The 72,089-nt window shown below is 42.5% G+C and overlaps 1 protein-coding gene across 1 annotated transcript; it reads right to left on the bottom strand.

Moving 5' to 3' along the window:
* Positions 1–15,040: 15,040 nt before the first annotated feature.
* KLB (klotho beta) lies at positions 15,041–68,488 on the bottom strand. The gene is made up of 5 exons (XM_077279894.1): positions 67,619–68,488; positions 21,589–22,099; positions 20,014–20,282; positions 17,729–18,872; positions 15,041–16,666 (listed from the first exon to the last, which is right to left on the bottom strand). Exons 1-5 carry the CDS (start codon positions 68,351–68,353, stop codon positions 16,260–16,262), a joined length of 3,066 nt encoding a protein of 1,021 aa, XP_077136009.1. The 5' UTR covers positions 68,354–68,488; the 3' UTR covers positions 15,041–16,259.
* Between the last annotated feature and the right edge of the window lie 3,601 nt (positions 68,489–72,089).

Below are 72,089 nucleotides of genomic sequence, written 5' to 3'. Positions count from 1 at the left end.
TGCTTGTTTTGTTTTCCTTGTCTCCACTTACGGAACAGCATACCTAAAGGTCAATTCCTTAGAGTGAGGAGAAATTGTACCACTCTGACTGACTTTTGGGCAGAATCACAGAAGTTGATGGGGAGATTCCGGGCCAGAGGGTATCCCAGAAGGGTTGTAACCCGGGCATACCAACATTCCCAGCAGGTTTCACGTGAGGAGATTCTAAGTCCCAAAAGCAGGACCCCGATTCGGACCATCGACCTTGTCACCACTTATCACAACCAATGGAGTGACGTATACGCGATTCTTAAAAAGAACTGGGATATTTTGCTGACGGAACCCAAGCTTTTACCTTGGCTCTCGAACACCCCCAAGATGGTAGAGAGGAGATCAAAGAATTTGAAGGATGAGCTTGTGTCGAGCCACTTCAGACGGGCAACCACCAAAACAGGGACCGGCAGCAACATCCATGGGTCCTATCCGCGTGGTAGGTGTAATGTCTGTAGTTATGTGATAGCTGATAAAGGGATATCTTTCCCGAGCAACCCGGATAGGATCCACGTTACTGGGTATTTTAACTGTCGTGCTCGAAACCTTGTCTATGCTTTAATCTGTAGTTTTCCGAAGCTTTATGTTGGTTACACTACGCAGGAACTGAGGCGCCGGACACAGCAGCATTTATCCAGCATTAATACGGCTCAGAAGGACTCTGATAGAGGTAAGAAGCTCTCCTCGGTGGCCGCACATTTTCTACACCATCATGGGGGATCATCGAGGGGGTTAAGGGTCATAGGCTTGGAAGTGGTTAGAACTGACATTAGGGGTGGGAACATAGTACCCGAGCTTCTAAGGAGGGAATCCAAATGGATCTACAACCTCAACAGTTTGGCCCCGGTGGGTATTAATGAGGAACTCCTGTACACCGGCTTTTACAAACAAACATGAAGGATGGAGGCTTTGGCCCCATACCCCTTCTTCTGTGTCTGTGCATTGGTATACTTATACTTTATGTCTTGTTTCAGATCCTACGGATATACTTATCTTTTTCGGCCCCCTCCTAGGTGGAATACATGCATTTTCGGGATGACTGGTCCTTCCACTTCTGACTCATCGTCTCCGTTTATGACTGGATCATCTGCCTATGTCATATTTTGCCGAAACATTGTTTGCTATTAATTGTACTATACATTGTGTATTGCTGTTCCTCTGTTTTGTAACATGTGGGTTCGTTTATGGGATTCTCGGTTTATATTAACATATGGGTGGACATGAGTATCTGTGCAGTTTGGCGGTCACATGTCATGCAATGCCTGCAGTCCGTTATTATATTCAATGTGGATTTTGGCTCTTTGGGTCTCATTGGTTGGGGAGAGCTGTTTTGCGTCTGGCATAACACTATTGGCGGTCCATATTTGCCTCCAGGATTAATAACATTAAACTTTTTTTCCAAGAAGATGTTCTTTCCAGCGTACTTGTAGAAATGTCTGCTCCGGTTTAATTTGTTATTTCTGTCCGGCTCTTTTTTAGCCGGGTTTCCATACCGTGCAGCCTCTCTTCATCATGCCCGCTTATTAGAGGGAGGCCCTTTTATTGTCATATTGTATGTGCACAGGCATCCTTTCTAGACCGGTCCAGCGCTTTTCCTAAAACCATGGTGATATTAGCACCTGGACTGCACGAAATTTCTGTGCAGGCTCGGTGACCCAGCTTCATGGGTCTTCAGCATTTGTGTTGAGCGGGGGGTCTGTAGGATTGAGGGGGCTGTACGTTCTTCACCGTATTTACATACTGCAATTCCTTCTTATGTGGCTATACTGCGCAGGTGCTCTCTGAATATAAGCGGCTCCATTTTAGTGCGCAAGCGCATGTACCGTGTCGGCGTGTCTATGTCTATGGCAAATCATACTACTGCGGTCGCGTCTGCTTCTTCACAGGTCTGTAAAGGGTTAAACTAGCTGGGCCGTTTGCGACGTGGTTGCTCCATTGCGCAGGCGCTGACTATTGTGATCTCCGATGTGTATTAGTTCCTCTTTGCTCGTTTGCGCAGGCGTAGCCCTTGATCAGCCTGGTGCTCCTCAGACTATGTTCACTCCGGAAAGGCGCTCATCAGTGCGCAGCCTCTATATGTCGGCTGGGTCATTTCTCTACGCAGGCGCGATGGGGGAGTGCCTGTTGAACCGGAAGTAGTAATCGGCTTGTACACACCCTGGGAAAACTACACGCTGCGCTTCCTCACAGGTGGTAAATATTATACTTCACTACTTTACTATATAAGAGCAGGGTCGGGCAGCTTTACTTTATATTTCCCTGATGAAGACGCTCTTGTCTAGGGGTAGACATCACAGTGAAGTGGCAGATCGCTGATCTGACACTTTGCTGTGCACTGTGCCAGATCAGCAATCACACAGGCACAGCAGGGAGGCTTCCCGGCGCCTGCTCTGAGCAGGCGCTGGTAAGCCACCTTCCTGCAGGACCCGGATGCAGCCCCGTGGCCATTTTGGATCCGGGCCTGCAGGGAGGAGGAGGTAAGAGACCCTCGGAGCAACGCGATCACATCGCATTGCTCCGAGGGTCTCAGGGAGGCACGCAGGGAGCCTCATGTTTGATCGCAGTGTACCGGGGGTTAATGTGCCAAGGGCGGTCCGTGACCGCTCCTGGCACATAGTGCCAGATGTCAGCTGCGATAGTCAGCTGATACCCGGCCGCGATCGGCCGCGCTCCCCCAGCTGATCACGCAGGACGTACTATCCCGTCACTGGGCATTAAGTCCCAGGTCACCTTGACGGGATAGTACGTCCAATGGGATTAAGGGGTTAATCTCCCTAATCTACGCCTATATAGTATAGCGGCTGTTTTCCACCACTCCCTGGACTGGATCTACACCTTCACTCACTTTACTAATACTCTAATAGATGAGGCAATGTGTAGTCTTTCAGTCTTCCTGCTATGCTTCATCTACATCAAGCTGAGGTCCCAGTGGAGGTTAGGGATAACCCCCTACTGTGGTCAGTAATCTTGGTGTCACGTCCGCACATACTTACCCACCTTCTCTCTTCCCACGGCGTGCTCCCAACTATGTCCCTCGCCGGTCTTCCTCTCTCTTTGCTGGGTCCCAGCGCGTCGTTTCTGCGTGCATGCGCAGTTGCGTCTCCAGCGCCGCAGGGCTTCCTGGGAGGTCGCGACCCCATGGCTCCGCCCCAACTTGGCAGCGCCCATCGGGTATTTCTTCCCGGCATCTTCCCTGGTAAGACGCCTGTGCTTCTTAGGGTACACTGTACTTTGCTGTCAGCATACCTATTTCCTTCAGGCTCCTCTGTCTCTGTGCTCCGTGTCTCCGCCATACCTGTTCTGTGCTCCGTGTCTCTGCCGTTCCTGCCCTGGGTTCCAGCCATATCTGTGCTCCGTGTCTCTGCCATACCTGTCCTGTGACTGTGCTCTGTGTCTCCACCATATCTGCCCTGTGTCTGTGCCCCGTGTCTCTGGCTTACCTGCTTCGTGTCTCCGCCATTTCAGCCCTGTGTTAGTGCTTCGTGTCTCCGCCGTACCTGTCCTGTGTTCCCGCCATATTGGTCCCATATCTCTGCTTCTCCTGTCCTTTGTTCTTATTATACTTGACCAGCATCTAGTCCTGTGTTCCTAACTTTATTACTTTTTGTCTTCTTTTTGCAGCATCGTGTTTTTCCGTGTCCTACTCCTTAGGTCCCATCATATACCCAACCTTCTCAGTTCTAGTTCTTTTCGGTTTGTCTTCTGTATCCTTTTCGTTTACTAGTAGTCGTCCCTTTGGCTCTAGCAGTAGTGTCTCCATCCCCCTAGGGCCTGCTCCTAACGCTCCCTGTATAGGGGGTGGTTCCATCTGGTCCACTTGCCCTTGGGGGCTCTATAGCCACGACCCAGAGGGTCCACTCTCGGGTTCTGTTCAGAATCCTAACAGTAAGCACAGGACATGGACCCCGCTGGAGCTTCAGCTGCACAAAAAGAGCTGGTCTTTTTACGGGAGATACCCAGGCTCATATTCTTAACTCTATGGTGTCGGTGGACGACCGGTTGCTTTCTTTGCAGTCGGCCGCCTCTTCTTCTGCCTCTGTCTCTGCTCCCCACCCTCCACCCCGCTTGGCAAAACCTCCATGGTACAATGGTGATCCCAAATTGTGTTGAGGTTTCTTAAACCAATGTTGTCTCCTTTTTGAACTTTTGCCCCAACAATACCCTACTGATCGGGCAAAAGTAGCCTTTTTTGATTTCCCATTTGGAGGGTGATGCCTTGGCATGGGTTAATCCCCTCTGGGAGTGAGGCGATCCTGTAGTGTCCTAGTTGTCTGTATTCTTGGAGACCTTTCGTCGTGTTTTTGACGAACCGGGACATCTGGCCTCTACTACAGAGGCTCTCTTTAATCTCCATCAACGATCCTTAACTGTAGGCCAATACGCCATCCAGTTTTGCACTCTCTCTTCTGACTTAGGCTGGAATAGTGAGGCTTTGGTGGGTGTCTCTCCGGGCGTGTTAAGGATGAGCTTGCTGGTCGGGACACCGCAACGGTCTTAGAGGATTTGATTTCCCTTGCTACCCGTATTGATCTTCGTTGCCAGGGAGAGGAGACTTCTTCGGCCTTCTCCTACTACTCGTAGACCATTCTGTCCTCGATCAGGAACATCTTCTTTGGCATCCGCTCCTGAACCGATGCAAGTCAACCATCTCAAGTTGTCTGAACAACGACGTAAGGAGAGACGTACTCAAGGGCTATGCTTCTATTGCGGGAGCGCCTCCCATCTGCTGCGAACCTGTTCTGAACGTCCGGAAAACTTCTCCGCCTAGGTCAGGTAAGAGAGGCCTCCCTAGGTGTATGTGATACCTCTCTACCTCTCACTTTGTCTGTCTTATTGCACATTAGTGGTAAGGGTTTTTCTTTAGACGCTTATGTGGATTCGGGTGCTGCAGGGAATTTTATTAGGCTCGAAGAGGTCATTACATTTTCTGTCCCTGTCAAGACCTTGGAGAATCCTCTGTTCCTTGCATCCGTAGATGGTAAACCTTTACAGGAGACCATTACGCAAGTTACACATGAGGTGGAGCTTAAAGTAGGGGCTTTGCATAGGGAGAAAATTGCATTTTATGTTTTAGCCGGTCTTTCTCATCCTGTACTTCTTGGTCTTCCTTGGTTGCAGAACCATGAGCCCTTTTTAGATTGGCATAATGGTAATATTTTGCGCTAGGGAGAGTTCTGTTGGGAATGTTGTCTGCTGCCGGTGCGTCCTGTGGGTGTTTCTTCTTCTTCTCCTTCTTCCTCCTCTGCTTTACCTTTTGTCTACAGTTCTTTCTCGGATGTTTTCGACAAAAGGGAGTCTGAAAGTCTTCCTCCGCACCGACCCTACGATTGTCCCATTTATCTCGTTCCTGGTTCTACCCCTCCTAGAGGAAGGATCTATCCCCTCTCGCCTATTGAGACGCAAGCCATGTCTGAATATATCCAAGAGAATCTTGCTAAGAGTTTTATTCGAAAATCCTCTTCTCCTGCCAGAGCAGGCTTCTTCGTCCCTGCATTGATTATAGAGTATCTAGTATAAGTATCTAGTTATGCCGTTTGGCCTCTGCAACGCCCCAGCAGTATTCCAGGTGGTCGTAAACTATGTATTCCGGGATCTTCTCTACTCCAGTGGGGTGGTTTATCTTGACGACATTCTCATCTTGTCTCCAAATCTTTCCACCCATAGACGAGACGTTCATCAGGTCTTGCAACGACTAAGGGAGAATCATCTCTTTGCGAAGATTGAGAAGTGCGTCTTCGAGCAGTCCACTCTGCCCTTCCTAGGTTACATTGCTTCGAAGTCCGGTCTGGAGATGGATCCCGAGAAGGTATCAGCTATTCTTAACTGGCTTAGTCATCTTGGAATAAAAGCAATTCAACGTTTTCTTGGCTTTGCTAATTACTATAGACAGTTCATCCCTCATTTCTCTTCGATTGCCAAGCCTATTTCTGCTCTTGTTCGCAAGGGAGTCAACTCCAATCTTTGGTCCTCAGAAACTGAAGATGCGTTCCAGTCTTTGAAGCAAAAGTTCACTACGGCTCCTGTGCTTCATCACCCTGATGTGAATAGGCCGTTTATCATCGAGGTCGACGCATCTTCCGTCGGAGCTGGTGCAGTCCTCTTGCAAAGATCTTCCTCTGGCCACTTAGTTACTTGTGGCTTCTTCTCCAAAGCCTTCTCTTCCCCTGAACGGAATTATTCCATAGGAGATAAGGAACTACTGGCTATCAAGTTAGCCTTAGAGGAGTGGCGTTATCTTTTTGAAGAGGCCGTTAATCCTTTCATCTTTTATATGGACCACAAGAATTTAGCCTATGTTCAGTCAGCTCAGAGACTCAATCCACGGCAGGGTAGGTGGTCCTTGTTCTTCGAACGGTTTGATTTTGAGCTTCATTTCCAACCTGGCAATAAGAATGTCAAAGCAGATGCTCTTTCTAGATCCTTTCAGCCTTTGGATGTAGAGGAGTCTTTGGCACATATCATCGATCCAGACAGAATTGTCACTCTATCTCCTCTGAGGGCGGTCTCTCCACCACCTGGCAAGGTGTTGGTGTTGGATCATGACAAAGAGAGAGTTTTGCATTGGCGACACTCCTCCAAGATTGCAGGACATATTGGAGTCAAGGAGACACTCTCATCTCTCGCCACTATTGGTGGCCATTTCTTCGTCAAGACGTCTTGGAGTTCATAGCTTCTTGTCCTTCCTGTGCCAAGAACAAGGTTCCCAGACAACTTCCGTCCGGACTCCTGCATCCTCTGCCAGTGCCTTCTGACCTTTGGAGCCATATCACCATGGACTTTGTTACCAATTTGCCTCATTCTTCGAACTGTACTGTCATCCTGGTAGTCGTAGATCGGTTTTCCAAGATGGCTCACTTTGTTCCTTTGCGAGGTCTGCCTTCCACGGCTTTCCCCAGCATATTGTCTCAGACCGAGGGGTCCAATTTACCTCCTGTTTTTGGAGAGCTCTCTGCAGATTAATGAAGATCAACCTGGATTTTTCTTCCCCGTACCATCCACAATCCAACAGCCAAGTGGAGCGAGTTAATCAAATTCTAACTACATACCTACGATATTTCTCCAATGCTCACCAGGATGACTGGGTTTCTCTTCTCCCTTGGGCTGAGTTCGCTTATAACAATCTTCCCAGTGAATCTTCTTCCAAGTCTCCCTTCTTTGTGGTCTTTGGTCAACATCCTGGCATTCCTCTTCCTGTTTCTCTCACCTCGGGTGTACCGGCAGCGGATTTCTTGTCCTTGGAATTCTCTAAAGTCTGGAGGGATACTAAAGTGGCTCTCGAAAGAGCTAGTTGTAGAATGAAGAGGTATGCGCCAATAAGAAGCGTCTGGATGCTCCACCATATTTCCCTGGTGATAAGGTTTGGCTCTCTTCACGTTATATTAAACTTAAGATTCCCTCTCAAACAAACTAGGACCCCGTTTCATTGGACCATTTCCTATCTTAAGTCGCATCAATGACGTATCCTATAAATTGAAACTACCTGCTTCTTTACGAATTCCCAATGCCTTCCATGTGTCTGTTCTCAAACCTGCAGTGTTTAATCATTTTCATTCTTCTCCCTCCCACTCTCCTCAACCTAGCACTTCTGATGATGTATTTAATGTAAAAGATATCCTTACCAAGAAGGTTATTAGGGGGAAAATGTATTTTTTGATTGATTGGGAGGGATTTGGTCCTGAGGAGAGGTCGAGGGAGCCCCGAGAAAACATCAATGCTCCCCTTATCATGAAAAAAATTCTCTCTAGCACTAAAAGGAGGGGGAGTAAGAAGGGGGGTACTGTCACGTCCGCACATACTTACCCGCCTTCACTCTTCCCTCGGCGCGCTTCCGACTCTGTCTCTCACCGATCTTCTTCTCTTTGCTGGGTCCCGGCGTGTCATTTCTGCGCTCATGCGCAGTAGCGTCTCCAGCGCAGCAGGGCTTCCTGGGAAGTCACGACCCAATGGCTCCGCCCCAACATGGAGGAACCCATGAGGTATTTCTTCTCGGCGTCTTCTCAGGTAAGACGCCTGTGCTTCTTAGGGTATACTGCACTTTGCTGTCAGCGTACCTATTTCCTTCAGGCTCCTCTGTCTCTGTGCTCCGTGTCTCGGCCGTCCCTGTCCCGTGTCTCCACCATACCTGTTCTGTGCTCCGTGTCTCCGCCGTTCCTGCCTTGTGTTCCAGCCATATCTGTGCTCCGTGTCTCTGCCATACCTGTCCTGTGACTGTGCTCTGTGTCTCCACCATATCTGCCCTGTGTCTGTGCCCCGTGTCTCTGGCTTACCTGCTTCGTGTCTCCGCCATTTCAGCCCTGTGTTAGTGCTTCGTGTCTCCGCCGTACCTGTCCTGTGTTCCCGCCATATCGGTCCCATATCTCTGCCTCTCCTGTCCTTTGATCTTATTATACTTGACCAGCATCTAGCCCTGTGTTCCTAACTTTATTACTTTTTGTCTTCTTTTTGCAGCATCGTGTTTTTCTGTGTCCTACTCCTTAGGTCCCGTCATATACCCAACCTTCTCAGTTCTAGTTCTCTTCGGTTTGTCTTCTGTCTACTTTTCATTTACTAGTAGTCGTCCCTTTGCCTCTAGCAGTTGTGTCTCCATCCCCCTTGGGCCTGCTCCTAACGCTCCCTGTATAGGGGGTGGTTCCATCTGGTCCACTCGCCCTCGGGGGCTCTAGAGCCAAGACCCAGAGGGCCCACTCTCGGGTTCTGTTCAAAATCCTAACACTTGGGATGGCGTCATGCTAGACAAACTAGTGGCCTAGACCCCCGTATCTCAGTGTTTCTTCCCTTCCGAGGCAATCCCTCTTTTCTACAGGGCAGGCCACCTCCAATCTATTGTGGGCTTGAGAATAATGGTTGTCGATTGGTTGGTGACATTTTAACAGACAATCAGTGTCCTCTTACCTTGGAAGACACTGTCTTTAAATACCCAATCCTGATGGGAGATAATTTTACTATTACCCAAATTAAACAAATAAGCTCGGTACTGCGGAATATACCGGATGATGCTAGAATACACCCTTTAAACTTAATCTCCATTAAAGTCCGGGGAATTATTCTTTGAGTCTTATATACAAATCAATAAAACCTTCCATACACTTGTCAGACTCATCAGCGGGCCCGGGGAGATGGGTATCTCAACTAACCAACTGTCAGGTAACAGACCTCTTGAAAGCCACATTACGTATTAACTCTATGTTACCGTATGATAGTTACACAACCATGACTTTCATGATATTCCATAGAGCATATATCTCCCCAGTGATTAAATCTAAAATGTCTCCCTTTGGTGATTTTCCCTTCCCTAAATGTTTACATTCTCCAGCTGATATTTTTAATTGTCTCTGGGACTGTCCAAAAATACAGGAGGTCTGGGATACCCTGTTGCAATATCTCACTAACACCTTTGGTATATCTATTTCTCTTTCTCCGGAGTGGGCCATATTCAACATTCTCCTACAATATCAGTTGGTAAGGATTTTCTGTTCAGCAGTGCCGTATTCTATTTGTCTGGGCGGCAGCCACCCGTAAACGTATTCTTCATTTATGGGCACAGGGTAATACTCCCTCTCTGAGCTTCATTAATACACAGGTAGCCTATCTCTTCAAGATGGACTGGATAGATTCCATACTGAATAAAGAAAAATACACTGAATGGTTTTTCCTTACATGATCTTCTTTTATTAATGCCCAGAAATTATCTATTTGCCAGGCGATTCATGGTTGCTTCCAATTCACAGACTGGTACATGAGAGAACAAATGGACGGCAGAACTCCTGTTAGGCTTGGGCCTCATCTTATCAAAAATTTTACCGTAATACTGGGACCATCTTTGTTGCCCACAGCAATCAACTAAAGATAAGGTTTTATTTTTCAGACAGCTCTGGTAAAATGAAATATATGCGCTGGTTGGTAACTATGGAAAATAAAGACAATTATACTGTTAGGCCTCATACGCATGCTGAGTATTTGGTCAGTATTTCACATCAGTCTATATAAGCCAAAACCAGGAGTGGGTGATAATCCAGAAGTGGTGACGTATTTCTATTATACATGCTATTTCTATTATACATATTATGCTATATATATGGCATTCATCAGAACAAAGGATGAGAGCGTGGAAGTGATTCAGATATTGCTATTTTATTTAACTCTTATGGTCAACACAGTCTTACAGATACCACATCAACATAAAAAAACACCAACAAATGATAAAATAACACATACAGTGGGGCAAAAAAGTATTTAGTCAGTCAGCAATAGTGCAAGTTCCACCACTTAAAAAGATGAGAGGCGTCTGTAATTTACATCATAGGTAGACCTCAACTATGGGAGACAAACTGAGAAAAAAAATTCCTGAAAATCACATTGTCTGTTTTTTTATCATTTTATTTGCATATTATGGTGGAAAATAAGTATTTGGTCAGAAACAAAATTTCATCTCAATACTTTGTAAAATATCCTTTGTTGGCAATGACAGAGGTCAAACGTTTTCTGTAAGTCATCACAAGGTTGCCACACACTGTTGTTGGTATGTTGGCCCATTCCTCCATGCAGATCTCCTCTAGAGCAGTGATGTTTTTGGCTTTTCGCTTGGCAACACGGACTTTCAACTCCCTCCAAAGGTTTTCTATAGGGTTGAGATCTGGAGACTGGCTAGGCCACTCCAGGACCTTGAAATGCTTCTTACGAAGCCACTCCTTCATTGCCCTGGCGGTGTGCTTTGGATCATTGTCATGTTGAAAGACCCAGCCACGTTTCATCTTCAATGCCCTTGCTGATGGAAGGAGGTTTGCACTCAAAATCTCACGATACATGGCCCCATTCATTCTTTCATGTACCCGGATCAGTCGTCCTGGCCCCTTTGCAGAGAAACAGCCCCAAAGCATGATGTTTTACAGTAGGTATGGTGTTTGATGGATGCAACTCAGTATTCTTTTTCCTCCAAACACGACAAGTTGTGTTTCTACCAAACAGTTCCAGTTTGGTTTCATCAGACCATAGGACATTCTCCCAAAACTCGTCTGGATCATCCAAATGCTCTCTAGCAAACTTCAGACGGGCCCGGACATGTACTGGCTTAAGCAGTGGGACACGTCTGGCACTGCAGGATTTGAGTCCATGGTGGCGTAGTGTGTTACTTATGGTAGGCCTTGTTACATTGGTCCCAGCTCTCTGCAGTTCATTCACTAGGACCCCCCGCGTGGTTCTGGGATTTTTGCTCACCGTTCTTGTGATCATTCTGACCCCACGGGGTGGGATTTTGCGTGGAGCCCCAGATCGAGGGAGATTATCAGTGGTCTTGAATGTCTTCCATTTTCTAATTATTGCTCCCACTGTTGATTTCTTCACTCCAAGCTGGTTGGCTATTGCAGATTCAGTCTTCTCAGCCTGGTGCAGGGCTACAATTTTGTTTCTGGTGTCCTTTGACAGCTCTTTGGTCTTCACCATAGTGGAGTTTGGAGTCAGACTGTTTGAGGGTGTGCACAGGTGTCTTTTTATACTGATAACAAGTTTAAACAGGTGCCATTACTACAGGTAATGAGTGGAGGAAAGAGGAGACTCTTAAAGAAGAAGTTACAGGTCTGTGAGAGCCAGAAATCTTGATTGTTTGTTTCTGACCAAATACTTATTTTCCACCATAATATGCAAATAAAATGATAAAAAAACAGACAATGTGATTTTCTGGATTTTTTTTTCTCAGTTTGTCTCCCATAGTTGAGGTCTACCTATGATGTAAATTACAGACGCCTCTCATCTTTTTAAGTGGTGGAACTTGCACTATTGCTGACTGACTAAATACTTTTTTGCCCCACTGTATATAAATAATTTTAAGTCTGAATCGCAATGGGCAGCGTTAGGGCTATTTCAGATGTCCATGATAATCGGTCCGATGTCGGATCGCAATGTACAGGCTGGCCACGCATCTTCTTATGAAGCTGTCACGCTCAGGTCAGGTGTGTACGGCCAGCCCGATCATGTCAATCAGGTCGATCACGGACGTCTCAAACAGCCCTAGGGTCACTCACAGAATTTCTTTACTAAGGGAAGTTACTTTGTAAGGAAAAACCTAGAGGTGTTCATATACGTTATTTGGAAGGTTATTTAAATCTATCGATTTCGTCGTGATCAGCCAACTATCTCATGAATATAGAAAGTCGCGGACTCAGATAGAAAAGGGCCCCTGTGCAAGAATAGTATATGGGCCCTTGCTCTACAATGATTCTGTCTATGACAGGAGATTCTTGCTGATTTGGAGGTGGTGGTAGCCCCATTACCTTTTGGGCCCCGGTGGAGCTGCACCAATGATATGTCCGCAGCATATTGTCCTCCTCCTAACTAGATGTCAGGGAATAGATAAATCTACTATGTTTGACATCAAAATGTTTGATTCTTTGTTCCTAAATTATATAAACTATCATTTTTTTTCTACCAGCAGCTTATTCTCCTCTTCCCTTGAAAGTACAAGGAAACCCTCATATGCACCAGCAATATCTAGAAAATATGACTTGTCTAAAAAAATATAACAAAATTAAAAAATGTGTCTTTGCCGCCCATAGCAGCCAATCAGAACTCGCCTATCATTTTGTAAACTGATCTGGGAAAATAAAAACTGCATTGTGATTGGTTGGTTGTTGTGGGTGATAAAGACCCTTCTTTCATTTGGAGGGTTTGATAAATCTGCAGAGATGTTTTCTGAGCTTATAAAATTTGAGTTAAAGGGGTTGTCCAGGCAAAATAAAAGCTTGCCCAGGAAACTGGGTAAAGGGAGAGAAGTCACGGTTCAACTAACTGACACACAGCTTTAGCTTGTGATTGGCTACAACAGTCAGGTGATACAGAGTAATGCTCATCATAAAAGGAAGCGCTGTAGCCGTCAGACATCTGTATGAAGAGTGATGTCTCCATTCATTAAGACCAAGCAGCAGCCTGCGCGAGTAGTTGAGTATTAATGAGTTTATTATTTTTTACATATCTATTCCTTTGGATAAGCTTGTGTCTTGACCAGACAAGCCCCCTTAATTGAAAAAATAATATATTTCACGACTACGGTTTTGGAATCAGGGATGATTCTATAAATCCACACTGGTGGAAATTCATCAACACTAGTGCAAGAATTAACTTGGGTAGCTGCCCGTGATAAGCAATGAAGTGGTGGCTTAAGGCTATGTTCAAACTACTTAAGGAGATGCTTCTTTTGGGGAATTTTAGTAGCTTTTCTTTTTCTGAAGCAGTAGTGAAGAGGTTTTGAAGTGTTTTGAAGAGGATCCACTGGAAAAAAAAATGGCACCTAAAAAATTCTTCATATAAAATGCAACATGGATTTCCTACTGAAATGAATAGGATGATTTTGCCAAGTGTTTTAAGGAGGATTTTTGGAGCAGACGTGCTTCAAAAACTCATCAGAAAAACTCAGTGAGAACATAGCCCCAGTTTCTCAAAAGGCCTTTAAATAATGAGGTGGGGCCTGATTGGTTATCATGGTTAATGACTTCACTTTTACCTTCTACTACTTTTAGTAAATAAGAGATATGTGTACATAGAAATTTATATCTTCACTTAATTTTTCACGATGTTGAAAAACAGCGCTGTTCCTGACAGATTATCCCAGTAGACATGAAAAATATACATCACAATTACTTTTTCCACACAAACCAAGTAACCCAATAATTAGAGATGTGTCATTCTTGTTAAAATCATTTTTTGGCTAAATATTGTTGTATTGCTGACAGCTAAAGCCAATGTCAGACTGGACAGACTGGGTTGCCAAGGGCCACCACTAACATTGACTCTGGGGGACCATTGTTCAGCTACGTGCCAATATTACATTTTTGTCTTTTACAAATTTACCTATGCATCTAGATTATAATAATGAATGATGAGATGCTGTTTTTGTCTTTATATAGTGAATCAAATGTATTGGGCCAACTACTGCTCATATTAAGGAGTAAGTGACTTGCTCCTGCACAGGGGTCCACCGGGAGTTTTACATGTTCTGCTGTGTGCCAGTCCAAGCTTGGCTGAGGCTATATGCAGCTAGTCTATGGGTACAATATTCTCCTGTTGTCTCTCTTCTTGGCAAACATTTTATTTGAACCCCAAAGCAATGGTAGGAATTACAATTTCAATAAAAGTCACTTATCAATAGCAATACACACCCACACATTAATTTGTGCTCCAGTTTTGGACCTTGGTGCCTGAGGCAACCCAGAAACCCTTATGTACATAAGAATTATGCTACTCGGAGCCAGGTTACAAATTTGTGCATGGAGTCTAGGAGCCTCCAGATATGTACTTACTGCAGATGTATTTAGAGACCTGTATGTTATTGACAAATGTACATATAACGAATAGGGAAAATTTATCATAAAAGAAACCACTTCAGTGGGTATTCAATAACCTCTTTCTCTTTGCAGGTATCCTCATTTGATACCCACCCTCCAAGCCACACAAATATAACATAAACATCCAGAATTCAGAACTAATCCCAGCCAATATCATCCTAATGAAAGGACATTTCCAGTAAAGAGTTAGCGACAATGTTAGTACCTTTTTATAATTTTTTTTCTTTTTTTTTAAGTGACACAAACGGTGAAGCCAAGAAAAATTCTTCCAATATGCCTGGCACAATCTTTATTTCCTCAAAGATTTTTACAAAATCAGAGGCATCAATGAAGAATATTGCGGACTCATTGTAAGCTGCGGACAGTGTTCTTTGGAATCTCTGTGATATCGGTTAGGAATTTGTACACAATTAGTAGTGTTTTATACAATGGATATAGTCAAAATGTATTGGTAATGTTACTCCTACTGAAAAGGGCTTGTCCGGGAATTTAATATTGATAATATATCATTGGGATAGATCATCAGCATCAGATCGGACCCCAACCAATCTGATATTGATGATTTATCCTAGCTAGAAGGACATATAACTAGATTTATCCATTAATATTATACTGTATGCCTTGAATAATCCTTTTAACCTCATTTTAACATAAGTATATCATCACTTGTTAGGTAACATATTTGGAGTATTTACCAGGAAAGCTAATAGTGCATATGTCGAATACAGTTGAAGGCCCTCATTAGCTAATAGTGCATATGTCGAATACAGTTGAAGGCCCTCATTAGCTAATAGTGCATATGTTGAAGACAGTTGAAGACCCTCACTAACCTGATGGAGGCTACATGAATTTTATTTTTGACTAGATGGTTTTTTTTTTTACTGTATAGACAAGCACAATGGTTCTATTTAATCATATCATTGTAGGCAGAGTATGCGAATGGTTGGCCATACAGTAATATATGTCAGAGGTACAAGTGGAAGAATAGTTCCAACTTATAGCCAACGAATTCCCCAAACTAGATGTGATCAGAGCTTTCATCATCTAACTTTATCATAACTTCAGAACCTGTTATAAAGCAAGAAGGCTCCTCCAATACTGCATTAATATATCATTGTCGTTAGTCCAGTTGACCTGAGCTGGAAACTAGGCTTTATTTAGTCTTCTGAAGCCCACAGACTAAAAGACTCGAATGCCCTCAACCCCAACCATCTAATGGTCACATTTTTATACTGTTACTATTGTGGTATTGTGCTATTTAATTAATCCATGTGACTTGGAACAACCCAAATTGTAAAGTAATTTCTTTTTTTTTTCGTCTCAGCTTTTGTGACCTGTCTGAACCTTTTGTATACCACAAGGTAAGCAAAACCAAAGTCTAGCAACCACTCATATCGATTTATCCATGTTAAACCAAAACTTGTAATTGGCCTAAAAATGATTAAAAAATGTATATGAATCATAGACTACCCTTGTCATTAATGCTATAAGTAAGGTTAAGGGTAAAAAAGGGGTCTCCCCTCATCTCAAGCGATGAGACCAGCAGCATTCACACTACATAACAGCAGTTTCATAAAAAGTGCTACCAATCTGTTAGACATCAAGTTACAATTCAAACAAAAAATAAAAAACACATTTTGGAAAGGTAGTTTTTTTTTCTTTTTTTAAATAAAGAAAATTTACAATAACATTTCAGTTCATAAATTAATTTCTGTGTAGGATCCGTATTAGAACATCGGGGTCCTGCTTCGACAAAACAAGTAAAGAGATATATAAATATGACGAAGAGATGTTGCTCCTGTGAATGTGCAGGATCACGTGAAAGTTTCTACTGTACGTCGTTAACGAATGGAGTGAATTTAGGCTAAAATAGTCAATATTTGGTCCTATCCAAAATTAGCATTGGCTGAAACTATCTTTCTTTTTAATGAGGAAACAAGCGTTATGCTGGTGTTTAACCGAACGAAGTTTTCTCCTTTTTCGTTTGTACTTTCGGATTATTGTAACAGTTAATAAAAGAGTGGACGTGGAGAACAGGCAGAAGCTGAAAAAGATCAGAGGCTTCCTCTGCTGTAGAAATGTGCAGAATGAACATGAGTTTTCTTCACTCTGCATTTTGCAAGAATTCCAAACTTGGTCCAGTGGAAAACCATTGGCGGTAATCAGTGCTCGGTACATGTTCACTGATGCCTTGGCTTTCATGTCGTAAATTGCGGAGTTGTAGAATCCATACTGCGGTTTAGTTTTATCAGTCAGCTTGAATGCATAGTATCCTTTCAAGTTGATGTTATCTTCTAGGTAGGCTAGAAAAAAAATTGCAAGACAGAATAAGATGAGTGCTACCATGTTTATATACGAGCAATAAGAACGTTTTCATAGTTTTCTATTGCTTTTAGTTTTACATTTGAGAACATTTTTAACTTTTTTTTTACAAGTTTTGAAAAATTTTATTGACCTTGCCCCTTAATGACTAGGCTCATTTTGGACTTCATTACGTGGCGCCATTTTTAAAAGAGAGTTGCTTTTGTAGCAATAACTTTGGAATGCTGTTCCTTTCTAAAGTGACTCTTAGATGCACTCAGTCTTCTATCCCGTAGAGTAGTGTTCCCCAATCTGTGGTTGTCCAATGTTTGCAAAACTACAACTACAATAATTTTTATAATGTAAACCTATGGCGCATCAGAATAAGGCTCCATAGGCTTTCATTGTAAAAGAGACTTCCAGCTCACACATAGAGTGAGCCCGCTAGTCATAATTGCAGTGACGTCACTGAGAAGGTGAACAGAACGGCGCTGGACACAACCGGAAATTAATACACTCACACTACATTACATGCACTGTGAGGCAGTAAGTGGAATCATATACGAGGGTCGTTATGTGCCTCCCTGGAAGCTATTTCGCCAAGTCAGATTTAAGAAAACCTGACATGGGCTATTATTTTTGGAGAGATCTGCAACTTTAAAATAAACTTTTTCAGATTGGCAGTCATTTAATGGTCTGTTGACACAGGCAGACCAAGCAAACGATACACACTGAGCGATCAGTGTGCATAGGCTGCCATAGATCTGCGAGTCCTGTTTACACAGGGCAATGCACTGTCTTTTGTCGCGTGACCGACAGCTCGTTTACATGGCAAAATAATCATGAAATAAGCATTTTCATGATTATCTTGCAGTGTAAATGCCCCTTTAGAGAGGCACCAAATAAAATGACCGCACGTCATAGTATTCTATTTACCTCCATTTTTATATGATAAAAGAAGAATGGTTAATAAAATAATGTGAATTTTAGACAGAAGATGGCTCACACATGGACTTATATTCCGTAGGACTTTAAGCAGTCTACTTATGTGGATAGCCACCCACCTTGTAATAACTGCTGGCTGTACTTCTGTAGGTAATATATTCTAAGTTCATCGCCTTCTAATGCTTTGTCATCCACTCCATTCGCTGTCACATAGATAGGAATGTCTCCATAGTTCTTCCTCATCCAATTCAGAAGACGTCTAATCCCATACGGTACGACAGCAAGTCCGTTGAACGATGTGAGACGTGTTGCATCTGACAGAAAGTGAATGTCTCGATCCGATTCAAATCTGCTATCATTCTTTGGCTCATGAATTACCAATCTGGTGGTGAAATGATTCAAGGACAAAAAATCTGCTGTTCCTTTCACCATTTTTTTCTCTTCTTCTGTGAAATAGGGCAAAAAAGATTTTGACATTCGCTTTTGGATTTTGGTGATTATGTATTGCCTCATGAGCATAGGATAATCACCTGAACCAAAGATTGGCTCAGCAATCCAAGCAATGTCAAACTGCAGGAACCTTTCTGCTGCCTCTGTGTGGGAACGCAGGAAGGGATTTGCGGGTTCAGCCCAGTCTGTATGTAAGGACAAGGATATCTGACCATGTTGGTGAGGTCTATAAACCTTGTCATACAAATGCCATGCTATGGAATGGGCGATGAGTGCATTGTGCACGGCTTGGTAGGTGTTGTTACTGCTGGTGTGGTAATATTGGCTTAGACGGTTTGGCTCATTAATCGTGACCCACTGTTTCACCAGATCACCAAATTCATGAAAGCAAAGCTTAGCATAATCACTGAAAGCTTGAGTAATGGTTCGGTTTAACCAGCCTCCATTTCCTAACAATGGTGCGGGAAGACTTATAGATCCATGTGTTGGGTAGTAAAGCGTTAGCATTATCTTTATACCAAGTTTGGAGGCCTCGGTTATTATGCACCGATAATATCTCAGAACTTCTCGGTTAACTGAGGACAAGTCACCTTTTGGCATAATCATAGACCAATTAAGAGCGAATCTATAATATGTGACTTTTATATTTTTCAGTAGGGCTAGTTGTTTTTTGATGGTAATGAAATCAGTACATTGGGCCGCCCGGGTCTTCAGCTCCACTCCTTTTATTGCATGTAGGATGCCATCTCCTGTAACGTTCCACACGTACAATTTACGATCCACAAACTGAGGAGATGATGGGGCCAGCTCTGCCTGTGAAGAAACAAGAAAGTGACATTTTAAGAGAAGATAGTTACAGCCACGACTAATTTTTGTTCTTTCGATGTAGCCGTATGAAGCCTTGTTTTTTTGCAAAATGAGTTATAGTTTTGAATGACAATATTCAATTAATTATATAATGTACTGAGATGGGAAAAAATGCCAAGTAAGGTGACACGGTGAAAAAGAGCAATTCCAACATTGCTTTTTTGGGTGTAATTTTATATGGTATTTAGGTATAAATGACCAGGCAACATGATTTTTTCAGGCTAGTATGATTAATGGAATATAATAAAATTATATTTTTTATACTTTAGTGGTTAACATGAATTCAGAATTTTGTAAAACCAAAAACCGTTTTTGGTTTGTGTCACTATTTTCAGAGATCATTAACTTTTTTTTTTTACTTTTCATTGATGTCCTCTAGCAAGCAAGCTGATGTTTTTATCGACACCATGTTGGGGTACATACGATGTAATCCTCACTTATTTTCATAGATCATTGTTTTATGGACATAGTGATACCAAATATTTTTTTTAATTTATTTTAAATAGGGAACAGGCGGGGGGGGGGGGGGGGGGGGGGATTTAAACTTTTTTTTTTTTAGACTCTTTTTTAAACATTTCTTAAATTATTATTTTTTTTATTTATTTAGCCCCGAATCCCATAGGGGGGATTGAGCCTGTTATCTTGTGTACTATATAATGCAAAACTATGGTATTGCAATATGCAGAAGAAATTATGAACTTCTATGGGGCCCAGCCTGAGAACATACAAGGTTTATACAGTTAAAGCACCATATAAACATTAGGTGGCTGTCGACCCAACAACAGCCATCTTAGCCGACTCTCCCTTACACAGGTGTGCTCGTTCAGCGCTCCTGTGCTCTTTATGAGTAAGCCGCCGATTGACACGCCGGTCGGTGGCATATGTCTGGAAGAACAGTAGTCTGAAATCAGACATGGCAATCAACATCTCCCTTGACCATCAGTCGGACCTCTCCCTCTTACACATTAGACTGTTGGCCGAAGCTGTCGGTATCGCAGGTACAACTAACATTAGTCTAATGGGTGTGGGGGGCTTAAGACTCTGTATACATCTCCACTGCCATAGTATCATTTCTGATTATATTTACCTTTAGTACAGAATCTGTTATTCCCCAGGAGAAGTCACAGGGAAACTGTCCACGAATTTCTGATTCTGGGGCGCCATCTGGAAAACCTTTCTTTTGTATGATTTGTTTGAAGTATAATGCAGAAGATTTTGGAGTTATTGCATTGCTCTTGTTGGTGAAATCTACATAGAATAATCCACGTCTAATCTTGTAGCCTTCTTGCCATTCAAAACTGTCCATCAAGGACCAGGCGGTGTAGCCAAAGACCTGTATGTTGTCATAAGTAATAGCTGTAAACAGTCCACAAAAACAAACAAAAATGTTAATTAAGAGGTAAAAAGGAAGATTTTTCACATTGCGTTTACATTGACAGAGCCCTTTATATACTTTCAAAATGACACAAATTCTCCTACGTATGACTTTCCTGCAGGCTTGCTTTGTACAATCGGCCACCCATGTGATTATTTGCTAAATGTGTGGAACAGAAAAAGTTATCACTATTGTCATTATTTTTATTATTCAGGCTCTCTTCCTTCCACACTATGCTAATAGGTTCCTGTACTTTTGATGACATAAAGGGAACTTGTCAAGATCCGAAATGCTATTTACCTGCAGTTATAGGGGTAATCTGTAGGTAAACAGCATTTAAACACTGCTTAAATGTCTCACTGGAGTAGCAGCTACAGGGAGAAAATGACTTTTTAATCTCCCAGTAGCCGCTGGCTTCCAGTCATTGGGGCGGTGCAGGAAGCTGTAACAGTCATGACTCTGTGTACTGTGAGCGAGGCCGTAATGACTGCTCTGCACTTTGACTGACAGCTTACTCTTCACATACACAGAACAGAGATCGCTGTTAATTAAAGTGCCAAAAGCAAGAGGCTCCTGGAAGAATAAAACTTAATTTTCTCCCTGCGAACCTCTTTCAGTAAGCAGTTAAACAGTATTTACCTGCAGATTACTCTTATATTGCACGTAAATAGTGTATCTAGATGCAATATGTTCCTTCTAAAATATGAAGTCTACATCTTCTGCATTATTCTTGACATCAAAGATGAAACCCACCAAAGGAAAGGTGATAAACCTCATTATAAATCTTCTAGAATTTATTGGAACCCATTAGGAAACAGAACTATCATAGCTGTCAAAACAGAAGCCTTGGCACTATTGTGAGCAGAGCATTAAAGGGTTGGCATCCAGATTTGATACTGTCCCCTTATATGATGGATGGGGGATAACTCCCTGATAGTTGGGGGTCCCCTGATGAACCAGAAAACGAGGCTCTGAAGAGCTCTGACTGAATAGATAAGGGGTTGAGCATGGACACCTCTACTACATTTATTCTCAATGACATTTTCGAAGATCAAGTAATTTGGCCAAACATAGGCACCTGACAAGAATGGTTGGACAAATGTAATTTACCTAGGCCACAAGAATTACACTACAAGGTGGATCTGATCCATAATATACAGAAGGCTACAAAATAAAAACTTGACCAGAAGATTTGTACTCCCCTATAGTATGGCATGGCTGGAAAAGTTCTGGCAGGTTATCTTTTAATACAATAGATGTTCCTGAGGTCAATGGATATCTACTCACCCTGTAGAATATCATTGATGAACTTCTTCATGATGTAGACCGTCGTCGTGTCTTCAGTTTGGATGTTGCTGTTTGAGAACCATCCATTTTCCATTATCAGGATTTTGGGATTGTTGTACTCCATCTTGATCCAGTTTAACACCCCTCTTAAATGAATTAGGGCACGGATCAACTTATTGGAATCATTGGATCGCTTGAAGTTATTGGGTCCAAAAGAGAATGCAAAGAAGTCTGCTGTTCCTTTAATAGAAGCTTTTTCTGACTCAGAAAATACGGGAAGGATGGATTCATATTTTCTTTTTAGACTTTCCGGGTAATCCCCGTCAATATGAATAGGTTTTGCAAAGCGCCCAAGTACAGTATCCATGGATTCTTGACACATGTTAATTGTTGATGAGTCAATATGTTTTTTCTCTGGTTCTATCCAGTGGGAGCCCAATGTCATGGACAAGTATCCCTTTTGAGATTGTCGGAAATGATTGTCATAGGTATGCCAGACCACAGCATGAGCCTAGAATAAAAATGTAGCTTTATCAATCAAAACAGCAAATACATGCATTATAGGGTGCACCTCATGTGGATATTAGGCTGAAGAAATTAACAAATCCAACAACGATTTTTTTTGCTCACTTACTATGAATATTAAAAATATCAGGAATGCAAATTAGCTGTCAAAGAAAGTGTTGTCTCTCTATTGCCTCCTAAAGGAACAGACACCCATTTGCAGACAGGTCTTGGGAACACTTTTATCCCCTTACTGACACCACAAGTTGCCATAAAAGATACCAATAGGCCAGGCCAAGATCAGTGAGAAAAAGACCAAAAGCCTTTCACCAAACCAATCAGTATACTGCTCTGCATTGAGGAGAAGAAAGAAAAACAGCAATCTATAGATGGGTATGGTTTCATTATGGAGAAGAACCTGGTTATGCAATCATGTTGTAAGGCTTGATAAAGGCTCTGTGTTTATCCTGTAGACGTCTGGTGCAATGGAGGACGTCAAACTGTACTGTTTTTAGCCACAAGAAGGGCACTATTATCGTCTGAAGGCAAAAAGTACTGCATGTACCGTTAACACATTATCTGTACCTTTGAGAAAGCCAGTTCCCCCGGCGAAACGCGTGTAGTCCTGAGATGAACCTAATTTCAGCGTGATATCGGCACACTATTACTTACTCACACCACACTAGTCCGATCCCAGCATGGTCTCTAACTGTGAGACACGGGCAGTGATCCCTAGGGAGTCGGTGTGCTTGATCGGTAAGCGCGCTGACTCTCCCTCTGACTGCATGTTAATCGACCGGCAGCTGTTATTCAATCTAGACTCTCCTGCTCTTAGCCACAGACACTACACAGCGACGGAGCAGAAGTGCCGACAATCTCCAATCTTATGTATCCTGTAGTGTGAATTATGGACTCTAATATGCCATGAGGGTGTCTTCACAAATTGAAGATTGATTAATTCTCATACACCACTAGGGTGTTTAATTCATTGTATACCCCACAATGAGGATACATTGGCAATTTCTGCAGGTTTCTAATATAGGTTTATTCAACATCACAAGTCCTTTGTTCAATAATTAAATTAAATTAAAGGGATCCAGATACATCATGGTGTGATGGTACAATAATGGTATAATCCTGGTAGACAGCTGCACTGTCATTGGTCTTGATAAAACACAGTGGACCTACACAGCAGATGACATGGCTCCCTGTTATGACCCCAATGGCGAGGGTCTCAGAGATATCAGCAAGTCTGCGAAATACAAAAATCCAGCTCATAGGGCAGTGGTAACTGGGTTGACCATATATCTACTCCTAACGCCAACACTATAAGTAGCCGGGGAACATGCCTACGTTGGTCGCTAGATGTCTCGCGCCAGCCGGAGGACTAACTACCCCTAGAAGAGGAAAACAAAGACCTCTCTTGCCTCCAGAGAATAGACCCCAAAAGTTGGATACAAGCCCCCCACAAATAATAACGGTGAGGTAAGAGGAAATGACAAACACAGAGATGAACTAGGTTTAGCAAAGAGAGGCCCACTCACTAATAGCAGAATGTAGTAAGATAACTTATATGGTCAATAAAAACCCTACAAAAATCCACACTGGAGATTCAAGAACCCCCGAACCGTCTAACGGCCCGGGGGGAGAACTCCAGCCTCCCTAGAGCTTCCAGCAAGGATAGGATACAGATAATGTACAAGCTGGACAAAAATGCAAACAAAAACAATAGCAAAAAGCAAGAAAGCAGACTTAGCTTAATCAAGCAGGAACCAGGATCAGTAGACAAGAGCACTACAGATTAGCTCTGATATCAACGTTGCCAGGCATTGAACTGAAGGTCCAGGGAGCTAATATAGCAACACCCCTGACCTAACGACCCAGGTGAGCATACAAGGGATGATAGACATACCCAGAGTAAAAACACTAGTAGCCACTAGAGGGAGCCAAAAGGTAAATTCACAACAGTACCCCCCCCTTAGTGAGGGGTCACCGAACCCTCACCAAAACCACCAGGGCGATCAGGATGAGCAGCGTGAAAGGCGCGAACTAAATCGGCCGCATGCACATCAGAGGCGACCACCCAGGAATTATCCTCCTGACCATAGCCCTTCCACTTGACCAGGTACTGAAGCCTCCGCCTGGAGAGACGAGAATCTAAGATCTTCTCCACCACGTACTCCAACTCGCCCTCAACCAACACCGGAGCAGGAGGCTCAGCAGAAGGAACCACAGGCACAACGTACCGCCGCAACAAGGACCTATGAAATACGTTGTGAATGGCAAACGACACCGGAAGATCCAAGCGAAAGGATACAGGATTAAGGATCTCCAATATCTTGTAAGGACCAATGAATCGAGGCTTAAATTTGGGAGAGGAGACCTTCATAGGAACAAATCGAGAAGACAGCCATACCAAATCCCCAACACGAAGTCGGGGACCCACACCGCGGCGGCGATTGGCAAAACGCTGAGCCTTCTCCTGTGACAACTTCAAGTTGTCCACCACATGATTCCAGATCCGCTGCAACCTATCCACCACAGAATCCACTCCAGGACAGTCAGAAGGCTCCACATGTCCCGAGGAAAAACGAGGATGGAAACCGGAGTTGCAGAAAAATGGCGAAACCAAGGTGGCAGAACTAGCCCGATTATTAAGGGCAAATTCAGCCAACGGCAAGAAGGTCACCCAATCATCCTGATCAGAAGAGACAAAACACCTCAAATACGCCTCCAGAGTCTGATTAGTTCGTTCCGTTTGTCCGTTAGTCTGTGGATGAAAAGCGGATGAAAACGACAAATCAATGCCCATCCTACCACAAAAGGATCGCCAGAACCTGGAAACAAACTGGGATCCTCTGTCCGACACAATATTCTCAGGAATGCCGTGCAAACGAACCACGTTCTGGAAGAACACAGGAACCAGATCAGCAGAGGAAGGCAGCTTAGGCAAAGGAACCAGATGGACCATCTTGGAGAAACGATCACATATCACCCAGATGACAGACATGCCTTTAGACACCGGGAGATCCGAAATGAAATCCATAGAGATGTGTGTCCAAGGTCTCTTCGGGACAGGCAAGGGCAAGAGCAACCCGCTGGCACGAGAACAGCAAGGCTTAGCTCGAGCACAAGTACCGCAGGACTGCACAAATGACCGCACATCCCTTGACAAGGAAGGCCACCAAAAGGACCTGGCCACCAGATCTCTGGTGCCAAAAATTCCCGGGTGCCCTGCCAACACTGAGGAATGAACCTCGGAAATGACTCTGCTGGTCCATTTAGCAGGCACAAACAATCTGTCAGGTGGACAAGAGTCAGGCCTACCAGCCTGAAATCTCTGCAACACACGTCGCAGATCTGGAGAAATCGCTGACAAGATAACTCCTTCCTTAAGAATACCCTCAGGTTCAGCGACTCCAGGAGCATCAGGCACAAAGCTCCTAGACAGAGCATCGGCCTTCACATTCTTAGAACCTGGTAAATACGAGACCACAAAGTCAAAACGGGAGAAAAACAATGACCAGCGGGCCTGTCTAGGATTCAGGCGTTTAGCAGACTCGAGATACATCAAATTTTTGTGATCAGTCAAGACCACCACCCGATGCTTAGCACCCTCGAGCCAATGACGCCACTCCTCAAATGCCCACTTCATGGCCAATAACTCCCGATTGCCCACATCATAATTTCGCTCTGCCGGCGAAAACTTCCTAGAGAAAAAGGCACAAGGTCTCATAGTAGAGCAACCAAGGCCTCTCTGCGACAAAACGGCCCCTGCCCCAATCTCCGAAGCATCCACCTCAACCTGAAAGGGAAGTGAGACGTCAGGCTGGCACAAAACAGGCGCCGAAGTAAACCGGCGTTTCAACTCCTGGAAAGCCTCCACGGCAGCAGGAGCCCAGTTAGCTACATCAGAGCCTTTCTTGGTCATATCCGTCAGCGGTTTAACAACGCTAGAGAAATTTGCGATAAAACGACGGTAGAAGTTAGCAAAACCCAAGAACTTCTGAAGACTCTTAACTGACGAGGGTTGAGTCCAATCATGAATAGCTCGAACCTTGACTGGATCCATCTCCACAGCAGAAGGAGAAAAAATGAACCCCAAAAAGGGAACCTTCTGTACACCAAAGAGACACTTTGAGCCTTTTACAAACAAAGAATTTTCACGCAAAATCTCAAAAACCATCCTGACCTGCTCCACATGCGAGTCCCAGTCCTCAGAAAAAAACAGAATATCATCCAGATAAACAATCAAAAATTTATCCAGATACTTCCGGAAAATGTCATGCATGAAGGACTGAAAAACTGAAGGTGCATTAGAGAGCCCAAATGGCATCACCAAGTACTCAAAATGACCTTCGGGCGTATTGAATGCGGTTTTCCATTCATCGCCCTGCCTAATGCGCACAAGGTTGTACGCACCACGAAGGTCTATCTTGGTGAACCACTTGGCACCTTTAATCCGGGCAAACAAATCTGACAACAACGGCAAAGGATACTGAAATTTGACAGTGATCTTATTTAAAAGCCGATAGTCAATACAAGGCCTCAAAGATCCGTCATTTTTGGCCACAAAAAAGAATCCCGCACCAAGAGGGGAAGAAGAAGGACGGATATGCCCCTTCTCCAGAGACTCCTTGATATATGAACGCATCGCGGTATGTTCAGGTACCGACAGATTAAACAGTCTCCCCTTAGGAAACTTACTGCCAGGGATCAAATCTATTGCACAGTCACATTCCCTATGAGGAGGCAGTGCACTGGACTTAGACTCGCTGAAGACATCCTGATAATCAGACAAATACGCCGGAACTTCCGAAGGCGTAGAAGAAGCAATAGACAAGGGCAGGGAATCTCCATGAATTCCATGGCAGCCCCAACTTGACACTGACATAGCCTTCCAGTCCAAGACTGGATTATGGGTCTGTAACCATGGCAAACCCAAAACAACCAAATCATGCATTTTATGCAGAACAAGAAAACGTATTACCTCCCGATGTTCGGGAGTCATGCACATGGTAACCTGTGTCCAAAACTGCGGTTTATTTTTTGCCAATGGCGTAGAATCAATACCCCTAAGAGGGATAGGATTTTCCAATGGCTCAAGAACAAATCCGCAGCGCTTGGCAAATGACAGATCCATAAGGCTCAGGGCCGCACCTGAGTCCACAAACGCCATGACAGGATACGATGACAGTGAGCAAATCAAAGTTACAGATAGAATAAATTTAGGTTGCAAATTACCAATGACGACCGGACTAACAACCTTAGTAAGACGTTTAGAGCATGCTGAGATAACATGTGTAGAATCACCACAGTAGTAACACAAGCCATTCTGGCGTCTATGAATTTTCCGCTCATTTCTAGTCAGGATTCTATCACATTGCATTAATTCAGGTGCCTGTTCAGACAACACCATGAGGGAATTTGCGGTTTTGCGCTCCCGCAACCGCCGGTCGATTTGAATAGCCAGGGCCATAGAATCATTCAGACCTGTGGGAAATAACAATTTTCACTTGCTGAGCGGAGTCTCCAGAGGAACAGGGTCTCAGGGACAAAAACAATTTACAATTATTCCTGAAATTTCTAAACTTAAATCGGTCTCCGGAAAACAGTTCAGGAATCGGTATCTTAGGTTCTGACATAGGATTTCTGGTAACATAATCTTGTATGCCCTGCACACGAGCAGCAAGCTGGTCCACACCTGAAATCAAGGTCTGGACATTCATGTCTGCAGCAATCACAAGCCACTCAGAGGTAAAGGGGAAAAGAAAAAAAAAATGAGAGAGAGAAAAAAAACCTCAGAACTTTCTTTCTTATAATCCCGCTTCTGCAATGCATTTAACATTTAATACTGGCCTGGCAAACTGTTATGACCCCAATGGCGAGGGTCTCAGAGATATCAGCAAGTCTGCGAAATACAAAAATCCAGCTCATAGGGCAGTGGTAACTGGGTTGACCATATATCTACTCCTAACGCCAACACTATAAGTAGCCGGGGAACATGCCTACGTTGGTCGCTAGATGTCTCGCGCCAGCCGGAGGACTAACTACCCCTAGAAGAGGAAAACAAAGACCTCTCTTGCCTCCAGAGAATAGACCCCAAAAGTTGGATACAAGCCCCCCACAAATAATAACGGTGAGGTAAGAGGAAATGACAAACACAGAGATGAACTAGGTTTAGCAAAGAGAGGCCCACTCACTAATAGCAGAATGTAGTAAGATAACTTATATGGTCAACAAAAACCCTACAAAAATCCACACTGGAGATTCAAGAACCCCCGAACCGTCTAACGGCCCGGGGGGAGAACTCCAGCCTCCCTAGAGCTTCCAGCAAGGATAGGATACAGATAATGTACAAGCTGGACAAAAATGCAAACAAAAACAATAGCAAAAAGCAAGAAAGCAGACTTAGCTTAATCAAGCAGGAACCAGGATCAGTAGACAAGAGCACTACAGATTAGCTCTGATATCAACGTTGCCAGGCATTGAACTGAAGGTCCAGGGAGCTAATATAGCAACACCCCTGACCTAACGACCCAGGTGAGCATACAAGGGATGATAGACATACCCAGAGTAAAAACACTAGTAGCCACTAGAGGGAGCCAAAAGGTAAATTCACACAGCTCCCCAAACCATCACTGATTGTGGAAACTTCACACAAGACCTCAAGCAGCTTGGATTGTGGCCTCTCCACTCTTCCTCCAGACTCTGGGACCTTGATTTCCAAATGAAATGCAACATTTACTTTCATCTGAAAACAACACCTTGGGGCACTGAGCAACAGTCCAGTTCTTTTTTTCCTTGGCTCAGGTAAGATGCTTCTGGCTTTGTCTATTGGGCATGAGTGGCTTTGACACTGCAGTCTTCCCCATGATTGTGGAGCCTACTGAAACAGACTAAAGGACCTTTTTAAATGCTTAGCAAGCCTTTGCAGGTGTTTTTGTTAATTATTCTAATTTACTGAGATAATGACTTTTGGGTTTTCATTGGCTGTAAGCCATAATTACCTTGTAGGGGGCATTCAGAGTAGAATTTCAATATTTGCAGATGACACTAAACTCTGCAGGGTAATCAATACAGGGGAGGACAATTTTATATTACAGGCTGATTTATGTAAACTAGAAGCTTGGGCTGATAAATGGCAAATGAGCTTTAATGGGGATAAATGTAAGGTCATGCACTTGGGTAGAAGTAATAAGATGTATAACTATGTGCTTAATTCTAAAACTCTGGGCAAAACCGTTAATGAAAAAGACCTGGGTGTATGGGTGGATGACAAACTCATATTCAGTGGCCAGTGTCAGGCAGCTGCTACAAAGGCAAATAAAATAATGGGATGCATTAAAAGAGGCATAGATGCTCATGAGGAGAACATAATTTTACCTCTATACAAGTCACTAGTGCGACCACACTTAGAATACTGTGCACAGTTCTGGTCTCCGGTGTATAAGAAAGACATAGCTGAACTGGAGCGGGTGCAGAGAAGAGCGACCAAGGTTATTAGAGGACTGGGGGGTCTGCAATACCAAGATAGGTTATTACACTTGGGGCTATTTAGTTTGGAAAAACGAAGACTAAGGGGTGATCTTATGTTAATGTATAAATATATGAGGGGACAGTACAAAGACCTTTCTGCTGATCTTTTTAATCATAGACCGGTGACAGGGACAAGGGGGCATCCTCTACGTCTGGAGGAAAGAAGGTTTAAGCATAATAACAGACGCGGATTCTTTACTGTAAGAGCAGTGAGACTATGGAACTCTCTGCCGTATGATGTTGTAATGAGTGACTCATTGCTTCAATTTAAGAGGGGACTGGATACCTTTCTGGAAATGTATAATATTACAGGGTATATATATTAGATTCCTTGATAAGGCGTTGATCCAGGGAACTAGTCTGATTGCCGTATGTGGGGTCGGGAAGGAATTTTTTTCCCCATGATGGAGCTTACTCTTACCACATGGGGTTTTTTTGCCTTCCCCTGGATCAACATGTTAGGGCATGCTAGGCTATGGGTTGAACTAGATGGACTTAAAGTCTTCCTTCAACCTTAATAACTATGTAACTATGTAACTATAATCATCAACATTAACAGAAATAAACACTTGAAATAGATCACTCTGTTTGTAATGACTCTATATAATATGAGATTAACTTTGTATTGAAGAACTGAAATAAATTAACTTTTTGATGATATTCTAATTTTGTGAGAAGCACCTGTACATCTCAACAGATGTATGGTTAATTGATTTTAGTATATGTTGTATACCTAATTTTGGTAGTGTACACCTATGTGAATCTTGTCTGATGTTACTCGGAGAATTATCAATGTGTGTCATCTGTGGTGTTACATAGGACTGAAAGTAAGGCTGTGTTCACATGTCCAGTAGCTATTTCCATTTTTTTAATCATTCGGTTTATTTAAAGGGAATCTGTCACCCCATGGCTTCAGTGTTCTGCTCAGGCGGGTCATTGCTACTACAGTAGCAGTGAGTTGCCTGCGCAGAAGAACAATGAAGAAAGTGTCCATGGAAGGAGAGAAAAGGTACGCATAATCGCGCCATTACAGGGTGCAGGCCACCAGTACACATCACAGGACCCTGTGACGCTGAGGGGAGGGGGGAGCTACACAAATGGACACCGGAGGCAGAGTTTTTAGTCCAGCCACCGCAAGCCCTGGAGCCTGGAAGAACTCATTAACATACAGGATTAAAAGATGATTTCTCAACAACAAGACCGCAGCTATGAGGCATACAGGTAGGACGACTTGAACAATTATATCACCTGTATGCCCATATTAATAGCTTAAAAATGTCCAAGGTGACAGATTCCCTTTAAATGGAAACAAAAGAGTCAATAAAATAAATTCCATTTGCCTCCTTTCCATCTCATGCTTTTTAGCCAGAAAAAAACGCAGCCTATACAACATTTATGCAAATTGATCATCTATTTTTTTGAAACATTGAAGGCTATAGGAAACAGATTGTAACAGTCGGTTTCCATTTTCGACCTGTCTTTGCTCCATTTATAAAGGATCCATTTTTTATACTCCTGGAGCTGTTATAAACGGATGATAATTACACCGTCACTGAGCCTTCAGGGAAGGCTACATCACTGTACTTGCAGCTTTAGCCTTTGATGAGTTTTTGATGTTACAAATTTTCTGCACCATTTCTGAACCCATTAACTAAAATAGGTTACTTGCATTTTTTTAAAAATAAGCAGCATACAAAAGTCACAAAGAACTCATCGTGGGAATGTCACCTTAAATGACCGCCAATCGGTAAATATTTATCTATCGGCGGTCATACAATTATCTTTTTACACAGGCAGACAGCGCTTAACAATCTGTAACAGATCGTTCAGTGCGCATAAGCTGCCACTGTTATCGGCAGAGCAAGTTCTGTTTACACAACTATGATGCGCTGCCGAAAACTTTCATCTGTTGTGCACCACAAAAGATAATTTCACCTGACGAACAAACATTTTCCTCATTCATTGGGTGATCGATAGCCTGTTTAAATGGCAAGATTATGGTAAAACGAACATTCCTAGGAACACTTATTCATGATAATTTTGTAGTGTAAATTGACCCTTACATCTAGTATATTGTATATGCTTAAAGAGCTACTGTATCACTGTGTTACCTGTGGTGTTACATGCAAAGCAGGCTATATTACTACCGAAAGGCAATTTTTAAAACCTACATATGAAATTGGAGGCATATGGAGAAGTACGGACCCATAGATTTTTATGCGAGCTAAATTATAGATCTAAAAAAAAAGACCAGCACAAATGTCACAGGATGAAGCAAGTATGAACAGATGCAAGATTCTGTGACTATAAAGTACAGCTCTGGCAAAAATTAAGAGACCACCACATCACAACCCTGTCATGGGCAGTCCAATCTCCAGATCTGAACCACATTGAAAACCACTGGAATGTAATCAGGAGGATGATGGATAGTCACAAGCCATCAAACAAATAAGAACTGCTTAAATTTTTGCACCAGTAGCAGTGTGAAAGACTGGTGGAAAGCATGCCAAGACGCATGAAAGCTGTGATTAAAAATCATTGTTATTCCACAAAATATTGATTTCTGAACTCTTCCTGAGTTAAAACATTAGTGTTATTGTTTCTAAATTATTATGAACTTGTATTCTTTGCATTATTTGAGGTCTGAAAGCACTGGGTTTTTTTTTCTAATTTTGACCATTTTTCTTTTTCAGAAAAAAAATAAAATTTATTGCTTGGAAATTCGGAGACATGTTGTCAGAAGTTTATAGAATAAAAGAACAATTTACATTTTACTCAAAAATATAACTGTAAAGAGAAAAATCAGACAAACTGAACATTTTGCAGTAGTCTCTTAATTTTTGCCAGAGCTGTACATACAGAGTGCAGCATCACACTGTATGTGCTAAGATTTATACAAACATTGAATATGTGACATTTAAACTGCTATATAGAACATACTTATATATAAAATGAAGCTCCTTTGCACAGAAATTGGCCAGTTCGTGTGTTCCCAACAGCCATGACAAGTTGACCAAATCTGATAGCTGGTTAGAGTGCCATCAAAAACTTTTTTGTGTCATGGCTTGTGGGGTCTCATGAAATGGTCAAATTTGTGCTCTTCATTTTAAAACTGGAGCGCCCACTAGGACCGTGGGATACTTGGTCCTGGGTCGGCACAGATCTTAAAGGGGAAGTCACGGCGGTAGTGACCCAGTCCTTGGCCCTGGGGGTCCAGTTAAAGGGGATGAAGTGTAGTGGCAAATAAAGTCTAATGTAGTAATGTTCGTGTCTCCACCTGTGGTACTCGGCCAAGGATGGCCGACTCTGCTTAAAGGGTTCCCCTGGGGCCGATGGCAATGCAGTTTAGATGGTTTTGCTCCCCGCAGGTGGAACGAAGGCCCCAGGGCTATCAGGACAGTCTATGAGGGGTTGTAGATGTTGGGGTGCAGGAAATAATTGGAGGACACAGGATTTGCAGTCTCTTTACCTTTTACTGGTGAAATTGCAGTTAAGGGCACAGGTTACAGGTGACCTTTGAAATCCGGGCAGCCTGGAAGTGGTTTGGAATCCCCCTAGCCAGGTAAGGTTGGAAGCCTTCCTTTCTGTGGTGAATTCTTGGTTCTTGATGCATTAGCTATCCTCAAGTCCCTCTCTCAATCTGTCCCTTAGGTGGAACTCTACCCTCATGGCAGGCAGCTTGAGCCTTTTTACAAGTGTCCCTTTCTCATGGTGACTCCGGGCTCTAATCCGCTGATGTGCCTTCGGGTGTCAGTTGCTGCTAGAAGACCTGCAATCTCCTGCCCTCCGGTTTCTGCTATGGGGCATACAGTTCCCATACAACCTCGGACTCCGATGTCCGGTTTCTTGCGTTTTATCCTGGGAGTGAACTTAATCGCAGCTCCACTCCCAGTTTCTCTCTTTTGGTTCCTCTCCCTTCACTATCTCACAGACTGACCTCTAACTCCTCCTCCAGACCAGAACTTATAGGGAAGCTACCCTGAGCTCCCCCTTCTGGCCTGGAGTCAGGAAAGTGTTGTATGCTAGTGTTACCTACTAAGGGGACTCCTTCTCGCTCCCAGGCATGGCATCACCCTCCCTGGGAGGCAGGCAATACCACTGTGACAACCGGATTCTTGGGGTGTAACATAACTATATTCTATATAGAACTCTGGCAAAAATTAAGAGACCACTGCAAAATTTTCAGTTTGTCTGATTTTTCTCTTTGTAGGTATATTTTTTGAGTAAAATGTAAAGTGTTCTTTTATTCTATAAACTATTGACAACATGTCTCCAAAGTTCAAAGCAATACATTTTGTATTTATTTTCTGAAAATGAGAAATGGTCAAAATAACAAAAAAAATGCATTGCTTGCAATGCAGAAAAAACAAGTTCATAATCATTTAGAAATAACAATACTAATGTAATGTAATCAATATTTTGTGAAATAACCATGATTTTTAATCACAGCTTTCATGCATCTTGGCATGCTTTCCTCCAGTCTTTCACACTGCTTTTGGGTGACCTTATGCCACTCCTGGTACAAAAATGTCTTCTTTGTTTGATGGCTTGTAACTATCCATCTTTATCTTGATTACATTCCAGAGGTTTTCAATGGGGTTCAGGTCTGGAGTTTGGGCTGGCCATGACAGGGATTTGATGTGGTGGTCCTTCATCCACACCTTGATTGACCTAGCTGTGTGGCATGGCACATTGTCCTGCTGGAAAAAAAAACAGTCCTCAGAGTTGGGGAACATTGCATGAGCAGAAGGAATCAACTGTTTTTCCAGGATAACCTTGTATGTGGCTTGATTTAGATTAACCTACCCAATTCCAGCCTTGCTGAAGCATCCCCAGATCATCACCGATCCTCCACCAAATTTCACAGTGGGTGCAAGACACTGTGGCTTGTACACACCTCTCCAGGTCTCCATCTAACCATTAGACAACCAGGTGTTGGGCAAAGCTGAAAATTAGACTCGTCAGAGAAGATTACCTTACTCCAGTCCTCTATGGTCCAATCCTTATGGTCTTTGGCAAACTTCAGCCTGGCTCTCCTTTGCTTCTCATTGATGAAAGGCTTTTTTCTAGCTTTACATGACTTGAATCCTGCCTCTAGGAGCCTGTTACGAACTGTTCTTGCCGTTCACTTCACCACAGCTGCCATTTGCCATTCCTTTTGTAGGTCACTTGATGTCATCCTGCGGTTGCTGAGTGACATTTGAATAAGATGACGGTCATCCCGGTCAGTGGAGAGTCATTTTCACCCTCTGCCAGTCTGTAGCTTTGTTGTCCCCAATGTCTGCTGCTTGACCTTGTTGTAATGGACTTCCGTCTTAGAAATTTTAAGGATGGAGGCAACATGACACTCACTGTGTCCCTCTGCTAGTAAAGCCAGAATTGAGCCCTTCTTTTCCTCACTCAATACTTTTCTTTTAAACTCCTTTGGCATGGATAAAAGTTATTTTTTCATTCCTATTACTTTTGGGATATTACTAGCACTTGTTTTGCCATCCAGCTTGTCCTATTGCAAGAGGACTGTGAACAGCACAGCAGTGTTTTTTAGACTTTCCTTCGTTAAATAAGATTTGGTTAAGATGATCACCTACCGTATATACTCGAGTATAAGCCGAGATTTTCAGCCCAAATTTTTGGGCTGAAAGTGCCCCTCTCGGCTTATACTCGAGTCATGATCGGTGGTGGGGTCGGCGGGTGAGGACTGTCATATACTCACCTAGTTCCGGCGTTCCTGTCGCTCCCCCTGCCCGTCCCACGGTCTTCGGTGCCGCAGCCTCTTGCCCTGTTCAGCGGTCACGTGGGACCGCTCATTAGAGAAATGAATATGGACTCCACTCCCATAGGGGCGGAGCCGCCTAGTCATTCCTCTAATGACGGTGCCGGTGACCGCTGATAGAGGAAGAGGCTGCGGCACCGAAGACCAGCTGTCCGGGGGAAGGAGCGGGACGCCGGGAGCAGGTAAGTATGACATACTCACCTGTCCGCGTTCCACACGCCGGGCGCCGCGCCATCTTCCCGGCATCTCTCCTCACTGACTGTGCAGGTCAGAGGGCGCAATGACGCATATAGTGTGCGCGCCGCCCTCTGCCTGATCAGTCAGTGCAGAGACGCCGGGACTGGACGCTGAGGAGCTGCCAGCAAGAGAGGTGAGTATGTCGTTTGTTTTTTTTTATTGCAGCAGCAGCAGCAGCATTGTATGTATGGCACAGATTTATGTGGAGTATCTATGGGGCAACGGTGCAGAGCACTATATGGCACAGAGTTATGTGGAGCATCTATGGGGCAACGGTGCAGAGCATTGTATGTATGGCACAGATGTGGAGCATCTATGGGGCAACGGTGCAGAGCATTCTATATATATATGGCACAGAGTTATGTGGAGTATCTATGGGGCAACGGTGCAGAGCATTGTATATATGGCACAGATTTATGTGGAGCATCTATGGGGCAACGGTGCAGAGCATTGTATATATGGCACAGAGTTATGTGGAGCATCTATGGGGCAACGGTGCAGAGCATTGTATATATGGCACAGAGTTATGTGGAGCATCTATGGGGCAACGGTGCAGAGCATTGTATATATGGCACAGAGTTATGTGGAGCATCTATGGGGCAATGGTGCAGAGCATTGTATATATGGCACAGATTTATGTGGAGCATCTATGGGGCCATAATCAAAGGTGCAGAGCATTATATATGGCACAACTATCTATGGTGCCATAATCAAAGGTGCAGAGCATTATATATGGCACAGCTTTCTATGGAGCATCTATGGGGCCATAATGAACTGTGCAGAGCATTATATATGGCACAGCTTTATGTGGAGCATCTATGGGGCCATAATGAACGGTATGGAGCATCTATTTTTAATTTTGAAATTCACCAGTACCTGCTGCATTTTCCACCCTAGGCTTATACTCGAGTCAATAAGTTTTCCCAGTTTTTTGTGGCAAAATTAGGGGAGTCGGCTTATACTCGAGTATATACGGTAATCAGAAGAACATTAAGTAGAATGAGGTGTCCTCTGGTTGGAATTCAACTGACACTGGAATGGAATGGCTGTCAGACATGTAGAGAAGCTGATTTCCCTAAAACTGTGCAGTGGTCTCTTCATTTTTGCCAGAGCTGTATAACAGTTAAGCAGCTTCCACTTCACACATTCAAGGATTGCATACATCTTGGCACATACAGTGCGCTGGAGCAATGTATGAATTTATACACCAAGTATCTGTAATACAGCTGTGTGCATATTATTGGGCTAATACAGGTGTATTCACAGATGAATTGGGGAATAATTGCATATGTTTTTACTGATAAGTCTAAAGAAGAAAATGAAACCTGTGTTTTAAAAGAGAAATAACAACCGAAATATTTGGCAAATGTCATGGTGGTACGGCATTATGAGAAATCTGATTTTTATTGTTCCAGGAAAAAAACAAAAATCACTAGGCTTAATTAAGGAAGATTACCTTCCGTGTTGGTCATTAGAAACGGCTTATCAGCAAACCGCTGTGATGCCTTAACGAATGGAAAATAAGACTCTTACTTCATTTTGCATTGTTACATTACTTATGTTATAAAACTTGGGAGATTAAAATCACATGATTTAGCAATGTAATATACTAGTGAGGAAGGTATTTTGTGTAAGAGGCTTATGTCTATTAATATTGTATCCTGATGACACAATAAGTTGTCAGTCATTGCATCACAACACCCCTAGTCTATGGAGCCATACTTCTGATATCAAATTGTATTCCTACATAAATAAGATTTATCCATTAGATGCATTACTGTCCCTTAAAAGTATTGCTTCTAAAGGAGAATATTCGCTATAATATATTGCCATGTGAACGTCCAATATAGTGACAACTCTTTATAACATGAAGTTTGTGTGATGTCATGCACATGGCTGTTCACTGATCTTCTCAAACATGCTTGAGTTTTATACATATAGATAACGTAATTATACCTTAATGTGGATGTCCACTACTCGGACAACCCCGTCTCAATCTCTATATCTCCCCCACGTAAAATAATAACATATTTACTCAGCTCCAGTTCAGGCAATGTCGGCACCTGGCCTCCCGGGGCTTGCGTGACATTAGCTGTAGGGCTTGTCTGAAGGTAGTAGAAGTGAATCAGCCAATGGCTGCAGGGCTCGTATGACATAACAATGTCAAGCGAGCCCCAAGAGTGCAGGAACTGGGTCCGCACTGGAGGTGAGCATAGTTTTTATTATTTTACATACAGTGATTGAGAAGGAGTTGCCCGAATAGTATACATAACCTTTAAATGTACAACCCCAAAGTCTGAATTCTATATAAAATGAAAAGTAACAAGGGTGCAATCATTTGAAAATCTCCTATACCCATATTTTATTCACATTAGAACATAGAACACAGATCAGAAGGTGAGAGTATGACATTTTTAAATTTAATTTAGAAAAAACTGTTTAGAAATTGATGGCAACAGCGCATCTTAAAAAAGTTGGGACAAGGTTAACAAAAGACTGGCAAAGTAAGTGGCACTAATAAAAATCAACTGGAGGGTCAATTTTGAATTAAGTCAAATGACTGTGTATGAAAAGAGCACATTATACAAACAGTATCTCCCTTAAAGTGAACCTGTCAGCAGGATTTTGCTAAGTAAACTACAGACACAGTCAGGTTGGCGCTGTTACACTGATTAAAATGATACCTGGGGTGAAGAAATCTGTCTTGTGGTTGTTGTTTAATCTTTATTTTTAGTTTTCAGATAATATTATCTTGCTTCTGGGCAGCCTGTGGGCGGCTTTATGAGGTACTCTGCTTACATATTAATCATTATGGGCTTGTGACAGGTCACTGATCCTCCAGCAAAATGGCGCTAGTAGTGATGCTTGTACAGTTGTTGTGAATTTGCTTTTTGCTCCCTCTAGTGGTTACTAGTTTTTTGACTCTGGTTTTTCTGTCATTCCTTTTATCCGCACCTGGGTCGTTAGTTAGGGGTGTTGCTATATAAGCTCCCTGGACCTTCAGTTCTATGCCTGGCAACGTAGTTATCAGAGCTAGTCTGCTGTGCTCTTGTCTACTGATCCTGGTTCCAGTTATATCAGCTAAGTCTGCCTTTTGCTTTTTGCTATTTGTTTTGGTTTTGTATTTTTGTCCAGCTTGTTCCAAATCTGTATCCTGACCTTTGCTGGAAGCTCTAGGGGGCTGGTGTTCTCCCCCCGGACCGTTAGACGGTTCGGGGGTTCTTGAATTTCCAGTGTGGATTTTGATAGGGTTTTTGTTGACCATATAAGTTACCTTTCTTTATTCTGCTACCAGTAAGCGGGCCTCTCTGTGCTAAACCTGGTTCATTTCTGTGTTTGTCATTTCCTCTTACCTCACCGTCATTATTTGTGGGGGGCTTCTATCCAGCTTTGGGGTCCCCTTCTCTGGAGGCAAGAAAGGTCTTTGTTTTCCTCTACTAGGGGTAGCTAGATTCTCCGGCTGGCGCGTGTCATCTAGAATCAACGTAGGAATGATCCCCGGCTACTTCTAGTGTTGGCGTTAGGAGTAGATATATGGTCAACCCAGTTACCACTGCCCTATGAGCTGGATTTTTGTATTCTGCAGACTTCCACGTTCCTCTGAGACCCTCGCCATTGGGGTCATAACAGTTTGCCAGGCCAATATTAAATGTTTAATGCATTGCAGAAGAGGGATTATAAGAAAGAAGATTCTGAGTTTTTTTTTTCTTCTTCCCCTTTACCTCAGAGTGGCTATGCTTGCTGCAGACATGAATGTCCAGACCTTGATTACAAGTGTGGACCAGCTGGCTACTCGTGTGCAGGGCATACAAGACTATGTTATCAGAAATCCTAGGTCAGAACCTAAAATACCGATTCCTGAACTGTTTTCCGGAGACAGGTTTAAGTTTAGGAATTTCGTGAATAATTGTAAATTGTTTTTGTCCCTGAGACCCTGTTCATCTGGAGATTCTGCTCAGCAAGTAAAAATTGTGATTTCGTTCTTACGGGGCGACCCTCAGGATTGGGCTTTTTCGCTGGCGCCAGGAGATCCGGCATTGGCTGATCTTGATGCGTTTTTTCTGGCGCTCGGTTTACTTTATGAGGAACCCAATCTTGAGATTCAGGCAGAAAAGGCCTTGCTGGCTATGTCTCAGGGGCAGGACGAGGCTGAAGTGTATTGCCAAAAATTTCGGAAATGGTCCGTGCTGACACATTGGAACGAGTGTGCACTGGCCGCTAATTTTAGAAATGGCCTTTCTGAAGCCATTAAGAATGTTATGGTGGGTTTTCCCATTCCCACAGGTCTGAATGATACTATGGCACTGGCTATTCAAATTGACCGGCGGTTGCGGGAGCGCAAAACCGCAAATTCCCTCATGGTGTTGTCTGAACAGACACCTAATTCGGTGCAATGTGATAGAAAAACCGCAAATTCCCTCATGGTGTTGTCTGAACAGACACCTGATTTAATGCAATGTGATAGAATCCTGACTAGAAATGAGCGGAAAATTCATAGACGCCGGAATGGCTTGTGCTACTACTGTGGTGATTCTACACATGTTATCTCAGCATGCTCTAAACGTATAGCTAAGGTTGTTAGTCCTGTCACCGTTGGTAATTTGCAACCTAAATTTATTCTGTCTGTAACTTTGATTTGCTCACTGTCATCTTATCCTGTCATGGCGTTTGTAGATTCAGGTGCTGCCCTGAGTCTCATGGATCTCTCATTTGCTAAGCGCTGTGGTTTTACTCTTGAACCATTAGAAAATCCTATTCCTCTTAGGGGTATTGATGCTACACCATTGGCAGCAAATAAACCGCAGTATTGGACACAGGTTACCATGTGCATGACTCCTGAACACCGCGAGGTGATACGTTTCCTGGTTTTACATAAAATGCATGATTTGGTTGTTTTAGGGCTGCCATGGTTACAGACCCATAATCCAGTCCTGGACTGGAAGGCTATGTCAGTCTCAAGTTGGGGCTGTCGTGGTATTCATGGGGATTCCCTGCCTGTGTCTATTGCTTCTTCTACGCCTTCGGAAGTTCCGGAGTATTTGTCTGATTATCAGGATGTCTTCAGTGAGTCTGAGTCCAGTGCACTGCCTCCTCATAGGGACTGTGACTGTGCTATAGATTTGATCCCAGGTAGTAAATTTCCTAAGGGAAGACTGTTTAATCTGTCGGTACCTGAACATACCGCTATGCGTTCATATATCAAGGAGTCTCTGGAGAAAGGACATATTCGTCCGTCTTCTTCCCCTCTTGGTGCGGGATTCTTTTTTGTGGCAAAAAAGGACGGATCTTTGAGACCTTGTATTGATTATCGGCTTTTAAATAAGATCACTGTCAAATTTCAGTATCCTTTACCGCTGTTGTCTGACTTGTTTGCCCGGATTAAGGGTGCCAAGTGGTTCACCAAGATAGACCTTCGTGGTGCGTACAACCTTGTGCGCATTAAGCAAGGTGATGAATGGAAAACCGCATTCAATACGCCCGAAGGTCATTTTGAGTACTTGGTGATGCCTTTTGGGCTCTCCAATGCGCCTTCAGTTTTTCAGTCCTTTATGCATGACATTTTCCGGAAGTATCTGGATAAATTTTTGATTGTTTATCTGGATGATATTTTGGTTTTTTCTGATAATTGGGATTCGCATGTGGAGCAGGTCAGGTTGGTCTTTCAAATTTTGCGTGAAAATTCTTTGTTTGTCAAGGGCTCAAAGTGTCTCTTTGGAGTACAGAAGGTTCCCTTTCTGGGGTTCATTTTTTCCCCTTCTGCTGTGGAGATGGACCCAGTCAAGGTCCGAGCTATTCTTGATTGGACTCAGCCCTCGTCAGTTAAGAGTCTTCAGAAGTTCTTGGGCTTTGCTAACTTCTACCGTCGTTTTATCGCTAATTTTTCTAGCATTGTGAAACCTTTGACGGATATGACCAAGAAGGGCTCCGATGTAGCTAACTGGGCTCCTGCTGCCGTGGAGGCTTTCCAGGAGTTGAAACGCCGGTTTACTTCGGCGCCTGTTTTGTGCCAGCCAGACGTCTCACTTCCCTTTCAGGTTGAGGTGGATGCTTCGGAGATTGGGGCAGGGGCCGTTTTGTCGCAGAGAGGCCCTGGTTGCTCTGTTATGAAACCTTGTGCCTTTTTCTCTAGGAAGTTTTCGCCAGCCGAGCGAAATTATGATGTGGGCAATCGGGAGTTGTTGGCCATGAAATGGGCATTTGAGGAGTGGCGTCATTGGCTCGAGGGTGCTAAGCATCGTGTGGTGGTCTTGACTGATCACAAAAATCTGATGTATCTCGAGTCTGCTAAACGCCTTAATCCGAGACAGGCCCGCTGGTCATTGTTTTTCTCCCGCTTTGATTTTGTTGTCTCGTATTTACCAGGTTCAAAGAATGTGAAGGCCGATGCTCTTTCTAGGAGCTTTGTGCCTGATGCTCCTGGAGTCGCTGATCCTGTTGGTATTCTTAAAGATGGAGTTATCTTGTCAGCTATTTCTCCGGATCTGCGACGTGTGTTGCAGAGATTTCAGGCTGATAGGCCTGAGTCTTGTCCACCTGACAGACTGTTTGTCCCGGATAAGTGGACCAGCAGAGTCATTTCCGAGGTTCATTCCTCGGTGTTGGCAGGTCACCCGGGAATTTTTGGCACCAGAGATCTGGTGGCCAGGTCCTTTTGGTGGCCTTCCTTGTCAAGGGATGTGCGGTCATTTGTGCAGTCCTGTGGGACTTGTGCTCGAGCTAAGCCTTGCTGTTCTCGTGCCAGCGGTTTGCTCTTGCCCTTGCCTGTCCCGAAGAGACCTTGGACACATATCTCCATGGATTTAATTTCTGATCTTCCGCTATCTCAGGGCATGTCCGTTATCTGGGTGATATGTGATCGCTTCTCCAAGATGGTCCATTTGGTTCCTTTGCCTAAGCTGCCTTCCTCTTCCGATCTGGTTCCTGTGTTTTTCCAGAACGTGGTTCGTTTGCACGGCATCCCTGAGAATATTGTGTCAGACAGAGGATCCCAGTTCGTTTCCAGGTTCTGGCGATCCTTTTGTAGTAGGATGGGCATTGATTTGTCGTTTTCGTCTGCTTTCCATCCTCAGACTAATGGACAGACGGAGCGAACCAATCAGACTTTGGAGGCTTATTTGAGGTGTTTTGTCTCTGCTGATCAGGACGATTGGGTGACATTCTTGCCGTTGGCTGAGTTTGCCCTTAATAATCGGGCTAGTTCCGCCACCTTGGTTTCGCCTTTTTTCTGCAACTCTGGTTTCCATCCTCGCTTTTCTTCGGGTCATGTGGAGCCTTCTGACTGTCCTGGGGTGGATTCTGTGGTGGATAGGTTGCAGCAGATCTGGAATCATGTGGTGGACAACTTGAAGTTGTCACAGGAGAAGGCTCAGCGCTTTGCCAACCGCCGCCGCGGTGTGGGTCCCCGACTACGCGTTGGGGATTTGGTATGGCTTTCTTCCCGCTTTGTTCCTATGAAGGTCTCCTCTCCCAAATTTAAACCTCGTTTTATTGGGCCTTACAAGATATTGGAAATCCTTAATCCTGTATCTTTCCGTCTGGATCTTCCTGTGTCGTTTGCTATTCACAATGTATTTCATAGGTCCTTGTTGCGGCGGTACATTGTGCCTGTAGTTCCTTCTGCTGAGCCTCCTGCTCCGGTGTTGGTTGAGGGCGAGTTGGAGTACGTGGTGGAGAAGATCTTGGATTCTCGCCTCTCCAGGCGGAGGCTTCAGTACCTGGTCAAGTGGAAGGGCTATGGTCAGGAGGATAATTCCTGGGTGGTCGCCTCTGATGTTCATGCGGCCGATTTAGTTCGTGCCTTTCATGCCGCTCATCCTGATCGCCCTGGTGGTCGTGGTGAGGGTTCGGTGACCCCTCACTAAGGGGGGGGTACTGTTGTGAATTTGCTTTTTGCTCCCTCTAGTGGTTACTAGTTTTTTGACTCTGGTTTTTCTGTCATTCCTTTTATCCGCACCTGGGTCGTTAGTTAGGGGTGTTGCTATATAAGCTCCCTGGACCTTCAGTTCTATGCCTGGCAACGTAGTTATCAGAGCTAGTCTGCTGTGCTCTTGTCTACTGATCCTGGTTCCAGTTATATCAGCTAAGTCTGCCTTTTGCTTTTTGCTATTTGTTTTGGTTTTGTATTTTTGTCCAGCTTGTTCCAAATCTGTATCCTGACCTTTGCTGGAAGCTCTAGGGGGCTGGTGTTCTCCCCCCGGACCGTTAGACGGTTCGGGGGTTCTTGAATTTCCAGTGTGGATTTTGATAGGGTTTTTGTTGACCATATAAGTTACCTTTCTTTATTCTGCTATCAGTAAGCGGGCCTCTCTGTGCTAAACCTGGTTCATTTCTGTGTTTGTCATTTCCTCTTACCTCACCGTCATTATTTGTGGGGGGCTTCTATCCAGCTTTGGGGTCCCCTTCTCTGGAGGCAAGAAAGGTCTTTGTTTTCCTCTACTAGGGGGAGCTAGATTCTCCGGCTGGCGCGTGTCATCTAGAATCAACGTAGGAATGATCCCCGGCTACTTCTAGTGTTGGCGTTAGGAGTAGATATATGGTCAACCCAGTTACCACTGCCCTATGAGCTGGATTTTTGTATTCTGCAGACTTCCACGTTCCTCTGAGACCCTCGCCATTGGGGTCATAACAACAGTAGCATCTATCGGCATGCAATAGATGCTACTGCGCATGCGCTGCCGCTGGCGCCATTTTGCTGTAGTTACATTTTTTTTCAAAGTCTCCACACGTGTGTGCAGTATGTAAAACAGGAGGCAGGTCACTGAAGTTTTAGTAACCTGTCATAAGCCCATACAGATGCATATGTAAGTAGAGCACCACATAAAGCCTCACCCATAGGCCGCCCCACAGGTCACTCCAGACCATGAGCATATCATTAACTGAAAACTGCAAATAAAAATTAAACAACAACCACAAGACGGATTTCATCAACCAAGGTATCATTTTAATCAGTATAACAGCGCCGACCTGACACTGTCTGTACTTTACTTCGAAAAATCCTGCTGACAGGTTCGCTTTAGGGAGAGATAGTCAGAGGTTCACCAATCAATTTTAACTGTGTGTAAAAATTGTGGAATAATTTCAGACAAATGTTTCTCAATGTAAAATTGCAAAAACCTTGTATATGCCACCATCTACAGAACATAATATAATAAAAAGATTCAGAGATTCTCAAAAAATCCATATACACAAGGTTCAAGAGCAACAAACAATTTTGGATCCCCGTGATCTGCGGGTCCTCAGGCGGCACGGCATTAAAAAAGGGCCGGATGTGCAAATCACTGCACAGGCTCAAGAATACTTCCAGAAATCATTGTCTGTGAACACAGTTCATTTTGAAATATAAAAAGTAAAGTTAAAGTGCCACCATCTAAAGAAGAAGAACCATAAAAAAAAGATTATTATTATTATTATTATTGTGATAATATATTTCTTCTTCTTTCTTCTTTAGATGCATTCAAACTTTGTTGTTGTTTTTTTTTTATTTCGCCTCTCCATTGCGGAGATATTAGCGATCAAAGTATTTGGCACTTAATGAGTTAACTTTAAGTCCAACATAGATGTGAAATAAGCAGCCACTATTACATTGTATAGGAACAAAACCTCAGATACAGAAACCATAACTACATGGGAAATAGTCCTGTCTGGATCATCCAGGACTCATCGGGATAATACCCTGAGATACTTCTAAATCAATCAGAACCAAAAAACACGAAGTAATATAACTCACAAAAGTATAAAAATTGTATATGTTTATTAATAAATATAAGAAAACAACAAACAAAAATGAAAAATAATTACAATCCAGAGGAAATAGACAAAAATTATCACAGAGTCGTATGAATATTGAGAACTGGGTGCACCAGAACTAGTGTTGCACCATGGACAAAGAGGGGAATTTATAATTTAAAGTGCCAATGCTTCATATATCACAATAATAGGTATAATACTAAAGAAAGAAGGGATATACCATGTGGTCAAGTGACCGTCATCTTAACAATATAAGAGAGAGCTAGTCTCATATTATCCTCTTACCCTTCTCCTTGTCCATGTGTAGCAACACACGCCCCTACGCGCGTTTCGCCCACAGCTTCGTCGGGGGGCTCGCATGGCATACATGTCTCCTAATCCAGTTTTTATAGTGCATGGCGGCGCCATTATTCGGCGCATGTCTATGACGAATACGGGCGCCGCAAGCCGCATCATCACAAGCGCCAATATGGCGGTGCGGGTCACCGGAATTTACTGGTGACGTCACTGACCCGCACAAGTCAGAGGGAGGCGCCAGAGACGATGCCGCAGCCCTTGCCCGCGTCAGAGACATGCGCACTAGCGCCGCAATGATCACAAAGAAAACACCAAGGTAACGTATTGAAATACAAACAGAAGACGGTCCACAGATATAATGTGCAATGCTTATTTCATCAAATTTGCCCAATATATGGGCCCTGGAAAAATGCTACATACATCAAATTAGTGATAAGAGATACTTATAACCAAAAAAGATAAAGAATATATATATATACAATAACAATTAATAACACCAAAATACACTTCATGGCAATTATATAATGTGAAAATACATACAATAACATTAGTAATAAGAAGAAATATATATGACTAATATCAAGTAATACATCAGTGATAAAATTACTATAAATTCATATAATATTAAAGTGACATGATATTAAAGTGAGAATGTGCATTAATATAGTTAGCAATATCCTGGATACGATGATCACATTGCACAAGATGAAATTTTGAAGATCTGTGTCCAAGCCGGCTTTATTCAAGAAAAATGCATCATGGAAAAGATCCTTATTGTAATTATGACACTAAATGTATAAAAAAACAAGAGACAAATATTTAAAAACAAGAATAAAAACAGTGATCCTTAGTTCAGAGATGACGTGATTTATAGAAATGGTGTAAAATTCAGTTGCTCATTAAGTCCATGAGGGGTCATTGTGTCGAGATTCACGATCCAACGGCATTCTTTTTGCTTTAGAACCCGTACAGCATCGCCACCTCTTATCCCCATATGGACACAATCGATTCCCCAGACTTTCAACTCTTTAGAATTACATTTGTGTTTGAGTCTGAAATGTCTGGGGATTGTTTTTAAAGACTCCACGTCCTCCACATCACGAGCGGCCTCAATATCCCGTATGTGTTCACGGGTCCTAACTCGCAACTCGCGTGACGTAAGTCCGATATATATCAAATTGCAACTACACATGGCATAATATATGACATGCGTAGTTGCACATGTGATATTTTCTCTAATCTCATATGTCCTGAGGCCACTCGATGATACAAAGGACGTGGATCTGATGTGGTTCTTACATGCCAAACACTTCCCACATGGAAAGAAGCCCCTCCTACCGCTCCTAATGCCAAAAATGGAAGTAGGTTTTGAGATATAATGACTTGACACAAGAGTGTCTCTAAAGTTTCTCCCTCTTCGTGCCGTCATAAGGGGTGTAGGAGACAGTTGTGTTTTGAGAGCAGGGTCAGTTAACAAGACTGACCAATGTTTTTTAAGAATAGTTCTCATAAGGTCCCATTGCTGATTATATGTTGAGATAAACCGTACGTCTATCTCTTTACCATTTTTCCTACTGGGATTTCCACCCTGTGAGCCCAGGAGATCACTTCTCCTGGTATTTTTAGCTCTAACATAGCCTTTCTTGATGCACCTGTTGCTATACCCACGATCCCTAAACCTCTGCCCAAGGTCTTTGGCCTGTCCCTCGAATAGTGCATCCGAGGCACAGATTCTGCGAGCCCGCAAAAACTGACCAGTTGGAATGGCAGCAATCGTTGAGTATTGGTGTGCAGAGGATGCGTGTAGTAATGAATTAACGGACGTTTTCTTGCGATACATGTCCGTATATATCGATCCATCACCTTGCACTCTTAGTTCAACATCAAGAAAAGACACCACCTTCTGATCATAGGTGTAGGTAAGCCTGATGTTGGAATCGTTGCGGTTCAGACCCACCATGAATGTTTCCAAATCACTGGCAGAACCCTGCCATATAAACAAAATATCGTCGATAAAACGAAACCATCCAAGGACTTGGTGGGCGGCCTGTGCACCGTCCAACAGCAAACCCCTCTCCCAGTATCCGAGAAAGAGGTTTGCGTAGGAGGGCGCACACGCCGCCCCCATAGCAGTACCGCGTTGCTGTAAAAAGAAACGGTCCTTGAATGTAAAAAAGTTATGGGTGAGAATGAACCGCAGCAAGTCCAACACCAGTTCCCTCATATCGGCATCAAGATTGCTAGATTCCAAAAAGAATTGCGATGCTCGTAGTCCGTCCTCATGTTTAATGCTAGTGTATAGGGATTCAACATCCACTACTACAAGAAATGCATCAGTATCGAGGGACAGGCCATCAAGACGCCTCAGGACATCCGTTGTGTCCCTGACATAGGAGGGCAGCGTCTCTACCTGTGGGTGCAGATAATGTTCAATAAATTTACAAACAGGGTCGCACAGCCCTCCAATGCCAGAGACAATCGGACGCCCTGGGGGATTAATTGGGTCCTTGTGGACCTTGGGCAGAAGGTAGAACGTGGGCACAACAGGATGCTTGACCAACAGGCCATCAAGGACTTTTTTAGAGATGATACCCCTCTCATATGCTATCTCAAGAATATAAGTAAGTTCCGTCTGAAAAGGAACCAATGGGCTATATGTTAATTGGGCATATGTCTGTTTGTCCCTTAATTGTCTAAAGGCCTCTTTCTCGTACCTCTCCACTGGCCAGATGACCACATTCCCCCCCTTATCAGCTGGTTTGATGACTACATCATCCAATTGTTTCAGATCTTCCAATGACTTTCGTTGTAGGGGGGTCAAATTGTCCCTACTCTTACTATTATGGATCAATTTAAATTCCTCTGTTACCAATTTAGTAAATATGTCAACCTGCGGACATAAAGATAAGGAGGGGAATGTGGTGGACCTAGAAAATATAGGTGGTGGAGAGGTACCTGTAATCTCCGGATTGGATTCTAGTTCCAACTCCTCCAACGCCTCAATTGCTTCTTGTTCAGTTACAGAACCATCACTCTGATCAGTAGTTGATTTGGAGTGTAGTTTTCGCAATACAGTATTGCGAAAACTACACTCCAAATCAACTACTGATCAGAGTGATGGTTCTGTAACTGAACAAGAAGCAATTGAGGCGTTGGAGGAGTTGGAACGAGAATCCAATCCAGAGATTACAGGTACCTCTCCACCACCTATATTTTCTAGGTCCACCACATTCCCCTCCTTATCTTTATGTCCGCAGGTTGACATATTTACTAAATTGGTAACAGAGGAATTTAAATTGATCCATAATAGTAAGAGTAGGGACAATTTGACCCCCCTACAACGAAAGTCATTGGAAGATCTGAAACAATTGGATGATGTAGTCATCAAACCAGCTGATAAGGGGGGGAATGTGGTCATCTGGCCAGTGGAGAGGTACGAGAAAGAGGCCTTTAGACAATTAAGGGACAAACAGACATATGCCCAATTAACATATAGCCCATTGGTTCCTTTTCAGACGGAACTTACTTATATTCTTGAGATAGCATATGAGAGGGGTATCATCTCTAAAAAAGTCCTTGATGGCCTGTTGGTCAAGCATCCTGTTGTGCCCACGTTCTACCTTCTGCCCAAGGTCCACAAGGACCCAATTAATCCCCCAGGGCGTCCGATTGTCTCTGGCATTGGAGGGCTGTGCGACCCTGTTTGTAAATTTATTGAACATTATCTGCACCCACAGGTAGAGACGCTGCCCTCCTATGTCAGGGACACAACGGATGTCCTGAGGCGTCTTGATGGCCTGTCCCTCGATACTGATGCATTTCTTGTAGTAGTGGATGTTGAATCCCTATACACTAGCATTAAACATGAGGATGGACTACGAGCATCGCAATTCTTTTTGGAATCTAGCAATCTTGATGCCGATATGAGGGAACTGGTGTTGGACTTGCTGCGGTTCATTCTCACCCATAACTTTTTTACATTCAAGGACCGTTTCTTTTTACAGCAACGCGGTACTGCTATGGGGGCGGCGTGTGCGCCCTCCTACGCAAACCTCTTTCTCGGATACTGGGAGAGGGGTTTGCTGTTGGACGGTGCACAGGCCGCCCACCAAGTCCTTGGATGGTTTCGTTTTATCGACGATATTTTGTTTATATGGCAGGGTTCTGCCAGTGATTTGGAAACATTCATGGTGGGTCTGAACCGCAACGATTCCAACATCAGGCTTACCTACACCTATGATCAGAAGGTGGTGTCTTTTCTTGATGTTGAACTAAGAGTGCAAGGTGATGGATCGATATATACGGACATGTATCGCAAGAAAATGTCCGTTAATTCATTACTACACGCATCCTCTGCACACCAATACTCAACGATTGCTGCCATTCCAACTGGTCAGTTTTTGCGGGCTCGCAGAATCTGTGCCTCGGATGCACTATTCGAGGGACAGGCCAAAGACCTTGGGCAGAGGTTTAGGGATCGTGGGTATAGCAACAGGTGCATCAAGAAAGGCTATGTTAGAGCTAAAAATACCAGGAGAAGTGATCTCCTGGGCTCACAGGGTGGAAATCCCAGTAGGAAAAATGGTAAAGAGATAGACGTACGGTTTATCTCAACATATAATCAGCAATGGGACCTTATGAGAACTATTCTTAAAAAACATTGGTCAGTCTTGTTAACTGACCCTGCTCTCAAAACACAACTGTCTCCTACACCCCTTATGACGGCACGAAGAGGGAGAAACTTTAGAGACACTCTTGTGTCAAGTCATTATATCTCAAAACCTACTTCCATTTTTGGCATTAGGAGCGGTAGGAGGGGCTTCTTTCCATGTGGGAAGTGTTTGGCATGTAAGAACCACATCAGATCCACGTCCTTTGTATCATCGAGTGGCCTCAGGACATATGAGATTAGAGAAAATATCACATGTGCAACTACGCATGTCATATATTATGCCATGTGTAGTTGCAATTTGATATATATCGGACTTACGTCACGCGAGTTGCGAGTTAGGACCCGTGAACACATACGGGATATTGAGGCCGCTCGTGATGTGGAGGACGTGGAGTCTTTAAAAACAATCCCCAGACATTTCAGACTCAAACACAAATGTAATTCTAAAGAGTTGAAAGTCTGGGGAATCGATTGTGTCCATATGGGGATAAGAGGTGGCGATGCTGTACGGGTTCTAAAGCAAAAAGAATGCCGTTGGATCGTGAATCTCGACACAATGACCCCTCATGGACTTAATGAGCAACTGAATTTTACACCATTTCTATAAATCACGTCATCTCTGAACTAAGGATCACTGTTTTTATTCTTGTTTTTAAATATTTGTCTCTTGTTTTTTTATACATTTAGTGTCATAATTACAATAAGGATCTTTTCCATGATGCATTTTTCTTGAATAAAGCCGGCTTGGACACAGATCTTCAAAATTTCATCTTGTGCAATGTGATCATCGTATCCAGGATATTGCTAACTATATTAATGCACATTCTCACTTTAATATCATGTCACTTTAATATTATATGAATTTATAGTAATTTTATCACTGATGTATTACTTGATATTAGTCATATATATTTCTTCTTATTACTAATGTTATTGTATGTATTTTCACATTATATAATTGCCATGAAGTGTATTTTGGTGTTATTAATTGTTATTGTATATATATATATTCTTTATCTTTTTTGGTTATAAGTATCTCTTATCACTAATTTGATGTATGTAGCATTTTTCCAGGGCCCATATATTGGGCAAATTTGATGAAATAAGCATTGCACATTATATCTGTGGACCGTCTTCTGTTTGTATTTCAATACGTTACCTTGGTGTTTTCTTTGTGATCATTGCGGCGCTAGTGCGCATGTCTCTGACGCGGGCAAGGGCTGCGGCATCGTCTCTGGCGCCTCCCTCTGACTTGTGCGGGTCAGTGACGTCACCAGTAAATTCCGGTGACCCGCACCGCCATATTGGCGCTTGTGATGATGCGGCTTGCGGCGCCCATATTCGTCATAGACATGCGCCGAATAATGGCGCCGCCATGCACTATAAAAACTGGATTAGGAGACATGTATGCCATGCGAGCCCCCCGACGAAGCTGTGGGCGAAACGCGCGTAGGGGCGTGTGTTGCTACACATGGACAAGGAGAAGGGTAAGAGGATAATATGAGACTAGCTCTCTCTTATATTGTTAAGATGACGGTCACTTGACCACATGGTATATCCCTTCTTTCTTTAGTATTATACCTATTATTGTGATATATGAAGCATTGGCACTTTAAATTATAAATTCCCCTCTTTGTCCATGGTGCAACACTAGTTCTGGTGCACCCAGTTCTCAATATTCATACGACTCTGTGATAATTTTTGTCTATTTCCTCTGGATTGTAATTATTTTTCATTTTTGTTTGTTGTTTTCTTATATTTATTAATAAACATATACAATTTTTATACTTTTGTGAGTTATATTACTTCGTGTTTTTTGGTTCTGACTATTACATTGTATGTCCAGCTCAGCGCTACAGTTTAGAGTACAGGGACCTACTTAAAAAGTCACCATGACGTGGCAGTGGGCCTATACACTTGGATCAAATTGCTAACTAAGAACAACGAGTTCAAATTTGAAACATTTAGTTTAGCGACTGAAGATCAATGTAGAATATTTGCACAAGTAGTTAATCTCCCTTTTTTTTTACAATTATGGTAAACTTTCTATAATGTACTCTCTTATCTTATCCTATGCTACATTTCTGCATAATGATGACGCATGCAAAGTTTCAGTAAATAGATTTTATTTAAAAAAGCAAAGAGAATGTAAAAAGAAAAAGTAAATGCTATATATAATCAGTATCATGTTGCGTTTCTTTATCAAAGCTAAATGTTTACCTTCCTCAAAGAACCCGGATCTCTTGTGACATTAACATTACAGCTGACATTTTCCCTGCTGTAGATACACTGGTTGGGCCAATGAGACACCGTGGACACGTGTATTCCACACTGATCATGTTCTGTATGTAAAAGGATATGTAACCAATATTATGAGAATTACCCCCAAGAAATAAGATCCATAAACAAAGCCATCCAGAATATTTAGTTCCATGCAAGCAAATGCTTTAGTAAGCAGCAAAATTAAGTTATAACGTAATTTGCAGATTTAACCAAGTATCAGGCAACTTTATGGTAGCAGACATTTTTTTACTTCCAATTCTATGATTGCAGTCCTGATTTTGCATACACACTGTGGGTAATATAGTTTAGCATACAGGAAAAATACGTATCTTTGTACTGTATTAGCAACTAGGTAGAAAAATATAAAAATTCGAGAGTCCTCAGTGGTTGATACCGTAAAAGGTTCACCATAAAAGGTATCACCCACTGATCACTCTCAAATTTTAATATACAGTTTTTTTCAGACTATAAAACGTACCTTTTTCACCCCAAAATTTGGAGGAAAATAGGGTGTGCGTATACCTGTATAGGGGACATATAAATACTAGGATGGGGGATAGAAGTACAGAATTAAGCACATTTTTTGCTTCAAATTTTTTTTCTATTTTCCTCCTCTAAAACCTAGGTGCGTCTTATGATCCGCTGAGTCTTATAGTCCAAAAAATAGTATAGCATGGAATTTTGGTAATACACAAATGTTTTAGAGGTGCATTTACACTTTGTTGATTGTTGTGAGCGTTCCTAGAAATGATTGCTTCCTAATCAACCAGTGAAAACAGGCTGCCAATCACCCGACGAATAAGCTTGCTTAAAATCATCATTCTCGGCAGCACATTATCCTGTGTAACTAGGATGTGCTACCGAGGACAATGACAGTCAATGTGCACAGAACAATCTATTACTGATCACTCTGTGCATATTGTAATCGAGGTCGACCTATCCAAACAGGCTATTAACAGCCGCAAATTGGCAAACGTATCGGCTTTTTCAGCCGCAGATCACGCAGTGTGCATAAAGCCAGCATTATGCTGAAGTCACATGGCCGTCAATTCTCTTGGGCCGATTATCCTAATGTCACTCAGATCAAACGCTGTCAGACTTTGAACCAAGTGTCACCATAGTGTGATCCAATTTTCTCACATTAGAGAATTGTATCACAGGTGAAGAGAAGACTGAGAACTTAATTTCTTCATCTTCTCCATTGTCTCTGTCCACGGTAATCGGACTGCACTCAGATGACATCCGGGTGCAGACCGAAGATTCACAAGCACCCATAGATTTGTATGGGAGCGCGTGATCTGGTTATCAAATGCATTTGAAGCGAGCTGCGATTGTTTTCTCATGTTGAATCAGCGTAATATACTTGTGTGAACAAGCCCTACTCCGCTCACTGCCTCAGAGGCTTGTTTCTGCCACCCATAGCTGCAAGGGACAGGCCAGCTATGGTAGCACATTGCTCACTGACAAGCTCCTAGATATGGCGACAATGATGCATGGATCTGACAGCTGGGACCCTGGAAGGTATGCAGGTCAGGAAAAAAAGAGAGCAAAGAAAATGTAGCATCTTATCTCTCTGGTAAACTCTGGCAAAATGAACTTCAATGGGACACAAGTTGTAAATTCTTACACCAAAACCCTCACAGTTTGTTATCTGCACTTTGTTCCTGCTACTAATTACAAAGAAAAATAACAGCCTTCTTCAGATAAGAAAGTAAAAACTGCAGCGAAGAAACACATATGGAGCCTGGTCTGTGTACAAGAAGTAAAGCCATGTAAACTGTTAAAGGTGCCCGTAACACTGCACGATTACCATGATCGAGTATTCCTTGGAATGCTCATTTAAAAATTATTACACAGTGTAAAAATGCTGCCGATCATGTGCACAATGGCAGCATATATGCACTGAATGATAGCAGTACGCCTATGTAAAAAGGTTATTAAAAACATGTTGCCGGTCAGCAGTTGTGAAAGGTTGCCCACTGCGCAGTGCAAATGGATATCAAGTTTAGTCTATTTGATAATGAAGCACCGAGGACTAATTAAAGTAACATAATATAGTAACATAACATAGGAGCATTGCATGGCCTATAAGTCTCCTTACACTGGTATGTCAGACATGTCACTCTCCACAATAACTTTACGCTTCAGACACCAGTCAGAGACCTCTCAAACAGCCAAATCAGATCTCATGCTTTGCACTGAGGAGGGGCAACACACCCCGAAACATGTGTCTGCAAATAGAGATTCTGGTTTAGGATCACTACTTCCAATAGGTGGCACTAGAGTTCAAGTCCTCTCCCTCTCTGCACAGTAACATAATAATGTTACTGGTATGCGATAATAATCATTATTAGTAATGCCCATGGTACTATTTATCTATTTTTATGGAGCACGTAGATGTACCAAACTTGGCGTGATCTATGTACAAGGTATTGTTATAAAGGTTTTCCCAGCAAATACTTGTATAAATGTATAATTGATCATTCATTCAGTCATAGATTCGCAAGGCACAATGTCACACAGGACATTCTTCAGGAGCACATCGCTCCCTTGCCTCCCAGCTTCCTCTTTGCTGTGTGCCATTGCACTACTGATTGACAGTTCAGACCAGTGCCGCTGGCCAATATAGTACCCTCTCGAAAGCTACAAGTAGAGGCAACTTCATCTCTGCAGCATTGGATGATCGCAGGGGCACTGGTACAGATATCTAGCCAGCTTCAGAGCAGCACTTGCATGATCTATAGCACAGATCACCCATCTTTCTGACCTTGAGAGCCACATTCAGCTATGGAAGGGGGTCGCGAGCCACATCCAGCACCTGTCCCACTCACAGTAGTGACAATCAGAACCCCCATTACCAGTTTAATGACAGCCAAAGCTTTTCCACTGAAATCACACCAAGGTTTCCTATCTTACCCCATTCAGATCTGCTCTTCTGTGTAGGGCTACACACAAAAGTCACCATCTAGAGATCAATGCCTTGTAGTCGTTTGCTACACCTGGTGCTAATGCACCAAGCTGGCACACAGCCACGAGCCACATCACAGGCCCGTGAGACACATGTGGTTCTCGAGTTACAAGCTTGTAAGCGCTGCACTCCAAGCCTAAGAGACTAGCCACCAATTGCAGTGAATGTCTGTTCTTGAGGATGGAGAAGATTTATAATGAAAAGTAAAATTGGAGAGTTGGTTGTTTTGCAATTTCAACCTTTTATTATGACAAGAATAACCTTTTAAGCCAAATACTGCATCAAAACAGCCCATCCATAACATTCACCTAAAAAAGACAGTAAACCTAGAGTAGATGAAGTTAGTAGATACTGCCCTCTGGAGCCAATGTGTAAGCTACTGGTTAAAAGTAGAGCTTACCACAATGAGAACTGCTCTTACACAACAGGTGTGCACTCAAGGTTCACCGATAGGAGATATCTTGCTTGCAGCCCACTGATGTCTCAAGAGGGAGTTTTTAACCTCATGTTTGTTCTGTAAGTAGCTTTACAAACCTTTTTCATAGTTAATGGAACTAACGCCAAAAAATAAAAATTCCAAAATAATATGTACAACTACTTTGAAGCATCCTATTAGTTGTTAGACACTGACTTTAGCAATGCAGCAACAACCATGTATAGGGCTCCTTGCGGGTCCTATGAGGGAGTAGTGACTCCCTAAGATGTCTGTTAGGGCAGTATCTATCACTTGGAAGGTGATTTTCTAAAAGCTAGAGAGGAATCTCTCAATCTCTCCTAAAACTCCACTTTGGCGCAAAACTGACTATCCTCATGTGTAAAACTATGGTGGATCGGCCTTTTTGGGCTTCCCGTGGAATTAAATATCTTGAGAAATTATTTACCAGCAGCCTAATTTTCTGTCATTCCAAAGCATCTAGGAACTACTGTATTTTATGGACCATAAGACTCACCACAAGTTTAGAAGAGGTAAATAAGAAAAAAAATAATGTAATAATTTTTAACCTATCATGAGGATCAAGCATGTCAGGGGGGTCACAGGTGCGTCTTGCAGTTTAATGTAGCTTACCGGGGAGCAGCAGTGGTGCGGGGTTGTAGCATAGAAGTCCACCAATCCCCTCTCCATGCTACACTGGCTCCAATTAGTGAGCTCATTTTCAGTCCACTACAAAAAGTCTAAATTGAACACATCCAAGATGTTATTGGTCAGCAATTGCAAAGAGAGCTGCCAGCACTGGATTTAGACGATTTGTGTGCCCAAGTGCATTCAGCATGGCACAACATTCCTCAGGCAACTATTAATAACCTCATTGATAGTATGCAAGGTATGTAAGTGTGGGGATTTCTGCATGTGTCGCTTATAATCAATACTGAACAACTTATTTATTTATTTTATTTTACTCACTTATATAGCACTATTAATACCAAGGCGCTTTACAGACATTATCGATGTTGTCCCCACTGCAGCATACAATCTAGATTCCCTATCGGTATGTGTTTGGAGTGTGGGAGGAATCCAGAGAACCTGATGGAAACCCACGCAAAACATATATACATATAAACATATATGCAGTACCGCCTGGCCAGGGGCTCTACTCATCTTGTCTGGGTAAGAACCTGCCCAATTTGGGCTTTCTATTTACCTTTCTATTCAAGAATGTTACTAGGTGGCTCTTTGCCTTGACTTATCTATTAGCACTCTTGCACTTTTTAGCATCACAGTATGCATGGGATTTGTGCAATATTGATGGATTTGTGAGTAGTCTCTCCATGGGTCTTGTTGTTTCCTGAAAGGTGTCATGTTGTATTCTAATTGTTATGAACTACTTTAATAAAAATTGAAACTTTTTTATTTTATTTACCGGTGTACTCCTTATTCTCCCATATTTCTCTACTTTCTTGGAGTTGGCGTGCATCTTTATTGCGGGCAGACCACCATTGTGTGGTACTACCCTGCATATGGCATGCAACTGAGGTTTTTGTTTGCTTTGACTAAAGAAGTTGTGGGTGGGTGAAAAGATCCCATTACAATGAGCCCTTCATCGCATTCAAACAGTCCCTCACTATTTTTAAGTCCAGCACTACTTTGCAGCAAAACAAACATACTTCTCATCTCTCATATTTTCTCTGTCTCACAACCCTAATCAGCTATTCAACACTTTCAATTATCTCCTCCAACCCCAGCATCCCCTCCCTCTTCTCTTATCTCAGCTGAAGACTTTGCCTCATTCTTTAAAGGTACCGTCACATTAAGCGACGCTGCAGCGATATCGACAACGATGCCGATCGCTGCAGCGTCGCTGTGTGGTCGCTGGAGAGCTGTCACACAGACCGCTCTCCAGCGACCAAGGATGCCGAAGTCCCCGGGTAACCAGGGTAAACATTGGGTTACTAAGCGCAGGGCCACGCTTAGTAACCCGATGTTTACCCTGGTTACCATTGTAAATGTAAAAAAAAAACAGTACATACTCACCTTCTGCTGTCCGTCAGGTCCCTGGCCGTCTGCTTCCCGCACTGACTGTGAGCTCCGGCCGGCCGTAAAGTAAAAGCAGAGCACAGCGGTGACGTCACCGCTGTGCTGTGCTTACGGCCGGCCGGCGCTCACAGTCAGTGCGGGAAGCAGACGGCCAGGGACCTGACGGACAGCAGAAGGTGAGTATGTACTGTTTTTTTTTTACATTTACAATGGTAACCAGGGTAAATATCGGGTTACTAAGCGCGGCCCTGCGCTTAGTAACCCGATATTTACCCTGGTTACCATTGTAAAACATTGCTGGCATCGTTGCTTTTGCTGTCAAACACGACGATACACGCCGATCTGACGACCAAATAAAGTTCTGGACTTTCAGCAACGACCAGTGATATCACAGCAGGATCCAGATCGCTGCGGCGTGTCAAACACAACGATATCGCTATCCAGGACGCTGCAACGTCACGGATTGCTATCGTTATCGTTGCAAAGTCGTTTAGTGTGAAGGTACCTTAAGCAGAAGATTGATAACATCAGACAAAGATCTTCCCTAAAGTCCCCACAGCCCCTCCTCATAACTACTCTGCCCTCCTCCTCGAAAACCAACTTCTCCTCCATTAGGGAAGATCAACTTTCCCCTCTACTATCCAGATCACGTCTCACCACCTGTGCACTTGACCCGATCCTGTCCTATCCTGTCCCACCTGTCCTGTCCCACCTCATCCCAAACCTCACCACAGTCTTCATCCCAACCCTAACCCATCTCTTCAACCTGTCACTAACAACTTTTGTTTTCCCATGGGTCAATCACACCTATCCTTAAAAGAACTCCCTTGACTAGTGTTGAGCGATACCGTCCTATACGTGAAAGTATCGGTATCGGAAAGTATCGGCCGATACCGGCAAAGTATCGGATCCAATCCGATACCGATACCCGATACCAATACAAGTCAATGGGACTCAAGTATCGGACGGTATTCCTGATGGTTCCCAGGGTCTGAAGGAGAGGAAACTCTCCTTCAGGCCCTGGGAACCATATAAATGTGTAAAAGAAAGAATTAAAATAAAAAATATCGCTATACTCACCTGTCCGACGCAGCCGGGACCTCAGCGAGGGAACCGGCAGCGTTGTTTGTTTAAAATTCGCGCTTTTACTTGGTTACGTGAATTCCCGGCTTGTGATTGGTCAGGGCGGCCATGTTGCCGGGACGCGGACCAATCACAGCAAGCCGTGACGAAATTACGTCACGGCTTGCTGTGATTGGTCTGCGTCCCGGCAACATGGCCGCCATTAACCAATCACAAGCCGTGACGTCACGGGAGGCTGGACTTGCGCACTTTTTAAAAAACGCGCGTGTCCAGCCTCCCGTGACGTCACGGCTTGTGATTGGTTAATGGCGGCCATGTTGCCGGGACGCGGACCAATCACAGCAAGCCGTGACGTAATTTCGTCACGGCTTACTGTGATTGGTCCGCGTCCCGGCAACATGGCGCCGTGACCAATCATAAGCCGGGACGTCACTGGAGGCTGGACACGCGCGTTTTTTAAAAAGTGCGCAAGTCCAGCCTCCCGTGACGTCACGGCTTGTGATTGGTTAATGGCGGCCATGTTGCCGGGACGCGGACCAATCACAGCAAGCCGTGACGTAATTTCGTCACGGCTTGCTGTGATTGGTCCGCGTCCCGGCAACATGGCCGCCCTGACCAATCACAAGCCGGGAATTCACGTAACCAAGTAAAAGCGCGAATTTTAAACAAACAACGCTGCCGGTTCCTTCGCTGAGGTCCCGGCTGCGTCGGACAGGTGAGTATAGCGATATTTTTTATTTTAATTCTTTCTTTTACACATTTTTACATTAATGTTGTTTCGATACCGATACCCGATATCACAAAAATATCGGATCTCGGTATCGGAAATTCCGATACAGCAAGTATCGGCCGATACCCGATACTTGCAGCATCGGAATGCTCAACACTACCCTTGACTCATCCTCTCTGTCTAGCTGTCGCCCAATATCACTTTTCCCCTATGCCTCAAAACTACTAGAACAACACGTCCATTTAAAACTGTCGACAAAAAGAGAAATGATCCAGCTGGAGGTGGAGGCAGTTCAAACTTTGTGAGACTTTATTAGACAACTAAACCGATAAATAGTTCTTCAAAATGAAAAATCTTTACATAGCAAACACCTGGCACACCAGTGAGGAGGATCAACGCGTTTCAACTATGAAGTCTTACTCTTACTCTCTTTTTGTCTTCATTTGCTGTGGGCGCTCACCCTGAACCGTGCTGGGCGTTGGCAGGTCTGGGGATACCGTCCAAGACCGGTAAGCTGACTACATTCCTTTTTTCTTTCATTTAAAACTGTCCTCCCACTCCCTCATCAACCTCTTACAATTTGGATTCCGACCGTATCATTCCACTGAAACTGCCCTGACTAAAGTCACCAATGAGCTACTAACTTCCATATCCAAGCGACACTACTCTGTCCTACTTCTCCTGGTACTGTCCTCTGCCTTCGACACAGTGGACCATTCACTCTTACCACAGACCCTCTCATCCCTTGGCATCACAGACTTGGCCCTATCCTGGATCTCATCATATCCAACAGACCGGACATTCAGCATCTTCCATTCACACACCACCTCCTTATCTCACCCCTATCTCTCGGTGTCCCCCAAGGTTCAGTTCTAGGGCCCCTGCTCTTATCCTTGGGACAGCTCATTGAGTTTCATGGCTTTCAGTATCACCTCTATGCTGACGGCACACAGATCTACCTCTCTGGACCCTATATCACCTCCCTACTAACCAGAATCCCACAATGTCTGTCCATTATTTCATCTTTCTTCTCAGCTAGATTTCTAAAACTTCACATGGATAAAACAGAATTCATCATCTCTCCCCTATCTCAATCGACCCCACCAACAGACCTATCCATCAAAGTAAATGGCTGCTCACTCTCCCCAGTCCCGCAAGCTCGCTGCCTTGGGGGTAATCCTTGACTCTGATCTCTCCTTGAAACCACATACCAAGCACTTTCCACTTCCTGCCGACTAAAACTCAAAAATTATTTAGAGACAACATTCTCCTGCTTCTCTCAGTTTTTCACAGAAAATTGAGAGAATTATGAAGAGCAGCTCGTCAGCACGTGACTCTAGTTTGTGAACATCGTATGTATCTACTTTGAGTTACAAAAGCAGCTACTCTTTCCTCTTTTTCTGTATTTGCCTCTCCACTGTGGCTCTGCACTTCTATTTATGAACCAGGAAAATCAGGATGAACAATTTTGTAACCCCCCCTCCTGATAAAAACAAACAAGATCTTTATCTTAACATGTAAATAGCGGAGATAAGAAGAAATGTAGAAGAAAAAGAAGTCTTCAAACATATTAGATCCTGGAAAAATGCCGGTATCATGGTTGTGAACCTACAACTCCCAGCATTGCATTGGAGAGTCAAATATTTTCAGATCACTGATATACAGTATATTAGATGGTCATCAATTCTGGAGAAAAACTAGATAACGGTATGATGAAAAAAAAACAAGTCTTGTTTAAGAGTTTCCATAGATCACCATTACTATTCGGTGAGACTGGTCATTACTGGCCCTAACAAAGTCAACTAGGACTGAGAATCTGAAGTAAGCACAACACACATAAGATCAAAAAGTCAAGGATACAAAAGTCAGTGGGTGTACAAAGATTAATAATCAATTGCACTGTAAGCAGAGATGACAACGCATAACCCTCATTATCATACATTGCAGGTTTAATCAGTATTTTGCTTCAGGAGAAGCTCCTAGAGTCAGCGGAAATATAACGGAAAGTCTAACTTCTTCTCTTCCTTACAGATTTGGTACAGATTTTCCAGATTTTATAAAAAATCATGGACATAAAATAGTTTTTATGGACACATTGGAAAACCATGATAAATGATCATGATCACAAGTGATACATGATTGCAGCCGATAATTCTGATATGACATCAGCTGCATTCACTGTGAGCTGTAGAAGAATGATAATTACAGTCAAAATAATCTGTCTAAGCTTCTTCATATTCACAATAATCACGGACGTCTTAAAAAAAATGTAAGGACGGGGCAAAAAAGTGTCCAATTTTTACGGACTGTCCTGGAATTTCTGGGTGGTTGGCAACAGTGTTGGCCGTTTATGTCCCTGTTGTAAGTTCACTGGCTTGTCTTTACTAGAATCCCTTTTGGTAGCTACTGACCGCTGCATACTGGGAAGTCCCAAAAGATCTGTCGTTTAAGATGCTCTTACCCAGTCATCTAAAGATCAGAATTTGGCCGTGGTAAAATTGCTCAGATTTTTACATTAACAAATTTTTCGTAGCTTGGTTATAATGTTATGGCTGATTAGTATATAATAATAGTTCTTATAGTAACAATCAAAACAACAAAACTACCATCAATAAACTGCAGAAAGCAGCTCGGATCGACGCAAGTACTATGCCGATACATTGCAACATCCTAGATATTTTGAGAGAACCCTATGTGCAATGAGGGCCAACACCAACTAGTGATCTGAGAGTTGTGATTTATAAAAATTAGTGATGAGCGAATATACTCGTTACTCGGGATTTCTCGAGCACGCTCGGGGGTCCTCCGAGTATTTTTTAGTGTTCGGAGATTTAGTTTTTCTTGCCGCAGCTGAATGATTTACATCTGTTAGCCAGCATAAGTACTTGTGGGGGGTTGCCTGGTTGCTAGGGAGTCCCCACATGTACTTATGCTGGCGAACAGATGTAAATCATTCAGCTGCGGCAAGAAAAACTAAATCTCCAAGCACTAAAAAAATACTCGGAGGAACCCCAAGTGGGCTCGGGAAATCTCGAGTAACGAGTACACTCGCTCATCACTAATAAAGATATTTATTTGTATTTTACTCACTTTTATAGCACCATTAATTCCACAGCGCTTTACAGACATCATCATCGCTGTCCCCATTGGGGCTCACAATCTAGATCCCCCATCTGTATGTCCATGGAGTGTGGGAGGAAACCCACGTAAACATGAGTAGAACATACCTCCTTGCAGATGTTGTCCTTGGTTGGATTTGAACCCAGGACTACGGCGCTGCAAGGATGCAGTGCTAACCACTGAGCCACCCATAATATTAATGATAAGAATAATAGTGTATTTGGATCTATGCAATCAGGACACTCCTCTATTTTCTGTAATACTAATATACAGACAATAAATAGCGCTATAATTCCCTAATTAAAGGTTAAAGTCATGCTGCAAAATGGACTTTGCACATGCAGATATTAAGCTTTGCAAATATGCAATGTAAATGTGTTCAGGTTAATGTGCCCATCCACAAAGCGTAATAATACTGTGTGTATAAGCCCTAAATAAGCTGTGGGTTAACACAGGGAATAAATATTACCTCCCCAAAAAATTTGCACAGACACATGATCAAAGCAGTTTACCTACCCGCATAGCTTATGTAAGCTGCATGTAAAAAATACCGGTGAGGCTGGGTCACATTTATCCCATGCATCAGGCTTAGTAACCATCAGTTTTCCCCTATTTACTCCCCAGCGGTGGCACGGAATCAGATCATGATGTTACACGAAATATTGTGATCCAGCCCCTGGATTGGTACCTGCACGTATCTAGCACAAAAACTAATACAACGGACAATTGAGAACAACTCCATTGCAAAAAATCAGTTTCCATCTGGCATTCATGCTAAACATCCGATAGAAACAATGGCCAATGAAACAATGGCCATATGTGCCTTAGAGATGGACGATCTTGTGATAGCCGTTCCATATTGCCCACACGGACAATGGACACAACAAGAAAGGGAGAGACAATAAATTATGTGATTTCTTCACCGTGACTGATTTATAGTCGCATCTGATCATTCATCAGTGACCTCAATGATAGATGCAAATCAAGACTGGGTAGTTGCCCTGAAGTATTTGAGTAGATTTGCCCTGCTCCGATTATGTGGTGCTACCTAGCGTCAAGGACACTTCTGGATAGCAGCAATACAGACTGTGTCTTTACAGTCTTGTCATTTTAATTTTGTATATATTTTTTAGGAAAATATATAAAGTCCAGCCCCTGGAGAACAAAACCTGCCAACCCTCTCCGAACTTCTAATGGGCATATAGAAAAGATCTTATCTATGTTTTCCTCAGATGATAAAGGAAATGCTATGAAGAGCTCGAAGAATGAGTAAAGTGTACTCCATCTAATAAAGTGGATTTCAATTGTTGCAGATAGATATGAGGGATTCAATTTGATGTTAATAGAATTTGTATTTAATTTTAATAAATTCACAATTTCCATCAAATATGATCAATTTGTGAGTTGATTTGCTCGAATCACCCAAAAAAATCAATTTTGCACAGTGCAGAAGATTGCATCAGCCACAGAAAGTTCACATGACCTCAGGCATGATCATGTAGGCTTCACCATAAAGCTTTGCATATGCACATCATATGGTATAGCGAAGCCAACAGGAGGGACTATCATAGCCTGTATAAAAGCTGAAGCAAGGAATGCAGCAGCCGTTACGATAGTGAGAGGAGAGCAGAGCTCGCAGCTCAGCAATAGAGATAGAAAGATCTAAAATATTGGACAAATACTCCAGACAACAATGTGTTGTCCAACAGCAGATGAGTGTTTTCGTCTGTGAATAATACACATTTAATTGAAAGGGGGATTGACAGGAGAAGTGCTAATTGCAGTGCAAGACTCAGTGTGACTGATCAGGTATATTGTATAACTGGCATCTGTCCTCTTGCATTTAAATTACAATTATACATTTTTTTCTTAGTTCTTAATGTTTTAGAAAGCAGCAGTGGGGAAACACAATATTTTTCCAGAAAAAAATCTGAAATCAGTGTTAGAGACAGTGTTCTTGTTTTTCACAAGTGACTGTATTGAGTTTTCTTAAAACACTGTCTATGAAGAAGGTTAGAGGCAAAACACCTCTGTATTTACATATATTAGCACACCCCCAAATTTAGCACAACCTGAATTGAACACTTTAGGAGTCTTTCTGGTCATCTAATATTTAATATTTATTTTGTTTTCTGGTATCAATACTCTCACAACATTGATTAACTTGATTATGTATGTCAGCGCACTACTTTTGTGATTATTTTCGTTCTATCTGCTTGAATTTTTAAAACTCTAAATTATATATATTTAACTCATTAAAAATTTTGCATTACTTTTTCAATTTTTTTTTTTGTAAACTAATAATTCCCCATAATCCAGACATTTAACTGAGACTGTCTACTTCACAAAGTGTGTGTGTTACAAACAATTTTTTTTTTTTAAAGATCTATGTTCCTAGTCAAATTTTACATCTGCAAATGCCAGACCAATACAGTTGATTATAGTGTTATACAAAATGTATGGTAAAAGAAAAAAACATCACGACTAAAAATGTGTGAGACACTATCAGGAGCAGAATCAGAACAGCCACCAGCCATCCATGCAGGAGTACTACCAACCACAGGTCACAATAGTCCTTCTTTACCTCTGATGAATGTATCAGTGATCAGGAACCATAGGATAGTATGGACTACATAGCATAGCACTCATCTGATTCACAGCAGTATGATGTTACCTCTGTCAGCAACACTGTCAGTTTTCTGCACATAATGGTCTGCCTGATTACAAATGACAAAGAGGGATAATTTTTAGACCATTTCTTTTTCATTTGTAAAAATTGGGAATGTTTCCCATTTCATTGCGTTATTAATGAGCTGTTGGTTGCTACTGGCTTACCATCTGTTTCTATGGTAAAGTCACTTTGACATTACTAAGACTGTGTTTGTGTTAAAGAATTAAAAATAGGTTGGATACAGTCCTAGGAGACCTGGGGAGTGTTACACGTAGGCTTTGAAATATTAAGGTTCATGGCAAACTGATTTTCTGGAAAACAATTTAGGGGAAACATTTGTCAAACCGGGCAAATTTAAATGTCAAAAGATTTATCATCTCTAGTTGCGGCCATTCATTTTAAATAACAAAAAGTATATACGGTAAATACTTTTAAGCCAAAAAAAAGACAAAGGCATTCTAGGAGTTATACCTTTATTGGCTAACCAAGAAATGTATATTTCTAAATAATATTTCTGGTTAATAAATACAAGAATATCTCCTTGAATATTTTTTTTTTGGCAAAACAGCACTTACATAGATTATTTTGGTGATACTAAAATATAAATTTGTATTATACAGCTGAATATAAAAGGGAAAACCATTATCTTTAGTGATTAAAAAAATGATAAACAGTGATATTTTTAGCAATTTCAGCAATCATTATGGGCAATCATACAATATTCTTTAAACAAAAATACATAATTGATTTTACAAATCCTCCTTTAAATTAGTGCTTGTGAGAATAAGCAATATATGCAATATTTTAGATAAGAAGGTTTCCCAGGGTAAAGGATTAAAAGTCTGCATTGAACCCATGTCTATATAGGTATAAACAAATCAATATATAGAATGTAACCCTGGGAAATGTACTCAATATTATCAGTTTATATTGTGTCATTGCTATAAGTGAGTACATAGTAAATGTTAGGATACTTTCAAACTAATTAATTTTCCACAGCATATTTTGCCAAGAGTCTTATCACAATCCATCTCCAAATCAGTTTGTGTTACATGAGGATCTGTCACAGATTGTAATGAGGATTTGCATAGGATTTTACCCTCATAAGTCTGCTGGGAATCCTCTCCATAAACTGACATGATGTGGACTCTAGATCTCTGCAGCTTTTCACTACAGATTCTTTAGCTGCCTGTGCAAGAGACTTGGTCAAATGTCATCTACTTTTGCTGCTACTGTTGCAGACTTTCTGCTAACAAATCCAGAAACTTCAAAAGTGTATTCATCATGTGCGAACATACCCTTATGCAAATTATTTTTGGGGGATACTAATAAACTATAATAGACCACAATTATAAAGATACACATTTTGCAATTGGTTGTCATGCTGCCTTACTACATATTTCACCAGAAAGACGTGTGTATACAAACGTAATATTAACTTGACACAGAAGTAATAATTTTGGGTAATCCAATGTCATCCTTTTTACATTTTGGATTATTTCTAAAGAGATTATATATATATATATATATATATATATATATATATATATATATATATATATATATATATATAAAAAAATATAACAATATTATATACGGTATATACATATATATATAATATATATATATTATATATATATAATGCTGCACCATTTCTTAAACTATTTTGGGCGAACTTATCTTCCCATAATTTGGTCTTATAAGTGCACTAGATGGTAGGATTGTATAATGACCAGATATGGAAATTCAGATGCGTTCTGGACACAGCTGCAACTGAATATAATTCAATTGTCACATATCACCCTAATATATATATATATATATATATATATATATATATATATATAGTTTTATTACTATTAATGCAGCATCTCGGTAGAGATCAGTAAGAAGCACAGAAACACTCAACTATTGCATTTATACAGGAATTTACCTTGATGAGGTTATGTGCCACTGCAGACACAGCTGCATCGTCTCCTCTAATAAAAGGGGCATTGGTCCCTGTGCCATAGCCATGCCAGGCAATCAGATAAGGGTTGTGTATGGTGATCCAATACTTGACCCGATCGCCAAACTTTAGGAAGCAGAACTTGGCATAATCGTTAAAAAGGTGGATGACACTCTCATTTGCCCAGCCACCATATTTTTCCTGTATGGGTACAGGTAAGTCCCAGTGGTAAAGGGTGATCACTGGTTGAATGCCCTTCCTGATCAGCAAACTTATGATGCTGTTGTAGTAGTGCACACCCTGCTCACTTGGGACATCATTTCCTTGTGGGAACAGTCTTGGCCAAGAAATTGAAAAATGGTAAAAATTCACTCCTAAAAATTCCAGAGCTGGCATCTCTTTGCTCGAGAAGCTGCCTGAGGTGGCTGCAGGCAGGTCCATGGAAGGCATGCCTCTCAAAGACTGGTGGTTCTTCATAAACTGGTCCCACACAGAAGGTCCCCTGCTGAAGTGATCATCTTCTATCTGCAATGATGAGCTTCCAACACCCCAAAGAAAGTCAGGAGGGAATGTTCCATGGGTAAAAAGCTGACTTTCATTTAAAGGGTTTACTTGACTCAGTCTTTGCCAGACCTGTATGCCTTCTCCAGGATTTCCGATGGCTTCTTTAGTCAAAACTAATAAGATCCAGTAGTAGCACTTCAGCCAAAATTCAGCCATTGTGCCCCACTCCAGGTCTCCTGGTTATTGTGGGGCTCCTTTCATGTGTAGGGATGGAGAGACTTCCATTCAGTTGCTGCAGAGAATAGCTGAGATCCCTCTGCTGTCCTCTGCTCCAAGCGCAGGACTGTCTTATCTCAGCTGCTCTATAGAACTGGATTGTAAAAGTCCTGTCAATGATTAGCTTGAACTGTGAGCTCAGGAGGGGTCACTGAAGGAGGGGGTGGTGTGTCCTTGCACCAGCTCTTCACAACCTCATTTGCTTTCATATTTCTGGGGAAGATGTTACCTATATTTCACTACTTTCTTATATCTACATATGCTTAACCTTATAAATGCCAAAAGACTCAGTATGCAAAATGACAATGAGACTGTGTGCACACAATTCAAGGTATATATAGTGTGCACTCTGCACAGAACACCACTGTCTTATGCTGATAGTATTCCCAACAATTATGCCAAGAGTAAGAGTGATATAGCCACATGAAACACAGTGGTTTTGGGGGGATTTTAACTTTGTTCATCATGTGCCATTTTTGGATTAAAGGATCTGTTTTTAATAGGATAAGAAATAACTTGCTGATCGTTGGGTGACCCAATTTTTATCCCCGATGAGGAACTTTTATTCCCAGTAAAAAATGGAGCAGCGGAACGGACACTCAACCGCTGCTCAATTAATTCTCTATTATCTCGGAAAAAGCCAAGCGCAGCAGTTGGCAGCTCCATAAGGAGTTAATACAGCTCCATAAGGAGGAGCGCTGGTTGAGCATGTGCACTACTACGCCATTCTAACAAGGATAGAAAGTCCCCATTTTGCCAATCGGTGTGAGTCCCAGTAGTCATACCCTACTGATCATGAAGTTATCAATATAAGGATATTTTGTGCTTGAATCTTATTCCCACCAATTATCAAAAAATCTACTATATTACTTGGATTGTCCTCGTCTGTAAATGCATTTTTTTATATATCTCTCTTTTTAGAAACAAAACTAATGCATCAAAGCATTTGTGCAATCAAATCTGCAAAAAACAACAACAAATTTATGCAAATTGATGAGAATAATCTGTGAAGAGTTTGTAGTGCGTCTGATACGCTTAACCCCTTTAACCCCTTCACCCCCGAGCCTATTTTCACCTTCCCAACCAGGTCAAATTTTACAATTCTGACCGGTGTCAATTTGTGGGGCAGTAACTCTAGAATGCTTTAACATATCCCAGTGATTCTGAGATTGTTTTTTCGTGACACATTGTACTTTATGTTAGTGATTCATTTAGATAGATATTGTTATCGTTTATTTGGGAAAATATTGGAATTTTGGTGAAAATCGTGTAAATTTCACAATTTTAAAACTTTTAATTCTTATACCCTTAACCCCTTTGCCCCAAAGCCTGTTTTCACCTTCCTGACCAGGCTAATTTTTACAATTCTGAACACTGTCACTTTATGAGATCATAACTCTAGAATGCTTCAATGGAGCCCCTGGATTCTGAGAATGTTTTCTCGTCGTGACATTTTGTACTTTATGATGGTGGTAAAATTTATTTGCTATGACTTGCGATTATTTGTGAAAAAAACGAAAAATTTGGCAAAAGTTTTGAAAATTTCGGAATTTTCAAACTTTTAATTTTTATGCCCTTAAATCAGAGTCATATCACACAAAATAGTTAATAAATAACATTTCCCACATGTCTAATTTACATCAGCACAATTTTGGAAACATTATTTTTTTTTGTTAGGAAGTTATAAGGGTTAGAAGTTGTCCAGCGATTTCTCATTTTTACAGCACAAAACTATTTTTTTAGGGACCACCTCACATTTGAAGTCACTTTGAGTGGTTTATATGACAGAAAATACCCAAAAGTGACACCATTCTAAAAACTGCACCCCTCAAGGTACTGAAAACCGCATTTTATTAACCCTTCAGGTGCTTCACAGGAATTTTTGGAATTTGGAAGAAAAAAATTTACTTTTCTTTCACAAAAATTTTCCTTTAGACGTAATTTTTTTACTTTTGCAAGATTAACATGAGAAAATGGACTATACATTTTGTTGTGCAATTTCTCCTGAGCATATTGATACCCCACATGTGGGGGAAATCTACTGTAGGGGCACACGGCAGGGCTCGGAAGTGGAGGAGCGCCATTTCACTTTTTGAATGTAAAATTTGCTGGCATAATTAGTGGTTGCCATGTCAAATTTGGAGAGCTCCTGAAGTCCCTAAACAGTGGAAGCCCCCAACAAGTGACCCCATTTTGCAAACTAGACCCCTTAGGGAACTTATCTAGATGTGTATTGAACACCTTGAACCCCCAGGTGCTTCACAGAAGTTTATAACGTTAATCTGTGAAAAAAAAATCACAGTTTTCCCAGGGTAACAGGAGAAATTGCTCCAAACAACATGCTGTGCAATTTCTCCTGAATGCGCAGATACCCAATATGTGGGAGAAACCTCTGTTTGGGCGCACGGCAGGGCATGGAAGGAAGAGAGCGCCATTTGACTTTTTGAATGTAAAACATGCTGGAATAATTAGCGGTTGCCATGTTGCGTTTGGAGAGCCCCTGAGGTGCCTAAACAGTGGAAACACCCCAACAAGTGACACCATTTTGGAAACTAGACCCCTTAGGGAATTTATCTAGATGTGTATTGAGCCCCTTGAACCCACAGGTGCTTCACAGAAGTTTATAACGTAGAGCAGTGGAAATAAAAAAAATCACATTTTTCCCAGATAAATCTTGTTTAGCTCCATATTTTTCATTTTCATAAGGGTAACAGGTGAAATTGCTCCATACGGTTTGTTGTGGAATTTCTCCTGAGTACACCGATACCCCATATGTGGAGGAATACTACTGTTTGGGCGCACGGCAGGGCTTGGAATTGAAAGAGCACTATTTGGCTTTTTGAATGTAGAATTTAGTGGAATAATTAGCGGATGCCATGTCACGTTTGGAGGGCTCCTGATGTGCCTAAACAGTGGAAACCCCCACAAGTGACACCATTTTGAAAATTATAACCCTTTGGGAATTGATCTACAGATGTAGTGACGATTTTGACTCCATGGGTGTTTTCCAGAAACAGGCAGCAGTGGATGTTGCTGAGTGAAAATTGCTTCTGGAGACACGCACCTGTAAGTTAGGCGGGCTCTTATCACTACAGAAATGCCAAACATATGGGCGCTAAATGTTGTTTAGGCACACTGGGGTTCAGAAGGGAGGGGGGGGCACTTGGATTTGGGAGCACAGAATTTGCTGAATTTCTTTTCGGGAGCATGAGGCCATCTAGCTTTTCCAGAGCCTTAGTGCTGCCAGTAACGTGGAAGCCCCCTATATTTCCATTAACAGATGACAGATCTGAGTGGGGACTTGCTTTTTTTGTGGACTGGGTTGAAGCTTTTATTGTGAACATTTTACATAACGTTAGGGATCACATTTATCCCTCTGTCTACGCTGAGCACTTTGGTGTTTCTCTCTAAATCTCTGAGTGACGCGACAGATGAAACCCCCAAGGGATTGACTCACTATAATGAGGCAGCAGAATTTTACTCTGGCCTCTCTGGCCTCTGTTCAGCGGTGTCCTTTTCAGAAGTGTACAAAACTGTGGCCAACGTCACTTTTATGCAATCCTAAAAAGATGGACACTGCCGGATCACAGGTCCTATGGCGTACACAGTGCCTCCATCTGCCTCATTATAGGGAATTTTCCGCCGGGGTTTGAATCACATATTTCAGAGATTTACA

The sequence above is a fragment of the Ranitomeya variabilis genome, chromosome 1 (assembly GCF_051348905.1).
Source record: "Ranitomeya variabilis isolate aRanVar5 chromosome 1, aRanVar5.hap1, whole genome shotgun sequence".
Lineage (NCBI taxonomy): Eukaryota > Metazoa > Chordata > Amphibia > Anura > Dendrobatidae > Ranitomeya > Ranitomeya variabilis.
The sequence above is the reverse complement of the archived record's forward strand: the minus strand, read 5'-3'. Positions and strand labels throughout refer to the sequence as shown.

Excerpts from the sequence above, each read along its gene's own strand:
- KLB (XM_077279894.1), bottom strand. The coding sequence starts at position 68,353 with ATGGCTGAATTTTGGCTGAAGTGCTACTACTGGATCTTATTAGTTTTG. Across the intron at positions 22,100-67,618 it reads TGGCACATAACCTCATCAAG|GCTCATGCTGTGGTCTGGCA; the intron begins GTAAATTCCTGT and ends TTTTTATTCTAG. Across the intron at positions 18,873-20,013 it reads TAACAGATTCTGTACTAAAG|GCAGAGCTGGCCCCATCATC; the intron begins GTAAATATAATC and ends GTTTCTTCACAG.